Source organism: Vicia villosa, linkage group LG5, assembly GCF_029867415.1.
Source record: "Vicia villosa cultivar HV-30 ecotype Madison, WI linkage group LG5, Vvil1.0, whole genome shotgun sequence".
Taxonomy (NCBI): Eukaryota; Viridiplantae; Streptophyta; class Magnoliopsida; order Fabales; family Fabaceae; genus Vicia; species Vicia villosa.
This window is the reverse complement of record NC_081184.1, coordinates 138,523,291-138,595,379: the sequence shown is the minus strand read 5'-3', so window position 1 is coordinate 138,595,379 and position 72,089 is coordinate 138,523,291. Positions and strand designations below refer to the sequence as shown.

The window sequence follows — 72,089 nt, the reverse complement described above, 5'->3', positions numbered from 1 at the left end:
TAAAAGTGTTTCTTCTTGAAAGAATTGGTTTATAAGTCTTGGAGGTAGACTTCTCCTTCTCAACTCAATCAATATTTCCTCCCTCTCATTTATTAAGATGTCAGTATAAGTGTGCAAGAATCTTGTCGGGTTTCAATAAATATTTCTCTAGGGGGTCCAAAGATGGATTGATGGTGGTGTGGTTCAAGTGGGATAATGTGTGTAAAAATAAAAATTTGGATGGGTTAGGAGTTTATGATTTTAGAAAAGTTATTTTGGCCCTGCTTATTATGTGGAGCTAGAGGCTTTTGGCGGATCAGCCTTCTCTATGCAGGGCTATAGTTGTGGAGAGGTATGGAACCTCAATGGTTAAGTCCATAATAGGTTGGAAGGAAGGGTGCCTAAAGAGGGTTTCTCATTGATGGGGAGATATCTTTATTCCTTTCTCCAAGGAAGGGGGGTTATCAGATTGATTTACTTTTTCTATCACTAAGGTAGTCGAGAATGTGTTACACACCCGATTTTGACATGATGTGTCTATTGAGCCGGATCTCCTGTGAGTGCCTTTTCAAAATTTGTTTCTTATTTTTGTTTAGAAATCTTTAGAGGTAGGAATAAAGGGAGCTTGATTGTGAGGTGTATAGGTTTGGGAGTTTAGGTGGAGGCATAGGTTGCTTGTTTGGGAGGAAGAGCTTATGGGTAATATGTTAGCCTTGATTAAGAGGAGAGTTAAATAGGATTAGGAGGATGATTGGGTTTGGAAACATGACACTGATGGTGGATTTCCTGTGAGATTAGCTTATTATTTTCCTTTGTCTTCTACAGTCAGGGAGGAGAGTGGGGTGGTTAGAGTTATTCAGGGCTTACTAGAATTTTGGAAGAGTTGAGCACCTTCTAAAGTCGTTGTTTTTCTTGGCCTCTTTTGCAAGATATGTTGGATACTAAGCTTAATCTTAGTAGGCACAATATCGATCAGGTGGATAGTGTTGTGGGGGTATGGTGTGTGCCCTGCTCAAGTTAAGCGGTTGGTAAATTTGTTTGATCATTGTGGAGTAGTGTCTGCTATTTGTTATAGAGCTTTTAAGTGGGTAGGTAGGATTTTACCAATTCACCAACAATTCACCAATTAGACCACCTCTAATGGGAGGTTCTTCACTGCCGTTTTCCAGGTAGCATCAAACTTTATGTTCTCAAGGTGCTCCAGTTGGCCAACGGAATAAAGAGAAGCAACGGTTCATTCACTTTTTTTTATATTATAAAATACAAACTAGCCATTGAGGGACCCAATATGAACATAATATGAATAAAATGTTAATTTATAAAATAAAGTTGTGGGACCTAATATGAGTTCTTCAGAGTTGCACCATTGGAGTGAAAAATTAATTGAGTTGTTTCAAGCTGGCGTGGCTTAATAGGGCTCACAAAAAACTTAAAAATGGATTCATGGTTGGAGATGCTCTTAATATTGGAGTGTCCGAAAAGTGTTTGAGATTAGGCATAGGAAAGAGAGTTGTTTTAGGTCTAGCTACGATCTATTATGTCGGATATGAACTATTTAGACTATGTATGATAATAAAAAAAATTGCAGGGACATGTTGCAAATTGTAGCTACGTGACTTCGATTATTTGCCTTTCTTGGAATTGGTTTCACACGCATTCGCCTGTTTCTAACTAATCTCTTCTAGATTGGAAGCATAACCCCCTTTTATGCTTAAACTTATAAAGGTGTGTTGTGTGTCCAGTTGTCTTTTCAAGATTTATTGGTGCCTTACTTACCTTTCCTGAGCTTATTTATAGAATTAAGAAAAATTAGAAATCAACAACATCACTTGTGTGGTTGTCAAAAAAATGTAAGAGAAGGAAGAGATGTGATGAATATGTAAATACATATAAATATATGAAAAATAATAATAAAAGGAAATGAAATAATGAAATAAATGAATATAATAAATAAATATATAATAGGATGTGAAAAAAGAGACCGATGAAGAAAGGATATGAGAAAAATGTTAAAATATAAAATAGATAAGAATCTCTATTAAATAATATATTGAAAAGAAACTTTTTACCTAAATTTGATTAGAAAGTTCTACCCAAATTTTTTACCCAAATTTTAAATTATTTTAAAAAGTAGTAGGTAGCACACAGACTGATTATTATTCGTATGTCTTTTATTTCTATATTAATGTTTTAAAACCTGAAGAGGGGAAAAAATTGTTAAAACATGCTGGTTATAATTTAATCGGTTCAACCATGGTTGAATTGTATATATTAAATTTAAACTAAATAAATAAATATATTATTAAATATATATTCTAAAAAATTAATTTATATCATAATTTGTAAAATAAAATTCTCAAATAAATATGATACTGATAAAAAAAGCTTATAAAATAAGAAGAATACAATGTAAGACAGATCCAATAATAAATCATAAAATTAGTTAAGGACTAATATGTATATATTTGTCCTAATTGCTTAACTCAAAGCTATAAATTCTTCATCAGTATAATTTTTCACATCTTTTTAAAGACCAACATCAGTTACCCCGTGTCCACAAATATTACATTATTTCTTCTCTTTCTATTTATTTACATTGTCTTGTGTCTTTCAATTTTATTCTTTATTTTTCATCTATACAATTTTAAATGTTTGTTATAATTAATTTTTTAGATTTAAAGAAATAAAACATAAAAAATTATCTATGATTTTTTAACCGTCTGGTTCACCAAAGTCGGTCCTGATTTTACAGTTATTTTGATTTTTTGCGCTTGAAACAACTTTAGCTCAATTTTATAGACCTAACCGTTTCTTAGTCCAAACCGAACTGAATTAGACAATGGTTCAAGGTTGAACCGATTCAACTGGCTGGGTCAATCTGAATTTTAAAACATTTATATATATTAGAAAATTGAGGATAATTCATCATATTTGAACTAAAGAGTATATTTTTTTAATCTATAATTCAATATCGTAAAATTGATTTATATTAAATATAAAATTTTAATGGATTACACACATTTTAACATAAAAATTACCTTTGAAATCTTAATCCAATACATCTTATAGCATTCTACCACTACTGAAGAGTTGGTATACTCTGTTCATTTCTAAAGAAATTGTGAGGATCAACCCTAGATTTCACACTCACCAATCTTTCATAATTACCTTGAAAATACTTGATTCCATATCTTCTAGCAATGTCAAGTTGTATTGCATTACTAGGAATATTGGCACCAATATTAAGATCTCTATAATTAAAAAAAGCCTCCCTAGGTGAGTTAGAAACATGAGGGGTCATAAACTCATAAAACGACCTTGAAACATTCAAGTAACGATTTCTTGCCTCAACTCCATCTTCTCCCCAAGATGTCAAATACTCAATCAAGAACAAATTTCCTTTCCTATGAGGAAATGGAGTTTCCGATTCCAAAATCTCATCCATCTTTCCGCCATAAGGATTCCATTCCATCCTAACACGGTCACTTTTAATCATAAACTCCCAAATGGACTCCAAACCACTCTTCGAAATCGGCTTCTTCACATAATCCGACATTGTTTTATAGTTTGTAAAAAGAGGCTCTTTGGGGACATCAAGCAAAACTTCAAGATTGGTTCCATTTGGATAATTGTACCAATAAAGAGTTGAATTCACCCATGGAATTTCAATACAATCGGTTTTTTTCAAACCTAATTCAGGTAGACTTTCATTCAACAAAGGCATTAGTTTATTAGTTAGTCCTAAAAACATGCCAATGAAAGTAACATTTACACTCTTTTTACCCATTTGAGTACCATTGACTATGTCAAACGTAGTTCTTAAGAAAAGATTTTCATCCAATTTTGAAGCTATTTTTTGCCATTTGTAAACAATATTTGTTGCATCTTTTTCTACACTTCTTTGCACTTTGAAAACAGTAACTTGTGGAGGTACTTGAACCAATTTAAGTTTCCATGAAAGAATAACACCAAAACTAGCACCACCACCACCTCTTATAGCCCAAAACAAATCTTCTCCCATCGATTTTCTATCGAGAATATTACCATTAACATCAACAATTTTCGCGTCGATAATATTATCAACAGTTAGACCGAATTTTCTCAATAAATTACCATAACCACCACCTGAGAAATGACCGCCGGTACCTACTGTCGGACACACCCCAGCTGGAAAGGCATGCACGTTACTCTTCTTTGCTATGTGGTAATAAACCTTACCAAGTGTTGCACCTGCTTCAACCCATGCTGTTTCATTTTCAATGTTGATATTAACTGAATCATGATGAAACATGTCAAGTATGACGAAAGGAACATCTGTTACATATGAAAGGCCTTCGGTATCGTGGCCGCCGCTTCGGATTCTGATTTGAAGGCCGTGACTTTTGGCACATATGATTGTTCCCTGAACATGTGAGTCGTGGAGGGATGTTACGATTGCAAGAGGCTTTGGTGCTGTTGGTGAGGAGAATCTGTTGTTGTACGTATGCATGTGTAAGATGGATAAGAATGAAGAGTTTGTTGGAGTGTAGATTGCGTGGGATGCAGGGTATGAAGGTGGAGAATAATGGTTTGAAAGACATTGGATAAAGTTTTCAAGGGATAATGATGATGATGATGAATATGAAGTTGGAACAAGAAGAGAAAGCACCAACGTTAGAATTGAAAGAAAAAACGAACATGTTGTGATAGTAATATCCATCGTATAGAATTGGTTGGGAATCAGTTTTGATGTGAATTTTGTGTTAACATTCAAAATATTTATATGGTGTATTTGTCGAGGCTATAAAACAACGCATGTTAGTTGGATTCTCATCGGAAAACTTTGTAATCTTAGACTTTGTCTGTTTTTGACTAGATTTACGAACTTAGACTAAATAGAATATGAATAAACAAATTAGCAATTGTAAACAGTGTTATTATTACCTCGTATTGTAATAAAAATTTATTGAATAATTAAAATTATTAAAATATGAGAATAAATATTTATTTGGTGGAGATTCTATTTATGTTGATTAATTAAAAGTATTATATATATATATATATATATATATATATATATATATATATATATATATATATATATATATATATATATATATATATATATATATAATTAAATAAATAACATATCAAAATTGAGTTAATCTCATGATTAATTAATTAAAGGGTTAAATATATTTTTCGTCCTTATAAATATTGCAAATTTATTTTTAGTCTCTTCAGGGTTTTGGCAACGGTTTTAGCTGATTTTGACAACGTTTTTTTTTTTTGTAAAAATCGTTGCTTAAAGGCAGAGAGAGACTAAAAATGAAAACTGCAATATTTAAAGGGGCCAAAAACTTATTTAACGCTTAATTAAATTATATATTATAAACACTTAAATTAAATGATTAATTTTAAATAGGTTAATTAATTGTTTAAAAATATAAAATTTGTTTCCTGATAAAAATATTTTTGTGAAATAAGAAAAAAATTCCTTAAAATTAGAAAAAAAATCTCAAAAAGATTTACACTTTTTCCATAAATTTAAAAAAGAATTCTGAAAAAGAAAAAAAGTATGAGAGTTACTATGCTTACACCAAAATGTAACACACGTGTGTGTACACCGTATCCAATACACATTGCCCCAAGCAATTGTTTGGGTAAGTAAAAGTAAAAAATAATTATTAAATATTCTAGAAAAACAAAACCGTATTATACGGTGTAGATGTTATATTTAATATAAAAATAGCATTATATTTCACAAAAAATATTTACCCTAAAAATAGAAAAAAAAATGAAATTAAAAAATTATATATAATATATTTTTCAAAAAGAGCAAATTTGGAAAAAATTTAGACAGCTCGTCAAAATCTTTGAAATGGTTGATTGTACATGGCAAGATATTTCTCCCATTAAAAAAAAGTATTTTTTTTCAATAATAAAACAAAATTACTATTACTTCCGCCCATAAGATTAACTTTTTCTTCCGCCTGTAATAAAAAATGACCTTTACTTATTATAGGATAATTTTATAATATTAATATATTTTTATAACATGAGAATAAAAATTTAAGAAAATATAAAAAAAAAAAGCAAGAAGTTATAAAATATTCGGTGTACTAAATTATTCTCCCTTTTGTCTTTATTATAAGAGGAAATTCACTTTTTAAATTTATAGAATAATTAATGTATTTAGTCTATATATAAACTAGATACATTAATCAATGAATTTAAAAAATAAATTTTCTCTTATAATAAAGATTAAAAAGAGTATAACGAAAATGTCCAACCAACTATGAGACTACAACAACAAAAACCCAAAGAAAATTCTCAAACATTTAAAACTCCGCCTTTAAAGAAGAACATGCTAGATCTCAAATTACTTGAACATGCATCAATTGAATATCTTAAAATAAGGTCAAGTGTAAGTTTATTACGATATGGCTTATAGTGGTGTATTCTATCTAATATGTTCGTAAAAATAAGTTATTTTCCGGTACGTCAATAAATATGAAAAAGATAAAGGGTTAGAGTTTTTTTTTTTTAGGTGATTTTTTAATAGATTTCCTTTGAACTCTTGCTCCTCAGTATGGCTTTAAAACCCAATGATATGTCTAAATCAATATCAGATCAAGAGTTTTGGCATCTTCCGCTGATGCCTAGTGATTTGGGGCGTTGTGAGTGAGCTTCGATTGTTACAGGTGGTTCTAGTGTTTAAGATCTAGCCTGATACATGTTGAGTGGTGTTATGTTGTGTAGGTGGTAGTTGGGTGTTGACACCTTTCTCCTAGATTGATCTCTAGTTTTTCGTATTTTATTGTTTGCGCTCTATTTATTTAGTGTTTGGATTTGCTTGATTTATATTGGCACTCCTTGTGCCTGACGTACCTGTTTATACTCTCTTAGGTTTTTCCGTCCTATTTATTACCCCGGTTGAACTGACAACTGAGAGAAAAGTTTTGATCAACCTCATTTTATTCTCTCAGTTGAATTGGCATGTTGGATATAAGGTTGTTGTTGGTGTAAGCACTATAGACCGATAACTTTATTAGAACTTGGTACATGTATCGATATGTTTATTAATATTAAAAGGCATTTCTTTGTTATGTTTGTTTTTACAAAATGATAAAGTTTCAAGAATAGCTAGTCCAATTGATGAAATATTATGTTTGCCATAATCAAGAGATCTTGTTAAACAAGAGGTCACTATTCTGAAAATATCCATAGTCAAGTTTTATTGTGAAGTGGGATAACATTAAAGCATTTAGAGTATTATGTGGATAGGTTGATCATCACATCTCATGGATCATGGATAAAGAGTTATCAAGGCATCACATATGTATGAATATTAGAAATATGTATGAATATTAGAAGTAATATTTATACTAGATTGACTCACCGTGAGAATACTACATATGTTATACAAGTTTCATAAGTTATTATCAAGGTGATAGTGGTGGATATCACCCTTCAACTTGAAACTATTATAGATCCTAGATGTGGAGTCGTGCATTTTATTTCTAATCAAACAATGTCTGTAACAGGATGGCCATAAAGATGGTTGATGGGTACTTCATAAATCAAGCTAAGGGACATGAGTGACTTAGAAGAAATTTTTCCATCATGTGTAACAAGATATATGTCTAAGGTCCTAATAGTAAACTGGACGAGGATGACGCAATCAATGTCTTGTGTTCTATATATACATGAGAGGAAAAGAGTAATTGTACACATGAGCATTATCAGATAAAGGTTTTTCAAGATCACATGACATTTTTGTGACTTGGGTATCATTGATGTGTTTTTATATACCACTCAGTATTTATTACATTAAATATGTAATTCAGTATCATTGCAAACAACACGATAACATATAGGGTCACACACATAAGGACATATATGTGGGAGAGCAAAATATTAAACACGACAAGGTATAATGTACTTAGGAGAATTACGCCTAAATGAATGGTAGAACATTATCAGGCACAATGCACTTAAGCAGAATATGGAATACTGTAAGATACAATGCACTTAATAAAATACATTTGTTGATTGAAAATATGTGATGTCACATTCAAGTGTACATGTTCTTAAAGTAGCAATGATATATTAGTAAGAATTTCGAATTCACAAGGAGTGAAAATAACTTATATTGAATTGCACAACTAACTTTTGTTAATGAGCATGAGCAAAAATAACAATAATTGATGTTTGTCACAAGTTCCATTTTCAAATAACTAGTAGTAGAAATAGCTTTGGTTTAAATGAGTAAAACCGGTGATGGAAAATATACTCTCATGGGGAGGATATTCTGTTTATCTGTGAAGGGGGCTCAAATCTATACAAACTCGCATGTGATCATATGCCTTAGCTATTTTTATCTATTTAGGATCATTAGTTTGTAATAAGTGTGATGATCTTTAAAAGTACTAAAGCTATGTGTGCGGACACACACGCACACACAATTACACACAAATTAAACATTTTTCTAAAACTCCATCTACAACGAAAATTTTTAAGAATTGTTTTGACCTAAAACTCATCAAGTAAAAAAGCATACTTAATTAGCAAGTGAAAATTCTCTCTCTAATTAATTAAATTATTTGTATAATTAGTTATGGAGTGAAACCCCTGTATACTCGATTAGGAAGCCTCATAATTTATTAGGCTCCGAACTTGGCTTTTTCTTTCCTACAAAACAAGGTCATAATCAACTTGCACCACTAGCTAATCTATTAGGGAGCGACTGTGGCCTAAAATCCTTTCCTTTTTTGACCAAACTTTTTCACATAAAAGGAGGACTTGTTTTCACTTATTTACAACACAAGAAATCTAAAGTATCCCTCTTTTTTCTACTTATAAAAACCTTTTTATACACTTAGGTGTTTTTAGAAATAACGAAATACTTAAGAGTTGTGCTTGTGTAAATGATGTTTGAATATAATTGTGATGCATATGTTAATCAAGAGTTTCATTCTCTTATAAGGGTGATATTACTATCTTTAATTATTCAAAGGATCAAGAGATCACAAAGTCTATACACTCTCTATTAAAGCTGAAATATTTGTATTTCTGATCAACCTTCGTTTACATCCTCAAAAAGAGTAAAAAAAATTAACATGAACACTTTATAAATTACATGTGTTTGAATTGGTTGTAATTTTAAACATTCAGAAAGAAAAAAAAGTTAAAATCTCAACACAATTCAAATCTTCCATATTTTTTGTTTTTCTCAACCATCAAAGCCACCACTAAGAGTGCAAAAATGTCATATTGACCAACGGAGGCCTACGTCTAAGTTTTTGTCAAGTCAAAAAAAAAATTTAATAAAAAATGCTAAGATTTTTTACAAAAGCATATTTTATTTTTAAAAAATATGACCTCATCAAAATAAAAATCCCTTTTAGACTTATCAAACTGGATTTATTTAACAAAATATGAATAATATTTTTCATTACTATTGCAGTTATATTAAATCTTGTATTTTTTATTAAATTATAAATTTGTTAATATTTTTTAATAATTTAAATTTATTGATTTATATTTTTTTTGCATATTTGAATATAGTATTTTAAACTATAATTAAAATATGATATTATATATAGTCACAGTTTCTAAAATGTCATGTTAAATATAATAATATAAAAGTTAAATTTCAATAGTCTATTGGCTTGTCCGTCTAAATATATTTACATAAAACAAATTTTTAAATTAGTTTACTAGTCATATCAAATTGTTAAAAATTCTAAAGTTGTGTCTAAAAATAAGAGAAATCCATCTTCCACATGCTCATTGACCTTTTGAATTTCTAATTTAAACCATTTTAAAATAATCAAAATTTCAATTTTAATACTAAACTAACAAACTTTTCACTATAATTTTTTGGTTACAAGGTGCCACTTAAATTGGTATCTCTTTTTTTTTCAATTGCCTGTAAATTTACTTGCATATTTGTTGTTATTTGTGGATTTACTTTCAAATTTACTTGTGGATTTACTTGCGGAAAAACTTCGCACGTAAATCCGCAAGTAAATCCGAGAGTAAAATCTGCAGGTGACAAATTAAAATTATTTAGGAGACGTCAATTCATATGGCGTCTCCTCTTTTTTTTTTGAAATATGATTAGTTTGGAAATTATGGTGAAATGTTGTTAATTAATTTGGTATTAAAATTGAAAATTTTAGCTATTTTGAAAAAAAAAATTCCCAAAATTCCTTCCATACTAGGGGTGGCAAAACGGACGTCGACCCTGCCTTAAATCTGTCAAGTGGAAATAGCCATAAAAATCAAGCCCGTCCCACCAAGGTGGCGGGTTGGCAGGCGGTGGGTTTACCCGCCTATTTATTTATTTTTTATTTTTTAATAGATTAATAGGCTTTTTTACCCTTCAATTAAATTTTTCACTTATTTTTAGAATAATTTTTTATAAAGCATCTTTTAAACAAAATTTTACTTCAAAAAATATTGCATATATTCACAAATAAACATATAAAATAAAACCATCAAGAATTGGAAATATTAGAATTAACTAAAAAATGACGGACTTAAGGCAGGACATGTTGAACGAATAGGTAGGGCGAGCTTTGACGAGCGGCGGATTTTGGCGGGGCGAGCATTGGAGGACGTCGGGTTTTGGGGGGGGGACTTTGGTGGATGGTGGGCCCAAAATCACAACTCAAACTGCCATTTAGGGTAGGTGCGGGGGTCGGGCCAGCGGACCACGACATCTTTTGCCACCCCTATTCCATATGCCTTTTTTTATAGGAAACTTCCTTCTTGTAACCATGTAATTATAAGTCATATTAGATCTCTGATTAAACTTATTAAACTTCTTCAATTACTAATGCCGTGTGTCCCAACGTTTCCGTCAAAAAGACTAGGGAAGATACTTCCACTACTAGAAATACTTTGTTTTTCTGCAGATTTGAGTTAAAAAATTCATAGAAAACAGTTTTGCTGTGACTTTTCCTGTCGTTTTTTATCCTCAACTAAAACCTTTGTGGGATAATGATAAAATCACAGGTAAAACTATAGGAAATAAAATCTACAGATAAATCCGCATAAACTAAATTCAGCAGGTAAATTCGCAACTATTTGTTTTTAAAATTAAAAAAAAAATTAAAAATTTATTTCATGAAAATACTCTTAGAGTTATTGATATGTCGTGTCAATATGTCAAGGGTCCGAATCTCTTGATCTTTATGGTGTATTGTTGAATGATTTCTAAATTCATCCAAAATTTATTTTCATCTACACAAGATTTGACACATAATAATGCATATTAAACCCAAAATAGCATAAGAGAAGCAAACTACTTTGCTGAGATAGGTGAATTGATTGATCGATATATCAGTTTTGTATAAAATAGCCCACTTTCATTACATGTTTCACATTTAAAGTAACCCGCATGTTGCACAAGAAAGCTTCTCTTTAGCATTATATTTCACACATGTGCAAAAACATATAAATTGAATAAGTCAATTATGAGTATAAACTGACATTTGACCTAAGCTTGAACTTTTATGGAAATGTTAAAAATATTATAAATCTTATGTCTTTCTATCTTAAAATATTTATCAAATGTACTAAGAGGCGGATGTAGAGGGGTACAGGGTATTTCCTAGAATATTCTTCATTTTTTAATTTTTTTACCAATTTACCCTCCCCTTTAACCCTTTTTGTTACATTAGGATTAGGTTTAATAAAAACAACAACAAACCCACTTCCAGCCCGCTGTAGGAGCCGCAGCTCTCTCTCACATTGTAAGTTTCTAAATTTTTTATTTTTTCAAATTTTCATAGTTCCACTCTTAATTCTTGATTCTCTATTATGCAAATAACAATCTTTTTAAGTTTCTCTATTATGTAAATAATAACTTCCATTCTTGATTCTTTTTATCTACCATGGAAATTTTATTGAATCCATATTCCAAATCTTGTAACTTCTAATTATAATTGTGATTTGAAATTTTGTATTGTAAAATTAATTGAATTTTGATTGTGATTGTAGAATGTTGCTCAAATACTTTACACCTGTACCGAGATTTCCAGAGCCAAAGAAACTTGCTCTTTCAAATGGGCATCCCAAAGAACCTTCTTTGGCCCCCTCTTCAAATGACGTACAACCAAAACCTCATTCTTCATATAGGGTGTTTAAAAAAGGGGCTTATTTGGAGACGAATCCTGGAAAAAGAAGTCAAATTCTTGAGTATCATCCAAATGATCAAGATGAGGTAAGAAGAGCTTACCTTGTGAGTGGGCCATGTAAAATTAAATTAACTGAATATGAATCCACAAATATTGGGGGAAAGGAACGTTCTTTTCAATATAGTTGGCATGAAGAGTATGACTGGTTAGAATATAGTGTAGAAAAAGATGTTGTTTTTTGTTTGCCTTTTTATGTGTGCTATAATGGTACTAGTAATTATGCATTTGTGGTGACTGATTTTAAAGGTTGGAATCTAAAGCATAAGTTTAATAAACATGTTGGTAAGAAACCGAATAGTCATCATAAAAAGTGTGTGAAAGCATGTGAGGATCTTATGAAGAAAAAGCAGAGTATTGAGTTTTCGTATGCAAAATATAGTTCAAAAGAAGAAGTAGATTATCTTGTTTGTTTAAAAGCATCACTTGAGGCTATCAAATATCTTGTTAGAGGCGGATTGGCATTTAGGGTACATAATGAGGGTAAAAGTTCTATTTATAAGGGTCATTTCCTAGAATTTATACAAGTCTTTGAAAGAAATAGTGAGAAAATAGTTGCAGCAATAACAAGTGGTGAGGAAATTGTAAGATGACTTCTCCTATTATTCAAAAAGAACTTGCAAATGCATGTGCGGTTGAAACTATTAAGAATATAGTTGGAGAATTGGAGATGGTTTCTTTTGTGTTCTTGTTGATGAATCTGGTGATTACTCTGGTAAAGAACAAATGGTTGTTGTAGTGCGGTTTGATGATGTTAGAGGGTTTGTTGTAGAAAGATTTATCGGCATTGTTCATGTTGAGGATACAAGTGCAATATCGCTTAAAAGGGCTCTTGAATGTTTGTTGTCGGGGTTTGGGTTGTGTATATCTAAAATTTGAGGTCAAGGGTATGATGGAGCAAGTAATATGCATGGTCAATTTGGAGGTTTGAAGACTTTGATTCAAAAGCAAAATCCGCAAGCCTATTATGTCTATTGTTTTGCTCATCAACTTCAATTGGCTCTTGTTCCAATGGCTAGAAAGCATGAAGATGTTGATTTTTTTTTTGTGAAGTGTCTCGTATTGTTACTTTCTTATAGTCATCTAACAAAAGACAAGCTCTACTTCGGAATAAACAAGTTGCTCATTTTGCAAATCTAATTGAAAAACAATTGGTGGAAAGTGGTACTGGTTTAAATCAAGAGTTCTCCATTGCAAGAGCGGGTGATACACGTTGGGGATCTCACTTTCGAACTCTTAATAAGTTGGTTGATTTGTTTACTCCTATTATTGAAGTGTTCGAAGATTTGAAAACTGATAGTCATTCTAAGGGTGAACCAAAAAGTTTGTTACTTGTTATGCAAACTTTTAGTTTTGTGTTTATGTTGCACTTAATGATTGAGATTTTATCTTTGACAAATAATTTGTCATAATCATTGCAAGAGGGGGATCAACATATTGTGCATGTCATGGAACTTGTCCAAATATGCAACAAAAAGTCGCAAGAATTTAGAGATGATGGATGGGAAACACTTTATGAGCAAGTTGTGACTTCTTGTGGTATTGTTGAAATTGATGTGCCTGACATGGAGTCGGTATGTTAAAGATTAGAAATCCAAACGACTTGAATGTTCGTTTTACACCTGAAAATACTAAGTTGATCAATTGTGTTGCTTGCTTGAGTCCTTGTTATTCATTTGAATCATTTGACGTTAAATCACTTGTGAGATTGGCAAGATTGTACCCAAATAAATTTGAGGATCTTACTGATAAGGAATTGTCTAGTGAATTGGAGACTTATATTGAGAGTGTCAAGATGGATGATCACTTTTCCAATTTTAATGGCATCTCAGAACTTTGTAGGACTCTTGTTCAAACAAAGAAGCATAAGACATTTAGGTTTGTGTACACACTTGTCAAACTAGCTTTGTCCTTATCGGTGGCCAGTGCAAGTGTTGAGCGAGTATTCTCGTGGATGAAATATGTTAAGATTGAGTTGAGAAGTAGAATGGCTAATCCATGGCTAAATGATTTCTTAGTGGCATTTGTGGAGAAAGAGGTGTTTAATACAATCAATGATATGGATATCATCAAACGTTTCCAAGGAATGAACAAGAGAAAAATGCATTTACGATTAGACTAGAATGTTTTCTATTTTTAAGTTGTAATTGAAATACTAGTACATTTTTATTAAGTAATATTATCATATTTCGTGTCATTAATTTTTTCGTACTTTTTTGTATATTTTATTTTCATTATGGGAATTTCCTGAATTTTGATCCTGGCTTCGCCTCTTAATGTACTTCTACCTAATGTACTACTACCTAAGGAAGTATGTGTGTCAATCCAGTGTGAGGAAAGCAAAGGAGATCAACATAATAAATCATTCATCAAACAAACCATACCACAATACATTGGGGGAAAAACCTTTCCTTCTAATAAAAGCCTCACGCGCCGTCATCTCACAGCACAAGTTAGTCATCATACCTGTCACTATAACCTCATCCACACCTATCTCCACCAGTTTCTCTTCCAAACTTGTCTTCCTAAATGCACTGTATGTACTCTTCTCCACCATCATGTCACCCTCTAACAGCCACAGACACCATAGAGAAATAATAATCTATTAAGATAACTTTTTTGACACAATTGTCATATGTTATTTGAATGCCAAAGACCAAAACTATTGTAAATTTGTTAAGTTTTGACAGAAACTCTCATTTTTGTTTATATTAGTAAGAGATAATTTCATGTGTCTGTGTGTCTAAAAAGAGTACATATAATTGTCATATGTTATTTTTTACTTGCACATGAAATTTTGTCCATCCCCTGGCTTGTTTTGACTGAATTTCTATTGAAGCTCTCCATTTGCTTAATTTAGATAACGATTAGCCTAGCTTTCTAGTTGTTCTGACAACATATCACCACCAAATAACCATGCTGTCTTGATCATTCTTTAACAACCATGCCAAACACCATATAACTACACAAAAATACTTTATTAACAGGAAGCACATTGTAATAGTTATATAGCAACAAATGCACCTTCCTTATCCAAGTAATGTAGAGTTGCCTAAGACTTTCTTAAAGTCATTCTGTAATCTTGTTTCAGTCAGTGATAATATATAATTAATCACATAAAATTCTAATCAATCAATAAAATTATGTTTCACTAACATTAATTGGAAAACATATAGGTACTGAAACAAAAAAAAAATTTTTGGAGCAAATAAAGAATATATATTCCAAAAATGTCAAGAGAGTACAAGCTGATCCGAGGATCCAAGCCTCAAGATGACGAAGAAAAACAAGCAAACAAGCTAAAGAAGATTACAATAATTCCATAGTTTCCTATCTAATTTAGCGCGCTCATGGACCACATCTTTGATCACAAGGAAGTCTAGCTCTTGCTTATTGTGAGATTGAAAAGCTTTCTTATTCCTCAAAAGCCACACATGATATATTGTTTCAGCGATGCAAAGTTTCAGCAGCTTTCCAGTGGCATCTATAATCCAATTCAACTCAGCTTTCCAGTCCTAAGGAGTGTGCACCAAACGCATCCACACTAATGCCTGCCTCAAAATACGGCTTGTATCCCTACACACGAAAAACAAGTGATCACAGGATTCAGGTTCACCGCAAAAGAGGCATTTTCCATCCGTCCCAATACCGAATTTGTTTAATCTATCCTTGGTGGGCAGGCGACTTTGGCAAGTCATCCAAAGCATAAAAAGGGTATGAGGTCTTGCAAGATTCCCTATGAGCATATTCTTCCAGGGCACGGTAGATTTCTCACCCCTAAGCTCCAAATACATACTCTTGGTCTTGTATCTTCCTGTGTTACTAAAGCTCTGCCACATTGCAGTATTAAGAAGAAGATCCTTATGCTTGAACATGGCTTTGATCGTCCAAGACGTTGTTTGCTTAGGCATATAAGTACTGATGTTATCTCTTTTCATATAGAAATGATTAACCCAATTAATCCACAACCGGTCCTTCTTGTGACAAAGATCCCAAAGCATCTTTCCTAAGGTAGCCCGATTCAAAACTCCAAGGTCAATAACATTCAACCCCCCAGCAGCAACAGGGTTACAAACATGTTCCCAGGAAATAAGACCTTTCCTGCTGTCCGTATCCTGACCAGTCCATAAAAACCTCCTACAAAGGCTCTCCACATGAGCAATAATCTTCTTGGGCAAGGGAATGATTTGGAGCCAATAGTTAGCAATAGCAAACAAGATGCTCTTTACTAACTGAAGTCTGCCAGCATAGGATAACAATCTATTGCACCAATGAGCAAGTCTGCAAGTCATCTTATCAATCAAAGGTTGGCAGTTAGCAATGGTAAGCTTTTTAATATCCAATGGCACACCAAGATACTTGAATGGCAAGTTGCCTATTTGAAAACCCGTCTCCTGCATCAACACATTCTGATTAGGGATATCCACTCCACCAAAGTACAATTTACTCTTAGGTTGACTCATTTGAAGGCATGTGGCTTGGGTAAAATCTATAATTTTATTCATGATAAGCTTAATAGATGGAACATCAGCCCTGGAAAACAACAAAATATCGTCAGCAAAACAGATATTAATAATCTTCAACTTAGCACACTTGGGGTGGAATCTGAAATCAGATGCATCCTTGAGGGTTTGAAGAACCTTGTACAAATATTCCATGATCAGCACAAATAGCAGAGGGGATATATGATCCCCCTGCCGCAGCCCTCTCTTGGCTTTAAGAACATCACTGGGTTCACCATTGAGAGAGAACCTGGATGATACAGAAGTAACACAAGCCATGGTCCAATTCACAAAAATATGGGGGAAACTGAGGGAGCACGTGATTTGATTCAGAGCTGGCCACTCAATAGTATCGTAAGCTTTTTGTATATCCATTTGGATCATACACCTTGGGGAGATATGTTTCCTACCGTAACCTCTAATTAACTCCTGAGCTAGCATGATATTATCGTGGATTAATCTTCCAGGAATAAAAGCTTATTGCTTCTCATTGATAATGGAATTAATGATCTTTCCCAATCTCTTAGTTAAGATCTTAGAGAGGATTTTATAGAAAGTACTACAGCAAGAAATAGGTCTCAAATCCTTAATGGTTTTAGCCTCTCCAGATTTGGGGATCAGAGTAATCAGGGAGCAATTAAGAGCCTTGTCCAATCTACCAGTCCTGAAAAACTCTTGAATAGCTTCAATCACATCCATCTTCACAATCTGCCAGGATTCCTTAAAAAAGAAGGCATTAAAAGCATCCAATCCAGGGGCTTTAGTATTACCTATGCCATCAAGGGCTTCCCAAATTTCCTTCTCAGACACTGGTTTAATCAGGTCCAGACCACTCTCTAGATAAGATTTTACCACTCTGTTGCACCCCAAAATTTGCCCTCTTTATTTGAGCTATAAGTTAATAATGACGTTTATTTCGTCATTCAAAAATTGAAGAAAAATAATAAAGAGTTTTCATGGGTTTAAGAAGATACGGTGTGAAAAATGGTTTAAACAGTGTAAATACGAGAAAATTCACAAGTCCTATTTGGAAGGTGATATGAGCTAAGTTCCCGCGCTACCTCGACTGTTTCGACGATATCTACAACTTTCGTATTCGCCTCGGAAGCCAATTCTTTGAGGAAGGTTGTCAGATTTGCAAATTACTTGAGGTTTCGCAGTGAAAAACGGTGCTGAATGTAGGGTTTCGGGCCTCAGAAAATTCATATCTCACAATCCGCTCGTCGGATTCGCTTGAAAATTTAACTGGAGCTCCGTAACATCATTATCAAGATTTCATACGCTCGGACCGAGGGCCAAATATGCACGGAAAACTCCCAGAATTTTAAGGATCATCGCGTTGTTTCGGTAAAAAAGTGTGTTTTCGGGTATGTCGCGCCGGGTTCGAAAATTCATAACTCCTTCGATTTTTGTCGTATGAAGTCCATTCCAGCGGCATTTTCTCGGAAATTTCGTTAGCTTCGATTCTTCGTCACACATGCTTGTTCAGATTTTGAGCCGAAGGTGGAGTTTTACCGAGTTCTTTGAGCGGTACGCGCAAAATTCTGCACAGTCGCGCCTGATGAATCGATGTTTCTCGTCATTCAAACGCGCGTAATTTCTTCATCACTTATCGGATCGAGACGATTATCGCGGCGACGAGTCACGAATTTGGTCATCTCCATAGTGGCATTGGTTTCGTTCCGTAATTCAGAGCCGAACCGAGTTTCTTCGAAAACAAGTCAAAAAAGAGATAATTAAGGGCGTTTTGGACGTTTCACCATTCACACTATATAAGTTATTTTCCTTCACATTCTCTCATAACTTCAATTCACCCAAAAAAAATCAAAAACACTTTCTCTCAATTCTCTCTCAATTTCTTTGAATCAAAACTACAAAAACTCACAAAAACTTCATCAATCATCATCAATTCAAGATCAAATCTCAAGAACAAATGAAGATCAAAGCAAGCATCAAGAACCGTTCCTCCGATTGAAGTGTCACACACCTCTCTCTTCTATCCCTAGGATCTCACGCCACTCTCCCTCCCTAGATCTCTCGGATTCACGTTCGTGTCGTGTTCATGTTCATCCTATCTTGATCTCTTCGTTTGATCCGGTAAATTCACTATAAATCTTGTTAGATCATTGATTTTGTTGCTTGATCCGAATTAATATAATAATTGATGATGATGTTTGATTGTCGATGGATGATTTTTGACAATTGATGATAATAGTCGCTTGTTGTTTGAATGATTCATGTTGATCTTGCTTAATTGATTCAAATGTGAAACTTAAATGTGGTGTGTGTTAATAATTGTTGATGTTGCTCTTGAATTTAAAATTGGCACATAACATGTTTGTTAAAATGAGTGTGAGAGTTGATTTTTGACTATAATTGATGAAACATTGAGTGGCATTGTTGTAGTGACTAATTGATGATACTACTTCATGGTTTAGTGTGAATTTTATGAGTTTTAGTGGCAATTCAAGTGATATAATAGTGTTGAAAGTTTATGGTGTTTTTGTCGATGTTTTGGCACTTTAAAATGCATAGAAATCATGGTTGCATAAACATATAAATGCTGGATTTTTGGTGATGTTTTAGTGTTGATTTGTTTACTTTTTAGTGTTATTTCATTGATTTAATATTGCTGGAAAATTAGTTCATGTCATGTTTAGGTGAATTGTGCAATGGTGGGATTGATTTTGTTGGTGAAAATGCTTGGCAATGCTTGATGTTGATTTGTTAATGATTCTATTTGTTGAGATGTTGCATAAAAAAGTGTTGGTTGATGCTTAAGTTCTACACTTGTCTTGATGTATGTTGAGAGTGTGATAGAAATTTTGTTTTGGTTGAAACTTGTTTGGCACTTCAATGTTATATTGATGTTTGATTTACCACATGAAAATGTTTTTAAACTTGGTTTGATTTTTGATTACACTTGTGTTGCTATTACCACTTTAAAACCATGTTCCATGTCCAAATTTCACTTACAAGTATATGCTATCTTTTACCAACTTATATGAAACTTTGTATTGAGTTTGGTAATGATTTTAAGGCTTTTTTGGGGACTGGTTTTTCATCAACAAAGTGCAGCAAGTTTGATACTCTAATTGCTACTTGAAACCATGTTTTCATGTCATATTTCTACTTGTAAACATGTACTATCTTTGTGCTATTATGGTGAGACTTTCTCTTGAGTTTATATGTGTTTTAGGAGCATTAATGGGACTGTTTTAGCATCACAATTATGCAGAATTTTCACTTGTTCCCTTTACACTACACTTCCATCTTCACAACTCATGAAATTTGACATTTAATTGTTTTCTTTTGACATAGAACTTGTTGATTTTGGTTGTGGCTTGTTTCTAAGTGTTGAATTGATGTTTCCTTGTGCTACTAGTTGTTATTGAGGTGCTGCACTTTTCTGTTTTGCCTATTCGTCGTGTTTGGCTCGGTTTTGCTATTTACGCGCGTCGTGTCGGCTTTGTTTCATTTTGTCATAACTTTTGATTTAGGAAGAGTTTTTGAGCATGTGAATAATGTTTTTCATACGTAATAATGTTTTCAGAGCTGTTTGTACAATTTATTTTCGGTTTTGGCCGACTTTTTTTTTACCGTTTTTGCTACTGTCCCATTTCGAAAGTCGTGCTTCCGAGCCGATTTAATAAATTCCGACCGCATATTTGAGTTCTTTGGCATGTTTCTAGCTTACCATAAAATTTTGGTTTAATTCCGACAAGTTTAGTTTTTATCGTTTTTACCCGATTTTTACCGTTTCGGTGTACCTTTTGACTTGTAAATACTTGCTTTGGTTTTCATAATACTTGTGTACATATTTGACTAACATTTGAGTGCTATTTCTGGTTGTTATCTTACTTTCGCTCGATTTATGTTTAAAAAATGTGTTAATGTCAAATTTCTCATTTCGTTATCCTTTTTCGGTGTAAAGCACCAACGCAATTCCGATTGCGATATTTGTTATCTCTAACTTGTGTGCTAGTGTGCAAGGCATTTGGATAGTCACTGATCGACACTCATCACTTGAGTGTTCTGCTTTACTTGCGGGACACAATCTCATTCACTCGTGGCGTGTTCTCATCCTGGAGACACGTTTCTATTACTTTATGTCTGCTTGTTTGGATTGCTTGTTCCTCTTGCAGATGTATTGTGATTATGCTCGACGCACATGTCGACTTTTGTGTGCTTTCATGGCTAATCGATGTGCTGACTATTTGCCTTTGCTTTGCTAGCTCGCTCGCGGGATCCTAGTTTTCTTGCTCTCTTCGCTTTAGTTTACGGATCATCATCCGTTTGGTATTGATTCCGTTTCATTTTATTTTTCTTGCACTTTATCGCTTTCCCGCATCATCCTATAACATGAGAAGTAGGACCTAGACATGCATCTGACCAAGCCCTCGAAAGAGGCTCTGTTTTTGTTGGTGTGTTTATATTTGTGCTTTGCGGCAGGGAGTCACGGTGTAATAAGTCCTATATGGCACTCTGTTAAGTCCTCATGGAAGGCACGCGGAAAGGGTTAGCAATCAACCCTCGCCTAGTATCATCGAGTCTGTTCAGTATGCGCACGCTACACGTCGCTTGCTTCTGAACCAACACAAGATCTTGTTATCGAGTATGTCAGGAAAAGGGTTCTGTTAGGAGTAAATTAATGGTAAATTCATGTGTTAATATAAGTGATTTCTTCTCTAAACCAATGCAAAAATGTGATGAATCCATAGGTTTTTATTAAGAATTGAACTGAATAAGTTTAGTTCGTGCGTAAAGCAAATCGAATCACTTGTGGGTGTTATTGTTGCAGGTTTTGAGCTGAATAAGAACTTAAGAAGAACATGAGGAGGAAAGAAAGCTGGAAGTCTCAAAGGCTGAAGAAAAAGATGGAAAGTACAAAGGGCGCGCCGCGAGAGTTCCTAGGCGCGCCGCGAAAATACTTCTGTTTGAGGGGCGCGCCGCGCCAGCCCGTTGCCGCGCCGCGGCCTCGGCGTTAAAAGCCCAAAAGTTCTGTTTTAAAGCCCTAGTTTTCCAAGTGGTGAGATATACTTTTGTGGGAGCGAAATTAGGAGAGCTATCTGATTCTGAAGCTGAGAACAACAATTGAAGGTGGATTCTTTACCAATCGAAGACATTCTATTGATGAAGATGAATTCCTCCATTGATTCTTGTATGTTCTTCATGTCTATGGAGAGCTAAATCCCTCTTGTTGAGTCTAAGGTAGTAGTTAACCTATGAATATACATTACCATTGATTAATTCCTGTGAACAATTGTTTGAATTTATTATCAATAAGAAACCTTGCTTTTAATTTACATCATTGTTGAATCTTTGATCGAAAGAAAGGATTTAACTTTTGCCCTAGGTTACTATATTGATTCAATTGCAATTTGCAGAGATGGAATTGTAATTGGGTTTTCATAATTATCGTTCTTAATTACTATTATCGTTATTGTGATTTGGAGAGATCGAATCTCATACCGGTAAAAGTTATCTAATTTGATTTGCAGACATGGAATCTTATTTGAGGATAAGTGAAGATAATGATTCAAAGGATTGTTCTATTGAGAATTAATTGATAATTGTATAGGATTAGGTTGATGAACCCTAAAGACTCAACATCTTTCTTTAATTGTTAACACAAAGTCCTTTACTTGCTTTTATTTTATTATTTGCTTTTGATATTATTATTAGTATAAAACAAACCAAACCAAATTTCTTAACTCAAAATAAACAACTATAGAACGGCAGTGATATTAACCAATCCCTGTGGATACGATATATATTACCGAAAATATTTACCCACAAATACTTTCAACAGGTTCATGTAGTCGGACCCCCGCACTTTCCTATAGCTCGCGTTGCCCGACGTTGATGCTCAGTGTACGCACGCACCGTTTTCCTTTACAATCCGTGACGGCTTGGTTGCTGAGAGAGACCCGCTCCTCTTGTCTATGGCCCGATCATTTTTGCGAGGTCTAATGCTTGGTTGACTTGGGTTGAGTTGCTCCCCTTGGCTATGGCGGGACCGTTTTTCTACCATTCGACCAGTGCCGTTGGTTTGTTTGCTTTACGAGCGGAGCTCGTTTGTGTGATACTACTTGTTTGCATTCGCTTTTCCCCGTAGGTTAATAGTTTAGTTTAGACTGGTACCCTTTGTATGCTAACATTAGGTAGCATGCTTTCCCCCTTAGTTTAGGTTTTCCTCATGCATTCTTTAAAACACAAACCACACTCTTTGATTTTCTTTTCTTAAGAGCTTGTTATTTCCGCTCCATTCCCAAGCGTAAGTCTCCAAAGGTCAAGCAGCGGAGTGTGAATGTAACTCGTTCACCTAAAAAACGTAAAAACAAACAGAAACTAGTTAGCCGAGCTACGGTAGCTCTGATTCTGCAAAACAGATACGTAGGCAGCGGGGTAGGGCCCGTGCGAGCACAATCCTTTCTTTTCCCTACATTCTGCATTCATTTTAGTCCAGATTAGTGCAGTTTGCTTACACACCCATAGTTTTATACACAGGCGTGGATACCATCGAGTACGATGGGCGCGAGGGGTGCTAACACCTTCCCCTCGCGTAACCAACTCCCTTACCCTTTTTCTCTGGTCGTGAGACCGTTGTTTTGTTTTGTGGTTTGCTGGCATTCCCTTCCTTTTCAGGATAAATATGTTAGTGGCGACTCTGTTAATTTTTCGCGGTAGCGACACACTCACAACACAAACATTTGAAAAAAAATATATTAATTTGCTCCTAAGTAAATTATTCTAGGTCTCATAGGAAAATTCGATGGAAAATTCACACAAACATTTGTAGGAAAATTCATACAAAATCTGAAAAACTTTACAAAATCGTTAAAGTATATAATGATTACTTATTACAACTTTATAACCTATCGTGTGTGTGTATATATATATATATATATATATATATATATATATATATATATATATGAGGAGGGATCAAATTACATCCGAAGAGTTACACCACGAGTTACACTCGTTCAATAACTACATCTCGAATTAATATTTTTTAAATTCAACCGTTGGATTGAAACATAATATCATATAGATCATACCTATAAAGTTTGAGCTTAATCTATAATGATTTACTATGTCATTGAATTACATCAAAATTAACGTTATATGAAAGCTCATTTTGACGTTAATCTTTGGATATCTTGATGATATAGTAAATCATTATAGATTAAGCTCAAACTTTATAGGTATGATCTATATGATATTATGTTTCAATCCAACGGTTGAATTTAAAAAATATTAATTCGAGATGTAGTTATTGAACGAGTGTAACTCGTGGTGTAACTCTTTGGGTGTAATTTGATCCCTCCTCTATATATATATATATATATATATATATATATATATATATATATATATATATATATATATATATATATATATATATATATTAGTTTTTGAAAACAATGATTGTAAAAAATTAAGAAATTTATATGAACTATATTTATTGGACTAAGTAGAATTAGAAAGAGATTAGATATGGGTCTCTTTGGTAAAAATATCGGTTGAGTTATAAGTTAGCTGATAGCTTATGACTGATGACTGATGACTTATAGCTTATAGCGGATGGTTGAGACTGATAGCTTATAAGCTCATTGAAGTGTTTGATAAAATTAGCAGTTAAATTAATTTATAAACGTAAAATGACATAAAACATATTTAATATATAATTATTTTATTTTAAATTAAAATAAATTATAAGAGTTAAAAATGGATTTTAATTAAAATAATAAGGATAAAAAATGAAGAAAAAATAATAAGCTATAAGACATAAGCTAAAACGCTATTTGAAATAGCGTCTGGAAAATAAGCTATAAACTAATAAAATAAGCTATAAGCTCATGATAAAAAGACCGTTACCAAATGTGTCTAAATTATTATTTGAACTTATAAAACATAAGACATAAGCTATAAACTCGAAAACATGTCTTACCAAACAGAACCAAAACATAAAGGGAGATGAGATATAATTATTTTTTATTAATTTTTTTTTGAAGAAAATGATATATATAAATCAAAAAACACTGTAGGTAAATTTGCAATAAAATTATCTCAAAAAAAAAAATTTTGCAATAAAATATCCAGTAATTTTTTCCGGAAAATCCGTAATAAATTCCCAGGATTTTCCAGGATTTTTGGCGTTAAAGGCTTGCTGCAGTTTAAGTCTTATGTAAAATTTCAGTAGTAAGATGTAAGATCCGCAGAAATACCTGTTCATTTTTCTGCCAAGTATCTTTCCGCAAGAAATAGTTTTCTATATTATATATCATCAGGAATAAAACCGCAGGATAAATCAGTATATCTAATGTTGTTTTACGTCTTTAATTTTAGATAGTTAAAATGTCTATTTTTTCCAAATGTCAACAATAAAATTGCATAGGAAATAATTATTTTAATCGCAGTTATAATATTATACATTTTATGATATATAAAAATGGACAAAATTTAGGTACAATTCTTTAGGTGTGGTTCTTACTATTTTTCAATAAAGTTATGACAAGTATATAATTTTTTATTACACATGTTAATTTTTTCTATTTTCACTCACTAAATTATATTTAAGTATATTTGTCATATTTTCATTGGTAAATAGTAAGAACCACACATAAAGAATTGTACCTAAGTTTTGTCCTATAAAAATAATGTTAACATTCATTTTGGAAAAATGACAGCATTTCGCCATGGACAGAATAGTTGTAAGTCGCCATCATAATGTGATGAGCTTCACTATGTTATAACTTACACATAAGTATGTGTTTTGTATTGAGTCACATTGAACTATATGTATTAAAATTTTGAGCTTCTAAATCACTATAAAAAATGTATTGGAATGTAAAAACTAGACATTGAATCATTATTTCAAACGTACACTAAGTAGCTAGTAGTAAAATACATTAATGCTTCACTGTTATTGACAGATCACTAAATTGATATATGTAGGTGTAAATTTACAATTATTTTCTAATATATATTTTTCTTTTTATTTAAAAGTCTTTCTTGTACTAAAAAAAGTTGAGGAGGGATTTGAGGAGTGTCTTCTACTTTTGATTGTTCGTGTTTTTGTCATGGGTTGTGACTATGGGGATTTGAGGAGGGCCTCATACCTAGGTGAATCTTAGCTAGAAGTCATAGGAAGGGTAGTGATTAAGTGAGAAGTTGTAAACGGGGAAGTTTAACTTCGAATTAATACTATCGTATATTGATTCATCCCGGGCTTGGTAGCCCCCGGTGTAGGAAGGTTGTTTCGAACTAGGTAAACAATTTCGTGTGTTTTTTTTCTTCCTGCACTATTTTTCACTACTGCAACCATCTTGTTCCATAGTATTCAATCAACACATAATTGTGTCAATGACATCTCATTCGACATCACATATTTGATACCAGAATTTCAATCATGATGAAATCTCAAACATAATAATTGATTTATGCATGCTTAAAAACAAATTAATTCAAACTTGATTCAGAGTTATGCAATTACGAATGAGGCTTAGTAAACAATAATAAATTAAACACGAAAGCGATAAGACAAGCAACAAAATAACCTTATTGGGGTTCTTTCCCTGTATGTGTTAGGGACATGCAACTGCAAAAGATAGAAAATTCTAAGTATTATATTCAAATTTGTCTAAGAACCAATAATAGTCAACCAAGCAACGCTGACGTGAAGGCCTACTTAGATCTTCAAGATCGATTGGATGCGATGGAAAATATCTAGGTGGATGCAGAAGTAGTGGTCACTTCATCTGTACGGAGCATCGAGGTTTCCATAGATGTTGTTGGAATTGTGGTCGGCTATCCATAAAATGGATGGCTCTTCCAGTGGAGTAGGAAAAAAGGATATGCAGTTCCTTTGACAACAGTGTGACTCTATTAACAAGAATAGGACTCTGGTTGCCTTTTCTGAGTTTGAAGTATCCGTCTTGAAGAATTTTAAAATTGTCCCCTCTCAACTCCGTCTGACATCTTGGGTTTACATTAAGGCATTCCATTTGTGCGTTGAATACAAGTCTTGGAAGCCTTCCTAAGGTTGTTATTTAGTCTGTTGCGTTCCACCCATCCGAGACCAATGGCTCATTAACCTTTATCCTCTTAATCCTTGGTTCGATCCCTTCCCCCTATATTAGGGAGATTTTATAGGGCATTTCATGCTGGTAAAGCCACTCACGCCCGCGACTCATCTTACTTTTTCCTACCTCCCTGCCAATTCTCTTCGCTTATGTCGAGGTTTATTCTCTAAGTAATGGTCTTATTTTCATTTTAACTGGGATGCACATTCATATCGCACCAGTCTAGGCCCTTTTTCCCCTTATGAAACTGTGATGAAAGAAGAAATGTATTCTTGGTTGAGGAACGGTTCGACCTCGGTGAGGTGCCCCCTATCAAGGTGAGGAAAAAGCAAATTAGCGGTTACACCATTATGAGTGCAGTCAACTAAGAATAGAGGAAATAAATATTTGGTGAGGACAGAGTACTTGGGTTTTTTTATTAACATGTATGATTGTATTCTACAGATAGCATAGAAAAAATGGACAAGCTAAAGATGTTATTTGATCTTTCCAATGCCAAAGGTGTGAATCTTGGCTCTTCAAGCTGGGTTGTGACATCTTCTCCTTAGAGTATAGTTGGTGCATCGCCCGTTGCTCTTGTCTCAACCACTAAGACTACAATTATTTCCTCTGAGGTTGACCAGTTGGCCACATTCACGACTACTTTAATCGTGGGGATGCGTTCCCACTTCCAATTTCAAATAAGAGGGCACGAGATGAGGATGAACATTCTCCACAAGGAGAGGGTTCTACAAAATGGACTCGTCTTGTTGGGGACAATACTCTTGTGGATGCCAGACGTCTTCTCTTCCTAACTTGCTCGTACTCCTAAGGAGGTTGTCGCTACTGTCTCTATGTTATATTTGTCCTTCATTCTGAATCTCTAAGGCAGAGAAACATGAACTCATTTCCAAGATCACTTCCAATATGTATATGATATCCTCTGTATTTTATCTTTCCGCTGCTCGCGGAGGGATTTCATGGCTCCTGGTAATCTCTCCAAGGAAAGGGAAATGTGAAGTTACGGAATGGAGTTGCTCTACTCTTCAGGAGGAGTTAGTTGTATTGTAGAAAAAGATTAAGAAGGATGGCTATTTATAAGAAGAGGCTAAGGCTCGTGGATCCCCTTCTACCTTGGTCGTTTGGTAACTGAGTCGGAGACTTCTCTTAAGGAGGCGGAGAAGCGGTAGCAGGATGCCTTCGACGTTGTTACTGGAAAACTCATCAGGCCAAGCAGGTGCTGAAGCGGCAAGCAAAAGATTTGAAAGTATTACTCTGGGAATTATCGTCTCCACAGGGATTAGTGATTATGGAATTGTCGTTCAAAAAGTCTCGCGTTTTTGAGTTTGGGTTTGAATGGGTTTAAAAGTGTAAATGTGGGAATTAAACATATGAACATAAAAAAAAATTCATTCTACGGAAAGGACAGAACTCTTGGGATTGAATTTCACATACCCGTTAAATACTTAAACTCGACACTTAGTTGTACTCAACCTAATTCACTCGTCATCATCATCACGTACCACTTATGTCTAACGTAAAGTGAAAAATCAACATTTTTACTCTCGTTGGCGATATCTCGTGTAACTCAACCAATACAGAGGCATTAAGAGTCGATACCCAAGGCAAATACTAAGCCTAAATCTATCTCTAGAGTCTATAACCTAGCAAATATTCATATAAGAACAAGATTTGGGGAGTTTATCTCTAAAGCAATTCAAATCCAAGCACAAAGTAAAAACAAGGATAAACATCAACATTGATTTGTAAAAGAGATTTTATACAATACCATGAGCAATATACATACAAACAAGGTATACTTACAAACAAACCCTAACAAATGAAGCTTACAAAGAGAAGAATGAAGAAGAAAACCAAATCTTTCGCGGTGATAATCACGAGCAAAGAAACTTCGACTCTGGATCATTTGATTACAACCTCCAAATGTTATCTTCTAAGCTCTAACCTAAGAAAAATGAAGGTGATGACTTGGGAACAAATACCCCAAAGCATAACCCTAAAAATTTGTTTACAATTTTATTTATACACTTTACTAAATGCGTAGAATGCGCTTAGCGCTCAACAGCAGCTTGAAATCTTATTTCGTCCATAACTTGAGAACTATAACTCTGATTTCTGCCTGGTTCGAAGCATTGAAAAACTTATTCAATGCTCTATCTAATAATGAATAAATATCAATTCTTAAATACTTACAAAAATGAGATAAAAAATGATTAAACTCGACGATATTTACACGATAACACAATATATACACTATATATAAACTATACCGAATATACACTGAGATTTATTGACAAAAAGCAAATGAATTAAGTCGATGAGTGTTAATTATTCACACTCAAATTCACAACAATTAAGCATTCATCAAACTGTCCCGAACGAATTTCTGGTAATATAAAAAAATATTTTCAAAAATTATACTAGAAATTTATAAATTAACTACCGGAATTTTGATATGTTACCGAAAATCTCCTAAAACTATCATAAATTTATTTTTGGCCACCCCAAATTTATTAATTGGAATTTTTGAAATAATGAAAAATGGAAGTATCATGTATTTAGAGATAGCCAGTTAACTTCTCTGTGAATTTGAATATCTAAGTTGATCCGCTTCAACTCACTTTTGAACGAACTTAAACAGAACGGACACAGACGGATAACCCGTTTTGCCAACCTTAATTGGGGGTGTAAAAAGTAACCATTGAAAATGTTTGAAAATGTTATTTCAAACGTACACCTAGTAGCTTAGTAGTAAAATACATTAAATAATTCACAACTATTGACAGATCACTAAATTGATCAACAGTATGTAGGTGTAAACATTTACTGTACCTTTGTTTTTTACGGGTACTGATACTGTACTTATTTTCTGATTTTATATGTTTCCTTTTATTTTAATGTTCTTTTATGTGTTATTAAATTCTCATTATGTTATTCATAAATACAAATTAGATTTTGGCCTTTAAGTTGTGATAGTGACCATGTTGTATTGTCAGATAACAACGACCTCTTTAACCACACATGGCAGAAAGTACCATCCTTAAAGCGAATGTAAATATTTCAACTAAAATAACTACTAGTATCTTCCTTCCAAATCCATTTTTCTTTGAATCTTTATTTGATTAAGTTAAATTTGTACATATTGATAGATATACTTACTTGAGATAATCCTAATGAGCCAAATAACCATACTATATGGTAATAAAAAATTAAGGTCAGTTTTTGGTTAGCTGAAATAATTTCATTTGTTTGATTATTACTCTTTACCAACGAAGAAGAAGAAAAAATAGTATGCGTACTAACAATATAAAGTAATTTTATATTATTAACCAATCACGATTATATATTCTGTCAAATTAGAATAAAATTTTTAAGTTATTAGTATGATATGGTGAGTGATGTATTTCTATTAAACAACAGTGTAAAATTATTTTTCTATAGCCATTAAACTTGATGAAGTATGGCAGTTTGAATAAGTAAAAAGAAAGATTTAAAGAAAATCATGAAAACTCAATTTTTCTAACCAATAATAAGTCAGGCAAACTTTGCTTAATGATCAAGAAGTATTGTTTTTGTGACTGCACTATAATTTTGAAAAGGGATTTCTTAAGTTGGAAACTTGATTATAAGTATACCCACCACCATAGTGTTTGTAAAGCAACAGCATATTATGTTAACGAGATGATATGTTACTTCGTCTCTAATTAATTGAGTTCACACATTTAGGCATAAATTTTTATCCATACCCACCTATTAAACTGTAGTAGCATCAAATTCAAGCTTGTTCCAATGGAAAGCAGCAAAGTTTTGAGCATGTATAAGCTAGTTTCACTGATTAATGTACTCTTTTCTTTTTTTTTTTATTTATTAAAAAAAATATTCTTTTTAGGTTCATTGAGTATTGAATGTATCTGATTTATTATATATACCAGATACATTCGTTATTCAATAAAATTAAAAAAAAAAAAATTTGCTTATAAATAATAGGGGTGTGCATGGATCAATAACCAAACCAAATTGAACCATATATATGGTTTGGTTTGGATCTTAAAACTATTTTATTAAAACCAGTTTATTTTTTTAAAACCGGTTTACATAAGAATTGGTTCGGTTCTAAACCGGTTTTTCATAAAAACCAGTTTTAACAAAAAAAACGATTTTAAACCGGTTCTCTCAAAACTAGTTTTTTTTAAAACAATTTTTTTATATAAAAAACCAGTTTTTAAAAAAAATCAATTTGCGTTCTCTATACACTTCATTTTTGTCTTCCATCTCCCATCTTAATTTGCTGAAATCACAACAAAACAACAAAAAAGTAGTATGAAAATGATAACAAAAAAATCCTCAGAAAGAACAAAGTTTAAACCTTCAAAGGAAGAGGAGATGAAAGAGTAATTGCTTTTAAAATCTAGAAAATCTGAAGGATATGAAAAAAATGCAAGAGATTTATTAGAATCACTTAGCAACCAACAAAACCAAAAGAACAAGTATTCTTAGAGTTGATTGAAAAATGAAGGATTGAAGAAGCAAATAAAATTTAATCTTTTTTATACTGATTTCAACGAAATCAGTATAAAAATAAGAAAGATGAAGAAGAAGCACTGAATGGAAAAAAAAAAAAAACTTATGTTTTGAAAAAAAAAAAAAAAAAACTTATGCAAGTGATAGAAAATTAGGTTAACCATTTAAGAATTGGTTTTTTATAATGGGTACCAGTTTTAATTTGGTTCAATGAAATGGTTTTGGGTCAGTTTTTATGCAAAATGGTTTGGGTTTTTAAAATGGTCCACCAAATTTTCTATATCGGTCTATGGAAACCGGTTATTTTGCACACCCCTAATAAATAAGACCGGAGAGAGTAGTTTTTTTCTAATGAAATGGAAGGCATCTAGTGGTGAATAGATAAAGGGACATCCTAATCCTAACCTATGTTCTTTGAAGATTATCCTTTAAAAAAAGCCTATATTAATGACAAAGATAAACAATAGTACATCAATTAGCCATTCATAAATTTGAGGCTTTCTGATGGCCCCCATTCATAAACAATAGTACATCAATTAGCCATTCATAAACTTGATGTTTTCTAATGGCCCCATAGATATAGATTTATATTAACAATAGTGAACCAAAAGAGAGAAAGGGATAGCACTGCAGTCTTCAAGTCTAAATATATTCATTCAAACTGAGTCAAGTATCTCAATCTAAGTTTGCCTCAAATTTTGGTGGACCATGATTGATGATTCAAATTGAGTCAATTATCTCAATCTAAGTTTCCCTCAAATTTTGGTGGACCATGATTGATGATGAAACATCCTATTGATTATTTCCACTTTACAGTGGGGCACTATTGTGCATTAGCTACAAAGACAACTTTCCTATCAAAAATAGAAAAACTCACCTGAGTTATGAACATTCAGTGTATATTTCAACTACTCCCATCAAAGGAAAATGAATCTAATACAAAGATTTTAAAGGAAAGAAAACATAATAAAAACACCAAGAGACAAATTTAATAACCAAAGGAAAAACAATAACATTAATCATTGATCAAAAAGCATAAAGAGTATGCAATTGGTATCTATACACACTCAAATTTATCAGCCTACTAGAAGGGGCAGGGCCTATGATATCTATCCCTCCAAACAAAATGCATAGAATCTGTCACAATCTATTAAGCCTATAGATGTACAGAAAACAGAAAAACAAATCAATCTTCAACCAAAGATTTGAAGATCCTGAACCTCTAAGAAACCCTTGTCTAAAGTATAGTTGTTCAATATACAAGAACAAAAAGAGCAATCTATTTACTCAACCTAATCCAAAACACAACAGAACTGTGTTTCACTTCCTCATAACTTATGCTTCTATTCTCTACAAATATACTCAAATCAAGCAAGCTAATGCTTCTCTTCCCCTCTGTGATTTTAATCAAATCAAGGAAACAGTGTAACCGAGATATCAGCAAGTTTCCTAGTACTCAACCTTGAATTAGATTTCTTCAACATCAATGGTGCATTTGGAGCTTCAATTTCATCAGAAGCATTTTCAGTATCGAACGGTGAACGAACAGCAGCAACAGTGTTTTTCTTTGGAGTACTGAACTCAAAATGCATCTGTTTAGCAATCTCACTCTGCAAAACCAAAACCAAAACCAAAAAAGTTAGAAAATTAGCACAATCAATCAATTGAATAACACAATTTGAGTCAACGTTGAAAATTAACACTTACTGCTTCTCTAATTGTTGTAGAGACTTCAAAAACTTGATCCAAATCATCATGATCCACACCACACAAAACCCTAACCTGCAATTAATCCAGAAAAAAAATCAAATTAAATTTATATAAATAAATAAATTTCAGGATAATCAAAATTGAAATCGGTAAAACTGTGAAATTAAAAACGAAAAATCAAATTGAAATACTTACAAGAACATCTTGAGGGAGGGCTTCAAGACGAGATTTCTCAGAAACAGAATTGAACTTTCCGCTGCACATTCTCTTCAATGGAGACATCACTGGAATCGATTCATCTTCACTAGAAGAAGATTCATGGTTATTGGAAACAACAACCCTCTTCCTTCCAAGTGCACGTCCATAACTGTAACTATCAAACCCTAAACCCATATCTGCAACGGTTTTTAAATCAACGCGCTCAAAAAGAGAAAAAATAAACACAGTTTAATTAATCTGTTTATTTAACTTGTTGTATGAAATAGAGAAGAAAAAATCAAAGTTGGAAATGGAGGTTACTATTTGTGTTCGTTGTTGTTGAATGAGTAAAATGAGAGTCTGCGTTTGAGGCTCGAAAGGGGGGAAACTAAACCCGTTTATATAGAACCCAAAACCCACCATATTAAGTTTTGAAATTTTTGATTAAAATTTTAAATTTTTAACTCCCTCCATTTCTAAAATTAATATATTCTATCAAAATAATAATACTAAGAACTTAAGTATTTTCTTACCGTTAATAATTACTATAATTTAATTTAATGTTTTAAAGATATTTGTTAGTGAACATTGAAAATATATTTTTGGAATTTGTAGATACCATTTATTAGTTTGACTAAAATATAGTAGTATTTTTCTTTTTTTAAGTTAAAAATTGTTTTTTTTTAATATAAATCCTAATAACTATTTGTAAAAAATTTAATATGTACTTTTAAAATACATGTTAATATTGATATAAGAAATGTAATAAAAAAAATACACATATATTTAATTAAATCAGTTTATGTAAATATTTATGAAAATAATTTGGGAATTATATGTAAAAATGACATATATACTAAATGTAATTTGATTATGACTTAATTTGATTCATTTAGGAAAACTACAATTTTTTAATTAATATATATATAAATTCTGCATTTCATATTTAATTATATTTATCATTAATTTTTTCTTTAATTTATTACTATTATTATTATTATTATTTATTATTTACTCAAAAATACTGGAAAATATGGTAAATATTTTTTCAAACTTGATAAATATTATTTATACAAATGTAATATTAAAAAAATACACTGATTTAAATTTTGTTAAATTTCATTGTAATCTAAAAGTTAATATTTGTAGCATTATTTTGGCATAGAGATTCAATTTAAACAAAAACATATTCATTATTTATGAGGTAAATTAAAAATTCTACTCATATTTTATAATTAAGCAAAATAAAAGATAATATTTTAATGTTCAGAATTATGGTATTTAAATTTATATAAAATTATTTTTATTATATTTTTAAAATTTATTATATCTCTATTTCTGAGATCAAAAGTTTAAAAAAATTATTCTCTCTTTTTTTTCTAAAAAAGATTACTTTTCAAATTAATTAAAAAAAGTAATATATTTAATTTAAAATTTAATTTATATACAGTCCAGATACAATGTATTTAAAAAGTCAATTTTTTTAATAAATAAATAAAATGAGCGGGGTAGTATTATTTTGTGAAAGTTTTCATGAAAATCTTTTAAAAAATTAATACGTTATAACAAAATAATACCAAAAAAAAACTACAGTTGTTAAACGAGAGAAAAAACGCGTGAGAGATGATGAATTTTCCCGAAGTTTCCTGGCGGTTAAATAAAAAATGTATAAAAATATAGCCGTTGTAAGATAACACGTGGCAGAGTAGGAGTAGATGAAAGTGGAAATGGACTGTGACGTGGTGCTTGGTCGGCAATGTCGGTTTCTTTTGGAACACGTTCTGTGAATGTATAGTAGTAGTACGTGTGAACATCGTAGACCAGCGTCGCACTAGATCACTGCCATGGAATCTCTATGTTGGTTACTTGCTTTTAATTGGTTGGAACTTGGAACATAAAACGTGTGGGATGACGACGTAGTCGACGGTGTGGAAAGGGAAAGTGGGGCCCACACCACATGAGTCGTCGTGGTTTGACGGAGAATTCTAAGTAGGCGGCTGACGGCTGTTTTGTTTTCCACAAGGTTTTATACCAATCCTATGCGAGGGCTTTTTTGTCTTTTAGATCTATTTGTTTTCTTCTGTGTTGTTTGATTGATTAAAAATTGAAAGTAATTGAACCCGGTGAAGAAACATCACAGCTGGTTCTTCATTGAGCAAAGCAATGAAGAAGTAGACATTCATTCTAGTACTAATTGCCCACTAAATTTGGAGATAACTACGTCTTAATTTTTGTTAATCTTAATTGCTCAACATTATTACTAATTGGGTCTGACGATTTTTACGCGTCAATCATGGTAACACTAAATTTAGAATATTACTTGTAACCAAAAAAAATTAAAATATTACTACTACTCTCTTGAAATATAATTCTAACATAATTTTTAATATAAAAAAATTATTTTTAGATTCATTCAAAAGTCAATGTTTTTAGACTATTTATAATTCAAATACATTGTTTCTTCAATCAATAAATCTAAAAAATAAAGTTTTTGGTATATTAAAGACGGGAATTAATAGTACTACAGTATATTTGTTTTATTTTTAAAAAGAATGAAATAGATTTTTTTTTTAATTTCAATAAAAATTGTTATTATACTTTTAACTATTTAAAAAATTTATATCTTTTTGATAAAAAAAATGGAGTACCCTCATTTATTCATCGGATACGAATACATATATATTAATCATATATTTATAATTTATAATAGTACTATTATATAAGTCGGTTTCCTAACATAATAGTGGCGTTGTCAATATGGATTAATTCTTGATTCATGAATTTCCTTTTACTCAAAGTCACAAGTCACGTCAACAATTACACTCGAACAAAATATATGACTTCTGATCTAACCACTGAAAACATCATAGGTCCTCTAGCATCCAAAATATCTCTTACCTTCGTCATTGATTCGGTTGGCATCAAATCTTTTATCAAGAAAGTTGTTCCGCTGCGAAGTTCATTCGAAACATCAATAGTAGTCCAAAGGCAAAAAGATGATAGACTTATCCTAGGGTTTCGAGAACACGAAAAGGTGGATGGAACTCCTAATGCAACGATTCCACGAGTCGTAACCGCTGTCATAGCCAATCATTTATTATTGGGGATCCTCATTGACGACATAAATATGTTCGACTAAATGTACCTCAAAGTCTTCATGAGATTTGGATTGTGCATGAAAGGTTTAAAACCTTGTGAAGACTGAAACTTTATAATATTCACTGACTCCTTAACTTCTCCTTGTGGAACCATAGATCTACCAGTCTTGTTCGAAGAAGGCAAAAATAAGAGAATCGTAAAAGAACACTTCTTCATCATACCGAGTGAAAACGTCAACAACTGCATCCTATGAAAGTCATTTTTGACAGAATTTGAAGCAGTGGCTTCCATGGTCGGTTTGAATATGAAATATCACAATATTTTGGGTTTGATCGTTATTGCGGCTGATTTGCATGGAGTTTTCCTCATACACAATATGATATTGAAGAAGCCCCCTCGTGACCTTCATCACCTCTGAGGGGCGAAAAGAATGTCAGTGAAGTTGTTGGCATGGTCGATCTTGACATTCAAGAAGAATAAATCTCTTAACATGATCAAGGTAGTTTGTCAACAGGAGTCAAGAATAAGACCTTAAGGCCAGTTCTAAATTGCGAGTTTGAAACTCTTTAACTAGATGATAACCCAACACGGTTGGGCCTATATAGGTGTTGATATGCCGCCCATAATGAATAAGAAGCTCGTTAGATGTCTCAGAATCAATGCGGACCTTTTCACAATCTCTCTCGACGAGATGTTGGGCATAGATTTAGGTGTGGTGTGCTATCGGTATAATATTGATCCTTCCACCCCTTATATGGCCTAGCAAAGGAGGCGCAAGTCCCCAGAAAAGATTGAAACATGAGTGTTTCTAAAAGGGTTAAATATATTAAGCCCCCTGCCTTTATAGCGAGTTTTGATTTGGGCCCCCTGGATTTTTTGTTTACTAAAGGCCCCTTATAAAACACAAATCCTGGATTTACCACACTTCATTACCACAGATGCTGACTGGGTATTATAGTAGTGGCCACGGTGGCATTTTTCTATGACTGGGACAATTTATAAACAAGCTGAAACAGAAAAAATCACTTCATCTCCAGAATCGTAACAATCTCCACAACTTCACCTCTTCATCTCCTGAATTCTTCAATCTCAATCACAACAGGAGAGTTTTGGAGACTTGCAAATGAACCATAAACACAAAATAAACAGATACAGTAAAATACACAAGTCTCTCTTCAAACCAACCTTCATTCTCTCCCTCGTAAAACAAATTAGAATCAAAACTCACAACAACCCACAACAGCACTTTCTTCATAATCACCACAATCTATTTTTCCACTCCAAATAGTAATTTTCCTTTCCCAACTTCAACACTCATCACAATATTCACACACCATTATTTACTCCTCGTCGCCGAACAGCGTCTTCATCACATCAACAGTCCTGGACTCATCTCCTATTTCAACCACCACATAACCGCCACAAACCGCCACCAAACACCGCACCCACTCGACCAACTTCACTGACCGATTTGCAGCAGCCCAGGCTAGTAATACCGCTTCCTCCGCTATCAGCATCACATTCTTTTTTCAAGCTAACAAGAAAAAAGGCTAGTATCAGTTTTGAGAACAACAATTCTTCCTCAGGCGTCAGTGTTGAGTCTGATTCCTATGATTCTATGGAAACACCTGCTAGAAGACATCACCTAATCCCCAAGGAGGTCTTAGTTCCACTCTCAATGAACCTCCATTTCCATGCTTGTAACGTGGCTCTTTTTCTCTTATCGTTATCAATTTTCAACCTTCTTTTTTTGATTTCCCTTTTTCTTCTATGATTTTCTTTTCCTTGAAATTTTATGTTCTCTGCAATTTCTTCACTTTTAGGTTAAATTGATTGAACTTCCAAATTGAAATCAATACTTCAATTTCATGAGAAACGAAATGAGTTCAAATTTCGTTCAACGACAAGATGAAGGTTTCGAAGCTGAGGACTTTGAACGAGAAATTTTTGCCGTTGCAGATCGAGTTGGAAACCCTATTTCTGTGTTCATTTGTTTTGGGGGGTAAACAACCAACATACAATACAGGTATTCATATCTTTCTCTATTTTTTCTAACTACTGTTCATTAATTTGGTCTTATTTGAAGTATAAAGGGACCGTGATTTGAAAAGATGAAGAAGGGAGATTCAAAGGATAAGGGAAGAATATGAATGGTGGCTTGGAATACGTGAGTTTTCAGAAGAAAAAAAAGTATTAAAACATCATTGCCATTTTCATCATTATCATTGTCCCAATCAGCAAACAAATGTGACCGTGGCCAATTCAATCAAAGCCCAGTCAGCAAATAGGATAAAAGGGTGTGGTAAATCCAAGATTTGTGTTTTATAAGGGGCCTTTAGTAAAAAAAAAAACTTCAGGGGCCAAAAGCAAAACACGCTATAATGGGAGGGAGGCTTAATATATTTAACCCTTTCTAAAATGGTGAAATACCGGTACCAGATACACGTACCTCTTCATTTTTTTTCATTATTTGACTTTGCGTAATATTTATGACTTTCTCAAATATCAATATAGTATACTTATGTATTTTAATTTCTTTATTATTACTTGTATATCTTAATATTATCTTTTATTTTTAAAATTTTAACAATTTAGTTCTTTACTCATACATTGTATAAGAAAACAAATATTTTTTATAACGTACATGTACCTTAATTTTATCAAAAATAACGTATCTTGTATCGATAGTAGTATCTGCACCGATGCATCATAGGATTGAAGCAACCATGAAAACAATTCAGAGTTTATTACGAGATAAACTAGGGGTGGACAATCGGTCGGTTTGGGTCGGTATCGGGCCTAAAACTTAAATCTGACGTAAACCGCGGTTTCATTTTAATGATCCAATTTCGACCGAAAATTTTTTCGGTTTTCATCGGATTCGATTAAATTGGTTAGGCGGGTAAGTCGGGTGGATTTTATCGGTTTAATATTTATTTGAATAAACTCATTAAAATGACTATTTTTTAATAAAATTTCATATATTCATTTTTTAATTGTAAAATAATAAACAAACTTTTAAAATAATTAAAGAATAATTATTTTTTATTAATTATTATTATTATGTGATAACATATTTAATATTATTGACATTATTTTTATTTTGGTCATTATCATACTTTAAACTATAAATTAAATAACATTCAAAATTTTATGGTGCAGTTCTTATATTATTGTGATAATACAAAGTTATTGTTAAACTATAAAAATGATAATAACTTGACATTATTGTGAATTTTATTTTTATACTATATTACCCTATAGTAATAAAAATAAATAAAATAAATATTAATTGAGTTCGGTCGAATTCGATTTTTGACGGATTCAAAATAATCATCTGAGCCCGACCGAAACAACCTTGTAATATTCAAATTAAACAACTAATTCAATCCGACATCTGATCTGACCCGATCCGATTGTACAAAATAACTAATGGATTGGTCGGTTTGAATCGGACGGATAAAATTTGTCCATCCCTAAGATAAATATAATGACTTCCAAATCTCTAATGACTTCCAAATCACGTACTAGTTTAAAAGGTTTTAGGAAAGTTGAGAATTTGTGTTGATTATATCCACTTCTGATAAGCTGGTAGATAGTTAGACTGATTATAAACTCTTAGTTCATAGAGTAGTTGCATACTCTCACTGGCGGTTCTATGGCCCAGCCAGCCTGGGCATGCGCCCGGGCTCAACCCCTATGTTCTTTGTACTCTTCCCAATTCAATGATCAATTTTTAGATAAAATCAGGGGCAAAACTAATAAAAAATAGAGTGTGAAAATTAAAACAGATGAATAACCAATGGTCCAGACCCAACCCAATTAATTATTTATGAATCAAAACAAAAATTAAAAAAAGAAAACTCCCTTAAAACTAAACAATGATGATTACAACAGAGGTTCTTGCTAACGAGTGTCCTCAGGGCACTTGTTAAGATACTCAATAAAGATTTTTTTTTTATAAAAGTCAATATTTTAATTTCTAATACATTTTTAATAGATTAAATACACACATTTAAAAAAAAAATACCATTTTAATTACTTAAAGAGTGCTCTGGAGCACTGATTAACATTTCCCTAATATATAGGACTTGTCTTATATATTCCTACGTCAGTATTATTTTTTATTATTAGTCATGACTATCATAAAAATAAACATATATGTTAATTCTATAACATGAATGTATTGCTTTGTTAAAACATATATAAAAAAAAAGTCCAAAAAATATTTAATGCATATACTTAAATCAAAATAAATAAAAGCAAAAACAAGTCCCTTTAGTTTATTAGAATTAATTTATTTAATCTTTTGTCTAATTTACTTAATTTATTTTAGTGTTAAAAAATATTTTAAAAAACACAAAAAATATTTTCTATTATTATTAGATTATTTATTTTATTAAAAAAATAGAAAACATGTAATTTTATTTGATTAGGTTTTTATTATTGAATAAATTTTTTATTTAATTTTGTTTTGCTACTGTTTGTTTCTTTTTTTTTAATTACTTAACTTTTAATAGTTTTATATCCCCTATATAAATTAATTGATAGAACAGTCTACTAAGGATATGAGGTTTGTAAGCTCCTCCTAAGTTAAACAGTCCATTAAGATAAGGTTTGTAAGCTCTCCTCAAGTTCTTTCTTAGTTAAGTTTATTATTAAATTTAAGACAATTAAATTCATTCATAAATTAAATAACTCAGAATCTTCTGAGAGTTCAGGTTCACATGCATTCCAACTGCATCAGTCTCTCCTTAAGTAATACATTAGTCTACAAATTCATTGAGTTGACTTTGATATTACCGGTGTCGACAACATCCGTTGAAAGAGTTTTTTCAGCAATGAGGATTATCAAGTCTAATTTGCTCAACAATTTGTAGTTCAATGACTTGATGATATGTTACACCGAGCGGGAGATATTCAAGTCTATTAAAGATGTTGATATTATTCGAACATTCACCGCAAAGAGGTCTTACAGAGGGCACTTACCTCCTAATTTTATTTAACACAATATTCGCATGTTAGGTTTCATCTCTCTTATGTAGCACACTTTATGACTATTTATATATTATGTCACATGTAATTTGCAGTTAAATTTTTTGCTCAGGCTATCTAAAATTCCTGGCTCCGCCACTGCATATTCTAGTTATTGCCAAATACCTGTGTATGAGTACGATAGAGAGAAAATGAGATTCATGAATAAGTGAGCGATAGACGGCTGACGGATGCATGTTTTGTTTTCCACACCGTTTTACCCAATAGTATACGAGGGTTTTTTTTGTCATTTAGACCTATTTGTTTTCTACTCGGTGTTGTCTGATTGATTATAAATTAAAAGTTATTGAATCAGGTGAAGAAACATAAACATCACAGCTGGTTCTTCATTGCCAAGCAAAGCAAAAGTAGATGACAGTGAGAACATACAATAAATATAGACATTCATTCTAGTACCGACTCCTCACTAAATATGGAGATAATTACGTCTTAATTTTCGTTACTCGTAATTGTTGCACATTATTATTAATTGGGTCTGACGATTATTACGCATTAATCACGGTAACACTAAGTTTAGAGTTTTACTACTCTCTTGGAGTATAATTCTAACAGAATATGTTTATTTTATTTTTAAATGAATGAAACTATTTTTTTTCGATGTCCTTTTAATATAAAAAATTGAGTACCCTTATTTATTCATTGGACAATACTTAAAATATACTAATCATATAATCAATTATGAAAAGAAAATTCACATTTATTATGAAAATTCAAACGTACACACTTGAGATCATATTTTTGTGTTTTTTTAGAAAAAGTTTCATGAAGAAATATAAAACTAATTTTAATTTATTTATTTTTTAAATGAGAGAAAAAGAAAATTAAATATAATTTATCATATTTTTTATTTTTAAAAATATTTATTTTTTAAATAAAATAACTAAATAGAATAAAATTGATAGACTTAATTGTAATTTTGGTCTTTCTATTATTTTATTTTATTTTTGGATTTTAGTTCTTCCATTTTAAAAATCAAAATTTTAGTCTATTTATTTTAGTTTTTTTTAAGATTCTAATCCCCTGGAAATTTGAAGACAATTTTAAATAACATGACGCTCACATTGATGATGTGTCAGTTATGTTAAAAAAAACTTTTTTTATTTAAGACTTAAGTTGAACATGTCATCAATATGAGCTTCATGTCATTAAAAATTGCTTTTAGATTTGCAGGAGACTAAAATCCTTAGAAAACTAAAATAAAAAGACTACGATTCCGAATTTTAAAATAGGAGGATAAAAAAAGAAAGGATGATAGAAGTACCAAAATTGCAATTAAGTCAAGTTAATTTTTTCTTATAATTTGACAAGAAAAATGAATTGAAGTTGAATGTACGGTAGAACTTTCCGAATAGTAAACAATGGAATTTGAATTTGATTTATCCTTTAGTGGGTGGTGGAGCGGCAAAAAAATCGTCAATATTCCCTTTTTTGAAGCAGTTCAGGTGAATTAATTAGTTTGGAATCTTGAAAAGAATGGTAGATTTACTGTGCATAGTGCCTATCATAATTGCATTAACAAAGCCAATGACACCTCTCATCTCAAGATTGATGAGAAATGTGACTTAATTTGGAAGATGAAGACCCATCCAAGGGTCAAGAATTTTCTTTGGCGCTTGTGTAGGACTTGTGTGCCTACTAGAATGTGCCTTCTAGACAAAAGTGTTGGGTGCCCGTCTAGCTGTGTTGTGTGTAAGAATGGGGAGGAGAATAATACCCACTTATTATTTTAGTGTCCAAAGAGTATTGATTGTTGGGAGAAGGTGAGGCTTTGGCCTACGCTTCAGCAGCTGATCAACCATGGAGGAGATTTTGCTTTTGTTGTTTTTTTTCTTTTTGCAAGTTTCTAATCAAGGTTGGAATATGTGCTTGTATTAGAAACAATGAAGGTCTTTTTGTTGCAGCTCGGACAAAGTGGTTTTCGCTTAGTACTGATGTTGACATTGGTGAAGCCTTAGGTCTTTTGACTTCTATCAAATGGGTGCTTGATCTTGATTATGAAAACGTGGATTTCGAGTTGGATTTTAAAAATATTATGGATAGTGCGATCACTCCAAAACCAAACGACTCAGATTTTGGTGCTATTTCTCGCAAATGTCATCTCTTATTGACTTAGTCATTTAGGAACTTTCATGTTAAGTTCATTAAGAACAAAGCTAATGAGGTTGCTCATACTTTGGCAAGGACGACTCTATCTCTTGCTAGTTTTCACATTTTTAACGATGTTCTAACATGTATCCAAAATATTATTATTAATGATATGTTTTAAGTTTATCCTGTAAAAGAAGAAGAAGAAGAAGAAGAAGAAGAAGAAATTCATAGTTTTGTTAATTTTTTCGCGTCGCAAGATATTTGAAGAGGTGAGATAAGGATAAGATGTTTGTATCTCAAATGTACATTTAGATTGATTAAGAGTAAAATGTTTAAAAAGAGTTGGTTTTATAAAAAAAACTATTGTGTGTGGTTAAAACATAGGGGGACAAATATCACATTAATATTGAGTTTGATATTAATAGACATTCATCAAGTTATGAAATTCATATAGTATGGTCAATATATTGATAAAATGGATAATATGGTTGGTGGTGCACTTGAGATGAATATGTCTTATACCCTGAGTATAGTGAAGATGAAATACTCTTGAATGAGAAAGGGTAGAGTTTTTATTGCATGTTGAAGAAAGTAAATCAATTGTTGTTTGACGGATCATTGATGTTGTTAAGTTGCAATTGCACGACAATGTCAAGTAGTATAATAAGATCGAACTCACAGGAAGATGTGTATGAGTATTAAACTTTATGTTAGCGGTATTTAGCTAAAGGGATTGCAATATTGGTTGGTTTAGTGCAAATTGAAAAATTAATAGAGAGTAATAACAGGACACATGGTTGTGATCATCCACCAAGACTTACCCAATTGATTATCTGAATTTGAACACAAGAACATCTAAGAAATCTCTCTACTACAAATAACCTCATTTCACCTCGGACGCGAATGGGAGATAATTCTGGTTACTCAAGCGAGGTTACAAAGGGTGACATGAAAACCTGCCACTTTACCCCTCTATTTTAAAATAACGGAGAGGAAAGGTGGCAGTGGTCATGAGTTAGATCCCTAACAACTGTATTTTTTTTATTTTCAAAACTGCACTACTTTTTACCTCAGATTTTTAATAGTAACCGAGGGTTAAAGTCATGTTTACAAAATTTTAATTTTAACCTATTTTTTCTCTCGTTTTAATCTACAAAGCATCAAACTTATTGACAAATTACAAATCTTCCTTCTCATTATTATCAACAACAACAAAATCAATATAATCTTTAAACATTAAATCTCAACAACAAAAAACAACAACAAAATTCATGGAATCATTAAACACTAAATCTCAACAACAACAACAACAACAACAAAACACAAATAAACAAAATCAATAGAATTGTTTAATACTAAATTTCAACAACAATAATATTAAACATTTTACTACAGCTAACATTAATAAGTTACTCTCATGTTTTCCTAACTAGAAAAAAGATTAAACATTAATAAAACAACCTTGAAATATTTCTCTGGTCTTGCTTTCATATCATTTTTTTCAATAGGTTAAGTTTAAATTTCAGAACTTAGCATTCAAGATGGATAATTGTGGGATTCATGTTATGATTGGCTAGTGAGAGTTTCTCGCGAATCACTAATATTTCATGTGAATTGATGAGTTGGCAATGTCTTGATTATTGTTACCTTATAAATGAACGACAAAGATTCATTACTTTATTTTTTCATCAAATTGGTCATAAATAAAAAAAAATGCTGCTTTACCTCTCAGTTTTTAGCAAAACGGAGGTAATAAGTCGTGAAATTTTTAAAAAAAATTTAAAGGTGATAAAATGTAATTTCTGAGATTCGAAGACGTGTGCTCTAAATATTTTACTCCTCGATTTTCAACAAAAATGAGGTAATAGGTTTTAAAAAATTTAAAAGGTGATAAAATGTAGTTGCTGGGGTTGGAAGATGTATCCTCTAAATACTTTGTTAAGTAAAATCAAATGTAAGTATTGTGTTTTATCATATCCACAGGAATTGGAGCGATATAAAAACCGTTTAACAATTTCTATAAATTTAAGTGGATATGTTACAGTATATTATGATATTACAATTATAAAAAGTGAATCTCCCAACTGAGCTGAGTTCTGCTCTTTTTATAGTAGTTTTGGCCGCCTAAGTTTGCTAAGCGAAGTGAGGTTATCTTAGCGAAGTACCATTCTTTATGTGGTATGAAAACCAACAAAGTGATGAAGTCAAACCAGAGACACCACCAAATGCATTCTTAAAGTGTTCCAAATGTGATGAAAAGGAGGTACAAATTAAGATGCTTATGAAGGATGACACATACAATAAGGAGATGATGAAGAACGTCTTGAAAATGTTGAAGATGCTTTTTTATGTCATGATATGTTTAATTCTGATTATTGTAGTGTTGATTTGTATGTTGTTTAAAAATAGGTGATCTTAGTTTATGTTAAGGTTAAAGTTGTAAGACATGGATTATGGTACTTTGATGTAATCTTTTGATGACAATTGCATATTAATATCAGTTTTGCTTAGTTTTGGATATATCTGGCTTCTAGTTTTGTTTCAATAATTTAATACCATGTGCAATTAATAAATAATTAAGGACAACTTTGATACATTTTAATAAGAAGTAGGTCCTGATTGATACAATCTAAAATGAAAGAGGACCTACATGTTACAAGTTAACAGCAGAATATATCATTAATATAGCATTCAAATTCCTAATTTATAGCATTCATAATATAGCAGATACAACATTCAGAATATACCATCCAAAATATTGTTATAACTCTAGAATATACTTCCAAAATACATAATAGATGATCCTAAAGATTTAAAATAAGCATAGATACATCATACTCCCAAAGTACATAATTAGTGGTAAAAAAACAGAATTCTTGCAAACTTTATATGTGGACTTTCTCTTATAAGGCATCTTTGGTCTCTGAGATGTTGGTGGCTGAAATGCTGCTATTGGTCTTTGTGTAGCCCTTCTCATGGCAAGTAGCTGAGAAACTGTGATGGAATGACGTGTTTGTACTCCTTGGTTTTGGGCTGATTGTCTTGTCTGAACCCTATGATTTGGTTGGGAACTGCTAGTGGCATTTTGAGATTGCCTAGTTTGAACTCTCTGAGTTGGCTGAGAATGAACAGTTGGGATTGCAGTGGTAGGTGTTTGGGCTTGACTTGTTTGGGCTTGACTTGTTTGGGCTTGACTTGTTTGGGCCTGACTTGTTTGGATTGTCTTGGTGAAGAAGGACATCATCTGAATCAGAAAACCTTAGTCCTGAAGCAATATCATGACTGTCAGGTTATTTTTCAATATGATCTTCAGGTTTTGCATCAGTTGAGTCATCTAAAACTACTCCAGGTTGTGGCTCAATTGGATCATCTAAAATATCTCGAGGTTGTGGCTCAATTTGATCTTCTAAAACTACTTCAGGTTGTGCATCAGTTGGATCATCTAAAACTACTTCAGGTTGTGGCTCAATTTGATCATCTAAAACATCTCCAGGTTGTTGCTCAATTGGATCTTCAAAAACTACTTCTGGTTGTGCATCAGTTGGATCATCTAAAACTACTTCAGGTTGGGCATCAGTTTGTGGCTCAGTGGGTTTATTTGAAACTACTTCAGCTTATGGAACAATTGGTTCTTCTGAAATTACTTCAGGTTGGGAAATAGGGTGAACAATGTATATAACAACCTTTCCATTACTTTTTTGCCCAGTTCAAAGCTTCTAAAGCACCAAAGTCATCTTCTAGTTTCTTCAATGTTCCAGCAAAGTCGTACCAAATTTCAAGACATCCTGGATAGTTCAACTCCTTAACAGCCGTCAACATCTCAAAGTAACTCCATCGATGACCATCAAACCTACCGTCTGCCACTTCCCCTTCTATGTAGTTATCACCAACAAAAAATCTCCCATGATGAATTTCAACATAAAAAATATCTAAATCCATTTTTCCTAATAATGACACATAAACCCTAATATCAACAACAGAACCACATGCAATGAATCGTTAAGTTAGACAGAATATAACATACCTCAGTGTCTCGATTTCGTCAGCTTCAATTACGCCTTCGTCTTCTGCAAGTACCTTCAGCAAGTAGCTTCAATGACCTGCTTCTCCTTCGTCTTCGCCTCTAACGTTTCCTTTCACTGATTTTAAATTAGGATTTAACAAATGCAATTTGTTCTTCTAATTGTAAGTTTCAGCCTTTAAGTGAGTTAACATACACAGTCAGTAAGGTTAAGTGACACCTAAACACCGTTTGTGCCACATCACGTTTTTTGGAACAGAATCTGACGTTAGTCAACTTAAAGGACTTAGTTGTAGCGAAATCAACATAAGGGATCAAAGTGTTACAATTAAATAACTTAAAGGACCACGGGGGAAATTTAGCCTATATTTTAATTTTAACTTCGATACGCATCAATTTGCACCTGTATTCTTGAATATGTATTTCATTACATTCTAGATAAACATCTTCGAAATAAAGGTAACATTTCATTTGGGGTGTTGTCAAAAACAAATATGTTGTGTGTTTTTGAATGCGTTCGAAAATACATGTGGTAGCAATTTATAAGGTGCCTCTAACAATTCCTTTTTAGTAATGTTTCATATTGGTGGCCCTCTAAATCTTCCCTTCTCAATAGTTGGACTTGGCCCATTAGTATTATTTGCTCCAATCAAGTATGTTTATAAAAGAGTTTTTCATCTCAATCTTTGGATTTGGCCCATTAGTATTATTTGCTTCGATCAAGTATGTTTATAAGAGTTTTTCATATGTATTCACTCGTGATCAATATGTTTCGATGATCAAATATTTTGTGCTACAAGAGGTAATCAATCAATTTTTAACTAATTGTCATTAGTAAAGATTACAATTTCGTCTCAAGTCTGATTTAATCTCCTCATTAAGAGATGGAGCATGAGTAAAAATTCTCTATCAAACGTCTAGTCTATGTGAAGCTCCCTGTTAAAGGTAAGACCCGTGAGTAAAACTCCATATAAAAGGTTAAGTTTAGGTGAAGCTCTCCATTAAGGGTTGAAGCATGAGTAAAACGCTTTATAAAAGTGTGAATCTGGATGAAGATCTTCATTAAGGATAGAAGCATGAGCAAAACTCCCTACCAAAGAATGAACTCAATGAATCTCTCTATTAAGGCTTGAGGCATGCATAAAACTCCGTCTCAAAGGTCATGTATGGGTAAAACTCTTGTAAATATTGAACATATATAAAAATTTAGTAAACAAGGTCAAATATGGAGATAAAACTCTCCCCATAGATAAATCATTGAACAACCAAAAGTTGAGGGTTAATAGTGCTTCCAACTCTGAGCAAATAAAGACGGAGTTTTTATGTGTCCAACCAAGACAACATATTTCAAACTTGGTAGTAAATTTTGAACATGCTCAAATCCTTAATATTAAACATGACAAATACATGCTGAGATGCTTATTAAAAGGCATATTTTCCACATTGCTGCTACATATACTCAACAATAGAACAGTGACGAGATGCAAGTAATGAATAAATATGATCCATCAGAAATGAGTCAGGTACATTGATGGAAAGTGAAAATATTCTCAAAATACATTTAAGAACATTCTTCAATAAAGTAACAATCATGTGTCAAAGATAATATGCAAAATTGATTCTTGAATATTAGTCAAAGGAGTTTTAAGTTTCAACTATGCGCAAATAGTAACATTCTCGGGAAAAAAGTTTCAAATTCTCATGCTTAAGTCTAAAATATCACCGTTTAGTCGTGTGCATGAGTTAAATTTTCCAAAACTGCATTCTCATAAGATATCAATTTAAACAATTATATACAAATAAGTATAATTATGCTCTAGGGTTGTGACTACCATAAACATTTTACAACCTCGGCTCATTTACTTGATCACACTGATACTATTTTAGTTCACTTACTCGAACATGTACTGGACCATATTGTCACTATCTCGGTCATTTATTCGGTCACACTGTTACCATTTTAGTTCACTTACTCGACCATGTACGTGACCATAATGTCACTATATCTTAGTCATTTACTCGGGTCACACTGTTACTATTTTAGTTCACTTACTCGACCATGTACGTGACCACAATGTCACTATCTCGGTCATTTACTCGAGTCATATTGTTACTATTTTAGTTCACTTACTCGAACATGCACTTGACCACATTGTCACTATCTCGGCCATTTATTCGGTCACATTGTTACCATTTTAGTTCACTTACTCGACCATGTACGTGACCACAATGTCACTATCTCGGCCATTGTCACTATCTCGGTCACACTGTTTCTATGTTTTTTCACTTACTCGACCATGAACGTGACCACATTCTCACTATCTCGGCCATTGTCACTATCCCGGTCAATTACTCGGTCACACTGTTACTATTTTAGTTCACTTACTCTACCATGTACATGACCACACTGTCACTATCTAGGTCAATTACTCGGTCACACTGTTACTATTTTAGTTCACTTACTCGACCATGTACTTGACCACATTGTCACTATCTCGGCCATTGTCACTATCTCGGTCAATTACTCGGTCACACTGTTACTATTTTAGTTCACTTACTCGACCATCTATGTGACCACATTGTTACTATCTCGGTCATTCTCCGACCATTTCGACACACAACCTCTCATCTGACCCAATATATCATTTATAACTCCCCCAAACAAAAACGTTTTTCTTCCATAAAGAGTGAAATTGGCCTCATTAAAAAAAGACTTAGATTCAGAACTAGCAGTTAAAATTAGAACTTCAATTTTCTCGACCAACTAGGTTTATCACAAAATCCTCGGAGAAGATAACCCAAGTCCATGTTGGGCATATACAGAGCATATCAGTTACAGTTTAAGATGACATACAAATAAATGTGTAAACTGATATAGTTCAATAACAATTATACACACATAACAAAGGGTGAACCAAATAAAGTAAGTTTCGGAACAGAATGAAAATCGAGTTGAGCATACATACATATATCCCAGTAGAGAGATTGATATATTTAGTAACGGTACTTGGTGGAGTAATCTTTAGGCGCAATGACAAGACCACGTCCTTTCCTCGCACCTCTATAAACCGTCTCAATGATGTCAATAAACTCCTGTTTATCCTTCATAGCCCAATTGATCTTGTTGTTGTTTCCGGTGCCAAGATCTATCATGATGTGCTTGTTTCTAAAGAAGAACATAACTGTGGAAGGGTCATATAGCTCATACATAGTGTTAAAATCAGGCACCTCTGTGATATCCACAAGATATATCACAGCAAAGTTCTTTATTGTTTCTGCAACAGATGACAGCACCTCATCCATCTTCACACATGACAAACAAAAAGAAGAAAAAAATCAAACAGCAGAATTAACCTAATTAATGCAAATTTTCTCAACTTAACTTGTATCAATCAAAAATCAAGAATTTGCATATGATGAAGGTGAAAGAAACTAACATTAATTTATACGAGAAATTTTCTAACCTGCATACAAGTTTCATCCCAATCGTGGCCAAAACGGATGACAACGAGACGTTCCTCTTCGGCGAGGATGGCCTGATCAACGGCCCATCCTGAGTGCAAGTGAGGCAACATGTACGACATCTTTCTTCTTCTTTACTTTACCACTGCTCTCTAATGCGAATTTCCCTTTTTCTAAATTAGGGTTTCTACTTTCAAGAACAACACACAGATGTGACAAGAGATAAAAATCGCTTATTCCTTTCTTTTGTTCTCAAAAGAGCTGTTGAGAGAAATTTGTCAAGATGATAATGATAATAAATAATTAAATATCCAAATTGGATATTCGGGTCGGGTCAAGATGCCCGTATTTAGTTAAAACTAAAGCTTTATCCGTGCTATAATACTATAAAATTTTTATCAATAATTATTTGTTTTAATAAAAACTTTGATTAATATTTACATTTCGTTAAATATTTATTAAAATTTTTTTTTAAAAAATTTTGACTTATAAATATCAACAACTTATTTGAATTATTATATATATAAACATAAATAAATAAATAAATAGATGATGCGATTAATATCAAGTTCTAAATCATAAGCTTAAACTTATTTAATGATTAATATTATTCTAAATCAACCGCTTAAACTTATTTAAATCAATCAAAACATATCGAATTATGCCGTCCACCCATTATTTAAATTTTATGAGTTTGATCTAATGATAAAAATGAAAATTGAACCTTTAAGTTTTAGACTTCTAATATTTATTTTCTATATAGTTATTAACTAATGTAAATTATATTTGTGTTTGTTTTAAATAAAAATATTATACTTTAATTTATAAAATATATTACTTAATTATTTTTAAAAATAAATGCAAAATTTTAAAATTATAAAATATTTACTGAACTTAAAAAGTATTGGAGAAAAAAGTATTAAATGAATATTTAACGCTAATATTACATACATAAATTTTAACATTTCAAGATCCAAAAAAAAAAAATTATAGAGATAAAACAAATTTCACCTATATTACATAATGTATCGTATAATTAATCTTAATAAATAACTATTTAATAATATTTTATTATTATTTTTAAGATGATCTAGATGATTCAGAAAATTTATATCATTTTAACTTATGAAAAATATAATAATCAAATTTTATTAGTATTTAAATTAGTATGTTGTTAATAGATAATATAGATGGATAGTAAAAGTTTTAAAAATATATATACTAGTATTTGATTAAAATAAAAGAAGTTATCGAAAGCGTTAAGTTCTAAAATATAGGACTTGAAAGTGTGCTAAAATATATATGTTTGTCAAATTTTCAAAGCATTAAGTTTTAAAATGCTCTGCCATGTTTATTTCCCCTATAGGTATGTGTCCATTGGTGCTCTTTGTTGTACACTACCACCTTGTAATGGAGTTAAGAACCATAAGAAAAACACACAAGAAAATTAAGTATATTCCATTATATATGCAAAACTTAGATCAGCCTATTTTCAAACAATGAACAATTAGACAATGACACATTGTTTTGCTCCACACTCGTACAAGTCGACCACAAAAAGCTTAAAAGAATTTTAGTCCAAGGATCCACTTCCAGACTGATTATTGAAACTGTCGTCGTCCTTGAAGTCCTCCATCTTTGAATCATAACATAAACTCCAGACTGAGACACAATTTTCACGACCTACATTAAACACAACCTATATTATCAATAAATTCCAGTAAAACAAATATCACAATATATATGTTTCTCAGAACTTCCTGTAATCTATTTAACAGAATATGAAATAAGATTATGGCTGTTAAACTCGTGTATTATCATGTCAATATTGAGTCTAAAGAAAGATGAAATAAAACTGCAGAAAACACCCCAAAAATGAAATATATATGATTCAAGATCAAAGTTACCACTCAAACACAAATCTCCATCGGCATCGCCATCACCATCATCTGGCATTACAAATCTCCGATGGCCTGAGGATGACACAGCATGGGGAAGAAATGGATGGAAAGAGAAGCCATTCACAGTGTCTGCACAACAAACAAAATAAAAGAAAGCTATTTTATTTACGAAAAATGGAAAATATCTACACAAAATCAACTGCCAACTAGCTGGTCAGTGGTCACTAACTCGATATAACATATTGCAAATGTTATTCATAATGAAAGGGTCTCACCCTGCCCTCTTTTGATGTCAGCTGAATATGTAACAGAATACTTTTAAGACTAATAGATCAGATAAGGGTGACAAATTCAAAATATTTCATATTAAAACCAAGACTGAGATTAAATAGAACCACCAGCACTTTCAGAGTATAGGACTTCAGTACCTAATGCGGCCTCAAAACTTGACACCCACTGCCCAGTTTGAAGATCGTAAATATGCACTAAACCATCCTGAAATCGAAATTGCAAACATAACTGTTTAGAAACATAAAATGGATATTGATTGAGCATCAACAGCATTGCTAGACAAAAAACAAAAACAACAAGAAAAGAAAAGAGATACCTGGCCCCCTGTACCAAGATGCTGTCCTGAAGGCTCGATATCAAACAGTATTCGCTGATTGGTGTTTTCCGCTGATCGGTATAACCTAATAACAAGGAACACAAATGCAATCATCTCAGCTATCACCATGTTTACTTATGGAATAAAGAGCATATGCCTTACAGAAGTATATAACTCAAGTGGAACAGAGCAGTTGAAGCCAGTGGAGTCAAGGTTTCACAACGAAGTACAAAACTATATAATAGCAAATATCAACTTAGCCGTGCAAAGACACGTGACTTTCGAATGACTTTGACACACATCAGCAGTTAGTAATTAATATGAGAATTTAGCTTTAAATCCACATGCTCTACTAAATAGCAGCTATCATAGGGAATCCAATCCATTATTTTCAGGGCATTATGGTAGAGTATGTTGTACTTTTGTCATTCTTTTGAAATATAACTGAGTCAGTTTTGTATATTAGAGAAGTAAGAATTCATACTTTCCTTCGATTAAAAAAAATACAGACAAAAAACCAGAGTCAAATGAGGCAAGAGAACAGTACTTGTAGACACAATCGACAGTATTGCGCACATCCCAGCAGAGTATATAAGGGTCCTTCATGAAATTTGAATGTCAGGGATTAGTTAAAATCTTATATGATGCAAAACTGTGATAAGATACAACCACGAAAATTAGAAGGGGTGACCCTACATCAGAGAAATTAACATTATGGTTGAATTTGAAGCAACAACAATAATAGGGTGATATATAGAGCTGCCTATAATCTATATCAAGAAAAGGAAATTTGCAAATTTTACCTTCCGACCTCCGGTATATAAATAATTACCATCTCTGGAAAACTGGACCTGAAGGAGGTTAAATTTTAGTCTGTGCTAGGTTTTATAATGAGAATCAATCATGTAGAAATTACAAGCAACCTAACTTACATGTGTAACTCCTCCTTCTTGACCGTGCAAAACATACAAAAGCTCCATGTTATCTTCCGTATAAATAGCAGTAGTTTGGCTATAAGAACCCAAAGCCAGCATCCCATTATGAGATGGAGAAAAAGCCAATGCAGATATAATACCTGCATTAATATAGACTAAATTATATGAGTCTGTTTGCATCACAGAATTTTGTGCACATTTTTTATAGCTATCAAAATAGCAATTTAGTGGCCCTATCAGAAAATTACCTGTTTGGCCTTCTTTTTTATCTTTTTTTACTGTTGAATGCAATGTAAAATCTCTACCAGGGCGATGTAAATCAAAAATCCTAATACATTTGTTGTATCCGGCAAATATCCTGCGAGAAAATGTAAGATCTTAAGGTTCTTCATCGCCTGTTACTAACTATCCCAATTTAAGTTGATACGGACATCAATCCAATCAAAGTAAACCAAAAATAATACAACATTTTGAAAAACAAGAACCAGATGTAAACTCAGACACTCATAGACAGGAACCTCAAGGTTGTTCCTTGACATATCTTACAAAATCTCAACAATGTCAGCTAACTAAAGAATGTTTATTTACTTGCCAATATCAACTTGAACACCACAACACAAGGGGTGGTAGTATCTTTAACTATTTAAGTATCCATAAAAAAGTTTATGAATGCTCGTAGGAGGAAAAGCTGGGGATTTATGAGCATGAATGTTATCAAATAAATATTGCACTGTGTAAATAGAAAATAGAAAGTGCCAACTTCTGGTCCATGAAAAGAAACAAATTTCTTACTTAGTTCCTGCAGGATTAAAAGCGACAGAAAAAGCAGCAGTAATTTCATCCATAGCATCATATGCCCGATATGTGCAGCGTAACTGCAAGTTTCATTGCAAAAACCGGTCAGAAAATATAATAGCAATTCGGAAACCGCAACGCGTTTACAAAACTGCCAATAAAAATATCAGTGCTCAAACCCAAGAACAGACACTTTAAAGAGCAAAACTAAATCCCTGACCAACCTATATTAAAACTGCCACCATCCAAATCTAACACCTCAAAATGCTACTCCTACTTTCCATTTTGGAATAAAGAATATTGAATTTCAAACTTAACCATGCAAGACTGACGTCAATTACTTCAATTTTTAAGCTATCTATGCGTCAAATAAGTTAAGTACCTGGGCTGATGTAGCATCCCATAGATGTATGGGATGATCACGAGTAGTAGTCGCAAAAACATTGGTCACCGGATCTGAAACATTCATTAACAATCATCAAATAATACAATAAAATGATACATTAAGCATATCTCCATCCAGCAAAGAAATCGATACAAATGTTACTAGATAAAAGAAAGACCTGCGGCAGACATGTAAGGATACCAACAAAAATCATGTATAGACTCCCCTTCATTCATGACTAAACTCGCGGCATAGGAATCTACAAAACCAATAAACAACAACAATAATAATAAAAACAGGAAACAATAATTCGAATGCAAATATCGATTCGCGGCGAACTAGCTTGCCTTCATCGTCGGAAGTATTTATCGGAATCTCACAATCAGAGCCTGGTCTGAGAATCAAAGAGAAGTAAATGAATTGCATGTTACATACAATGGAATGATTAAAAGTAAAATAGATTGTAAAATTTGTAATGAAGAAGGTTACAGCGCGAAGAGGCGGAGAGCGTTGTCGTCGGAGGAGGTGAGAAAAGAGGAGCCATCCGGTGACCATTTAACGGCTTTGAGGAAATTGTTAGGGTTAGTGGGAGTGATGAACTGGCGGTGGAAATGGTAGGTTCTATGAGGAGAGACATCGAAGCGAAGGACGGGCCAGGAGTACTCTTGGACTTCATCATTGGGTTCTAATTGAACTATCTCCTCTTCTTCTTCTTCTCCCATTGTTATTACTGCTACTCCAACCACGCTGTAGCTGGAAACTGGACTTCAACTGTAAGCGCCAAAACTCCCTCTTTTCTTCCTTTTCTTCTTCTAAGCGGCGATTTTGTTTTAACTAAATCACAGTCTTTTATTTACAAACATAAAGTTTTTTTTGATAGCAACATAAAGATGCTTTTAATTCTTCTTATTTTATAAATTTTGATATATTGGCAGTATAAGTTAGCATTTCCCAATCAAATTTTATACTTAATAATTTATGTAAAATGAAATATACTTTGTAATTAAAATTTAATAACTATATACAAATAATTTATGCTGATATTAAATTATATTTCTTTGTTTTAATATAAATTAATAAAAAATCAATTATGTAATTAAAAAAATATTAATATTATACTAATTGTTTGGTTAGGAACTAGAAATAAGAGATGAGGAGGTTAAGTTGTTTTTTTATGGGGGAGCTTTACTTTTGATGCGAGAGAGGGGTGCGTGCACATGCATAGTTAAATCATAATGCATAATGCATAATGCATAATGCTAAAGTTAGTGTGAAAAATCAGAAGTAATATGCGAGTGTGAAAGAATTTGAATATTCGACGCGTTTTACTCTTATATATTGAAAGCAGTTGAAATTGTTCAAGTGTGATGCGATGTGCCATGTGATCAACCGTATGATTTGAATTAGACGGTGATTGATGCATTAAATGACGAAATTGTCTGTTTCTGCTTAAGCAAAGGTCTATATGTTATGTGCGCAATTTAACTTAATGCTAAAGGTCTATCTCCATCTACCTCTAACTATTTGTCTCCTCTCATTCTGATCTACTCTCTTTACCACAGTATTTACATGTCTTCTTTATACATGCTCAAACCACAAATCTATTCTCTACCATTTTTTTTATTATAGGTGTTATCCAAACATTCTCTCTAATATTATTGTTTCTAATCTTATCATGTCTAGTCTTACCACGCATCCAACGCAACATCATCACCTTTGTTACATTTATTTTATTCGCGTGTTGATTCTTAGGCGCCCAAAATTACATCTCATATAAACAATCATCAATGATGGCAATAGGAAGTTTCTCCATGCAGATGAAGTGCTAAGTCGATAAGATACCCCTAATCAAAGACCACGGGAAAGCTTGAAACAGTTTATTTTCATTTCAAGAATAGATAAAAATAAGGTGATAAAGTGCATAGTTAGCTAAATAGTGTGCCGAGGAAATCCAAAGTCCAACAAGCAAGTTGCGAAGAACTCACAATTAACTTTATCAAAAACCCTTTTCTAATACATGAAAATAATAAAGTACATGTTTTATTCTCTAGTGATAAAAATTGAATTTAAATAAATTTATTTTATAAAATTTATTTTTAAAAATGAAATGAAAATAAAATAATTTATATTTGCATTCAATTGCATTAAATCCTAATAATCCTATTAAAACTCAAAAACTTGAAATTCTAATTTCAATTTAAAATTAATTCTTTCCTTAAAAAATTAGAAAGTCTAAAGCCTAATCAATATTATATTAAAGCAATCAAACATATCAAAACCAATTTTTTTTTAATGTATGTCAAATGTAGAACCAAATATAATCATCATGAAAATCACTTCGATGGGATATTGAAGGATTTGGATTATGTAGCATGAAATTACAGTTTTAAGATAGAAAGGATAATAATACAGCTAGTTCATTCGGAGGAACATGAATATATTTCATATTAGGGAACAAGAAATAGCTAAGGGTTCAATTAAGGATATTGTGGAAATAAAATAAGAGTGATAGAAACTCTTCTTTTGATTAATAATTATCAATACAGAGAGTTTATACATAGTTACAAATGCATACTCTACTTATTGTACACTTTAACATAGCATAACATTGCTTGTAAACTAAGTAACAAACTAATATCTAACAATTAACTAACTATTAGTCTTCAATAGATCTTGTTTCAATCTCTCTGCTGCATTGATGTAATAGATCTAATTACCCAATAGGGACGACAAATATTGCAAGCGAAATAGTGGTTTTTCATGATAATTTATGTATGTTACAAATCAATTTGTGTTATGGTGAGTGGTGATTGAGAATCACAAGAAATAATACAACCAAACTGTTTTTGGCACTAGTACAAATGCAGAGGTTTCTTCCTAAGAAGCTAATAAAATAAGTACTATGAGCTTCTCAAATATGAATCATTCTTATGACTTGAATACATGGGAAGATCAAGAGCTCTCTCAGCAACTCTGCGATCTTCATGAATCTTGGCAATCAAGCTTTCAAGAGATGGAAAATTTTCCTGCAATGCACAGTGCCCAATTTTAGAGAAATTCAAAAGATGAAGAGCAAGACAAGACAAGCATGACGCAGAAATGTTGTAGGCAGCTATACCTCAGGACGTATGTAACCAACTATAACCAGCCGCAGCTCTTCCCCATAGAAATCCTCGGTGAATTCATGAAGCAACCATGGTTCCTAAAGGAAAAAACATATAGCATGTGAAAATTCTGAGGTAAATAGTTATAGCGGAGGTTTAAAATAAACAACTTACTATAGTCTTTTCTTTGTTGCTGAAATATGGATTCCAACCAATGCTCATCACCATTTTAAAAATACCTCTTGCTGATAATCCAGCCCAACCAAAATAAACTCCAGCAGGATGCTCTGAAAGGAGATCTGAATAGTCCTTTGTTGACAAATTAGCTGAAAAAATAGTACACCGATACTCTTAGACTATATTTGAGAGTATGGAGGGAAGGGGGAAGAGTTGAGAAAAAATAGATAAATCTTATAACTATTTTGAAATAATGTTTTGTATATAATGATAAATGAATGCATGTGATTAATATATATAGAGAATTATAACAAGATAGATTGAATTATGATAATTTATCAAAGCCCTCCTATACAATTTTTGAATTCCCAATATTAGAAAGAAAAATAAACTCCATAAAGTCCTCTCCTCCCAAAACCTTCAATTTTTTCCACTTTGTCCTTCATTTTTCTCAAATCCCTCCCTTCCCTTCCTAAACTCCCAAACAAAGTCTTATTATGCAAATAGGCTTAAAATTGTTTAAGATGGCATAATCCTCACAGTCAGGTGGAAATTTCAAAATCAGAATCTCAAGCTTCTAATAAAACAAGCAATCACTAAATATAATTGCGATAAACCTCATTGCATCATTTTGAATTACCCATCTTTTGGCTCCTCTATGTTTCAGCTTCATGCCATATAGCACAAGAAAACGGTGAAAATTGAAAACGAACCTGTAGGAATCCCGAGTACTTTCGACCCACGGCCAAATCCCTTGATGACAGGACCACCAATATACCAAGGATCTACAGGCAAAGTTCCCTCTACCCCTGCAATAAATTTATAATACTAGTTCAAATGAAAATGTCATGCCAATAAAGGAAATGCACAAACACAACATTATCTTAAGGTATTCAGGATTTACAATCGGTAAATGGTGGTAGACCCCACTTTTCAAGTTGCAAATCAAGTAGGGAATTTATCACCTCATCTGCTGCAGTAAAGAGATGAGACTGTTTCGGGAGTGATGGTACAGCAACCACCTCCATTTCAGCAGTCTTACCGGCAGTAACACCAGGTCTGAAGTAGCCAAGTAGATAATTTTTAGAAAAAAATATATGGGGCAACTATGATAAAGGGAAAAATCAACAATTTTAAAGAAGTTTATTTTTTGAAGTGTAATGAATGATAGGATAAAACTTTCAACAGAAGGTTTAAGTTTTAAGTTAAATGGGCATATTGTTCCAATTGATATTGCTATGCTGACTATACTAATATGACTTCTTAGGTAGAACACATGATTGATGACCGGTTACTACAAATTGTCAATGTTGACATCAACGAAGTTAAGGTATACTTTTAGGTTCTTTTTCATATTTATACCTGGCTGTGTTTGTTCTTATACATTAAGCCTGTGGAATGTTTAAGTGTCATACTTTATAGTATGGCCTAGCTCCAGGTGATTTTCTAGTGGATCTATTTACGTAATGATAAAGAAGTATGACGCTGCCCTTCCTCTCTCGAGTTGTTATTGTACAACTCTAGGTATTGGACAAGTTTTTTCAACTGTATTTAACATAATGTGGTATCTTACATAAAACGAAATTACCATATTCAGTTCTCCTACAATGGAATAGATAACTAATTTGTGCAGCAAGAAACTCCTAAATAATCAATCAATCAATCAATCCAGGAGCATATAAGCATATGGAAAAGAGTAAACAAAATAGTTTAACTCATTCTTTTTTAAGATAGATCAATTTATGAAGTAATATAGATCAATCTAGTGAGCGTGATATGAGCAAGCCCATACACACAATTTCTTACAAATTGATCAATGACATTTAAGGGCGACAATGAAAAATTATAGGCCAAACCTCTAAAATAAATACATGATAGGCAATTATGTTGTTTGGTCAGGGTTATAGTTATACTAGAGCTCAACAACCATAGAATGTTCCCAGGTACTTACAGTGCAATCCAAAATCCTTTGAATTTAAGGTAAATCCATTAATAACTCATTGATTAAGGTTTCTTATTGCCCAAATAGCTTGAGACACTTGGTTATAAGTAAAGGAACAACTAGATTAAGCACTTCCGAAATTTCATTATGATGATCTTTACCTTCCAGATACCCCAGATCTGAAATGTATTTTTGTTTCTAATTTGAATCCTAAGCACTCCTTACAATTGGATCAAGGAATAAAGTGTTGTGTATGGCTCAACAGGTACATGACATTAACATACATGACTCTTTTCCATATGTAGTAGTGCACTTATGTTATATCCGGAAATTATTTCTCTCGCAGGGATATCACCTACTAAATCAGATGGAACCTCTCATTATTGAGGTTTTGCTCTCAGCTCTATTTTTCTTGATAGTACACATTTCTTTCCACAGAAAGTTATATTTTCTAAAATTATAAACCAAGGGGGATCAAGCAGTTGAAACATTGTTAATTTATCTACCATCTGACTATTGAGTTAGTAACTTAGTTATAACATGTTTAAAATTACTAGTGTAGCCTAGTTCAAAACACAAAACCTTGAACCATTGGTAAGGTCATCCAGATGTGAAACCGCCAGTTATCCTCAGTGACATGTTTGCTTCCAAGCACATATTAAAAACTTTGGCTTGAAATTCTGATTGGTGTTTTCAAACGTTGACTTAATGGAATATTTTCTTTCCTGTCTACAAGGCACCATTATTTATTCTCTTAGAAATTATTTCCAGTAGTATTAATTAAAAGTTTATGATCAATTTAGTGGCTAGAATGAGAAACTATAAGGCCTGAAACTGATAGTATTTCATGTGAACCACAATACTGGTCTAAGCGTGGGCATTACCAACTGTGAAATTTGTGAACCATTTTTTTTTCCCAACTTGGTGTTTAAGAACTTCGAAGTAACAGGTAGAATGCCTAAATATCTGACTAATAAAGCTATTTTGCAGGTTTTGGATTATGTACAACAGTCAAAAGAAAGTTTCGACAAGAACCAGGTTTTACTTTTTAAAAGAATGCAAGAATACAACAAACATGTTTATCTGTCCTTGAATGGTCCTTACTTTTAACCATCAAAGAAGGCTTGAATCTGGTACATAAATCAAACAAAGTTAGAAGAGAAGGACACTCACAAAGAGTCTTCAATCACAAGACAGCTGGAAGGCTCTATGTGTAACCTCCTAGCAGCTTCAAAGAATCTGATGCAATAAATCACAATTTGAAGTTTTCATAAGAAAATTATCTTACTAGTATAGTAGACAAGTAACCCTCGGTAATCAAGGATAAACAAAACATTTTTTGCATCTCACATGTCAGGGGAAGGTTTCCCTGCTCGAACTTCGTCTCCCCCAATTATGACAGAGAAAGAATCTTTCCATCCTGCATGGAAAGAATATAACCTAAGAAACTAGCTCATACTTTGAATATCACAAGAATGACAAATGGAATGCAAAAAGACTAAGGTTTCTGAAATAAATCCATACCGTCGTGAAAGGATATTTTGGCATCAATGCTTTCCCTTGGAGAGTTTGATGCTAAGACCATTGGAACTCCATTGCTTTTCAAATGTTTAATCAACCGATTGGCACCAGCAAGTGCTTTAATATTACACCACCTAACATGAGAATCAAGCAAAATTCCCTCATTACTTTGAAATGCAACAAGTTCAATCCAAGTTTCTGTGTGTGAAGGAACATTAACATACCAATATGAAACATAACACACAATGGAAGAGTCTATAATCCCCTTAAAAATTAGAAAACAATGTAACAGAATAACATCCAACAAAAAAGATAAAGACAAAATGGAGAGTTATTACTGATCAGAGAATAGCGGCGAAATCTCGGAAATAAATTGAATTGGCGAGCAAGGAAGTCCATAATCCTCAACAACAGCAGAAGCAGCTTCAAAAGGCGTCTTCCCCACAATTTTAAGGGTTTCTCTTCCATCCCACTCTTTACCATATTTTCCTAACGAAACCTTCAAAACGTTGCAAACTATGCCATCTGTGTTGAGCAAGGTGCCATCCAAATCAATAATAACGCATTTAATCAACTTTCTTATAGGATTTGCAACAGACATTTTTGAACTGGAATTGATATCTGGAACAAAAAGAAAATGGAAAATTTAAGATAATTGTTGGTAGAATTGAAGTAAGGGGGAAGCACCGGGCAGAGTGTTCAACCTGTGATGACAGAAAGCAGTGTTTTGAGTTTCGGAGGAGATAGCAGCGTTTTGCCGAATGATGAATTGGAGTAGTTGGACCGTCGTGGTAGTGTACTAGTGTGTTTGGGTACGTAATTTTAAAGGATTTGTTTATTTGATAAGACATAGTAATAAAAGATTTGTTTGTTAGATCCCATCGATATTCAGCTGTTCAGATCAGATACTGAATTTTACCTTTTTTTTTTCTTTTCATTTTTTACTTTTAGATTATGTATGAATTGATTGGTATTAGGGATGTCAACTTGCCTCCGTTAGCGGGGATCCCCATGGGGATTCCCCGTTTGGGGCTCCAAAGACGGGGAAATTTTCTCCCACGGGGACGGGGTTGGGGAACAAAGTCTCCCCGAAGGCACTTCGGGGATGGGGGTGGCGTAAATATCCTCCGCCCCGTGGAGTCCCCGCCCCGCCTAAAATAGCACAATGTCCTTGATTAATATATAATTTTAAATTATTATGTAAGTTTATTTGTCATTTCATATAATTAATTTTATACACAAATTTAAAATATATATGTATTGTTAGTAAAAGAGTGAGATCTAAATGATTATTTCAATTTTTTTAGTTTGAAATTTTGGTGGTAATGACATTCAATATTATAGATTAAATATTGTTAAAACAATATATTTATCATAAAGGAATAATTTTTAAATTTCTTGTGGTTAGTTTTTGAAGCTTTTTACTATTAATTTGGTTTAAAATAAAAAATAAAAAATCATGTTTATAAACCTTGGGGATCCGTGGGGACCCGTGGGGACCCGCGGGGATCCGTGGGGATGGGGACGGGGGACAAAATCTCCCCGTAGCGGGGATCCGAAGCGGGGATGGGGAATAGATTCGAGGGCGGGGATTGTGATGGGAATGTATCCCCCGTCCCCGCCCCGCCCCATTGACATCCCTAATTGGTATCAAATCAAACCTCTATTATCTAGTATTAATTCCGATCCATTATCAATTATCAACTGGTAACAAACCCGTGCGTCCGCACGGGTTCTGGTATGAGACGCGCATTTGTTTTAGATGTATATTTTTTAATAGAAAAATGTCTGGTACCCGTTAAAAAATAATAATTGAATGTATGGAAATATGTCTGGTACCCGTGAAAAAATAATAATTAAATGTATAGAAAAGTGTCAGGTACCCGTGAAAAAATAATAATTGAATGTATAGAAAAATGTTGGGTACCCGTAAAAAAAATTAATTAAATATATAGAAAAATGTCTGGTACCCGTAAAAACATTTAGATCAATAAAAAATTTTAATATAAATTATGTGAATAATAAAAGATAAAAAATATAATAAAAAATAAAAGCTAAAAAAATTACGATGGAATGTCATGACATCAACTCATGACATCGCGCCTGCAGAACTGGAAGAAAGATTCAGTTTGTACTTAACAGATACAGAATATTCTATGTGAATATTATGTAATCCTATGTGGCGCATATTATGTAATCCTATACGTTCGCACGGGTTCTGGTGTGGGTTGGACCGAGTTTATCAAATACATATAGTATTAAGTAAAAAATCGAAGAAAAAAATTTATATAAAATTAAAATATAAAAGTTATATTGTTTAGACAAAACTATTAAATTGATAAAAAAAAAAAAGTTTAATAGAGTTGTAATAATAGAATGGTTTATAAAGTTTAATAAATTAGAGAAGTGAATATCTAAAATCAGAATTAGTTGAAACATATATATATATATATATATATATATATATATATATATATATATATATATATATATATATATATTATATTGAAAAAATGTTAATATAAATTAGAGTAATGAATATCTAAAATCAGAATTAGTTGAAAAAATGTTAAATATATGGTAATATATATAATTTGGACTATATTTTTAGAGAAAAAGGGATATGCACTGACAGTGTAAAATATTTTTACACTGTCAATCAATCACAACCATGCATCCAATTAAAACATAATTTTAATTTAAAAAAATTAATATGACATGGCAAATGTAAGGATTTTGATTGGATGTATGTGTAAAGTTTGTTTACACTGTCAGTGCACTACCTTTAAACTCATATTTTTAATCCAATGGTAATATATATATATATATATATATATATATATATATATATATATATATATATATATATATATATATATATATATATATATATATATATATATATATATATATATATATATATATATATATATATATATACATATACATATATATATATATACATATATATATATATATACATATATATATACATATATACATATATATATATATATATATATATATATATATATATATATATATATATATATATATTATATTGAAATATGAGAAAGACATATTTAAATTAAATATTTAAATTAAATATATGTCTTTCTATTAAATATAAAGAAAGGACATATTTTGACATTATTAATAAATTTGTTTTTACTAAAACTGTTTTACATCAATAATATATATTTTAACTTTTCATATATTAAATTCGTGTGTTTGAGTGAACTTTGTCATGGTTACCCGTGCGTTCGTACGATACTGGTGTGTTACCCGTACGTTCGCACGACACTGATGTGTTACCCGTGCGTTCGCACAGGTACTGGTGTGTTACACCGATTGATACGAGAAATATTTAATATTAATAAAATTTTAATAAAAGATTCTAAGAGAAATGAAAGACAAAATATAAGAGAAAATTAAAAAATCAAAAGTAAATTATTTAATTATATAGAAATTTAAGAAAATGATCGATGTTTTTTTATTTTTTCGATTTCGTTTCAATAATTTGTCTTGCTTATAAAATAAGTTTATGATTTAAAAGAAAAAAATAGGAAAATCATGAATAATAATATAACTATTTTAAATTAACAGTATTCTCAATTCTCAATCCACATAGCTTCATGGGTTTGCCACATTAAACCACCACTTTCTTGGAATATAAAAATCCCTTTAATTAAGTACATTGTCTTCCATGGTATCCTCTGAGCTCTCATTATTATTCTAAATGGTTCTTAAGTTTTTAACTAATTAATCATCCATGTTTAACTAATTATATAGTAAGGAATTATCTGATATCATGTCATGACATACCAAGCATCTCATATGTGTTTTCTCTAGGAGACGTAGGTGTGAAGCCAAGGTTTTCTTTTTTAGTTTCCACCACTTTAATTGATTCAGATGAATATTAATTAGATTAATCACCTAATCAGATGCAACAAAACCTTGAAAACCACCGAGTTATTTGACATAACTGTTTTTCTAATTTCCATAAAACAATAATTGAGATTTTCTGCTTACAAAAAATGTAAGCCATTAAACCTCTCGACAATGGGATTTCCATCAGGTTCAATTAGATCACATGCACTCCAAGAATTCCAGCGGGCCAAATTGGAATCACTTGGATCAAAGTTTTCAATTCCTCCATCTGTCTCCATGAAAATCATTTGATCTCACTTTTTGTAACCTGAACTTCAAGTACCTCATGGAAATTCATCAACATAATCATAGTGCCTGAAGGTCAAAAGTCATATACAATATGTCATCAGAAAAATATAAAGCACTTAATTGTGTACGCTCGATGGATGCAAAATCTGAAAAACTCACCTTATCAGGACTGTAGTAGCCACCTTAGCAGAAGGAAGCACAATCTGTTGGCCTGGAACACAAAGATTGTGATTTGTAAGACAATCAATGTGTCGACTTGTTTACATGACGGTAGTGTTGAAAACCCTTGTAGTCTTGTTTCCTGAATTGCAATGGAAGATAGTATAGGAGTAACTTTCAAGTGAAACTAAAAATGTAAAACAATTTCAGTAATCTTGTATCACCTCACAAGTGTGTTTGATAGGCATGAGCTAGGCCCTTAAAACCAAATTCTAAGACATGGATGTAATGTTACCTCCAACTCTTAGAAGGCCATGAAGATGGCAGTTGGTTATCCTCCACAGTGGCAGGCGACTCAACTGGTATGTGAATGAATTGCTTGATTCTTTAAGTACATATAAACCCTTTCAAATTTAATTTCCCTTCATTGCAGATTATGGTTAGTGAATTCATATACACGCGTTAACCGAAGAGTTGGAATTTCATAGTCTGTCAAACTTCTAAACTTCTATTTACAGACACTTCATTTTAGGGGTGATGTTCAATCTGCAAGCAAGATAACCAAATAGTATCAGTACGTGTTTGGCCAAAATAATTTCATGTTTTGTATCAATACAATGGGAAAATAATAGAGGTTTCAAGAGATTTTTTGGCCTTAAAGCAAACTGTGCCTTATTATTTATGTTGTTTTCAATAGTTGCAATCTACTCATCATTAAACACACTCGTTCATGAAAGGAGAAAAGTATGCAATCAAACTGAAACAGATGCAGCAATGACTCTTTACGAATTGGAAAGAAAACATACCAGAACTCTGAAGAAGATCAGCAGTCAGATCTAGAACACTGAAGTTTCTAGAAATATGCCCCAAAAATCAAATTGATTAAATATCTGAGTCAATAGGAATCTGCCCCAAAAATCCAAATGATGAAACATTTGAGTCCATGAGTGCTCCATTCATAAAATGGGAGTTTGTGTCAACACTATTAAATGATTTAACCGCTGCATCACCAATAGTTGGGCATAACCGACTACTGATAAAGAAAAGGACTGAAAATACATTTCTAATATGATAAGCCAAGTCTAAATATATTAGATATTCATATGATGGTAATAAATGGGAACATACAGAGGAATCAAATTCCGTATACGAAACATAAGAGGATTGAAACGATTACCATAATTCAAATAATCAATGCCCTGTGATCAAACAAAATAAGCATAAAAAAATTAGTAAACTGCAGTTTATATGTACAGATCAGTAGAAACTTCTTTTCAAATATTTGGGAAGTGAACTGCAGTTTATATGTACAGATCAGTACAAACTTCATTCCACCTCAATAAAACATAGCCTAAGACAAATGAAAGTATCACCTTGATTGTTAGTTATACCAAACGTAACAAAAGCCTTGACGCAAACCTGACTGATAACCGAGCTTATCCTTATGATTTTGCACCTTTCCATGGCGATGTTGAGATTGTTTCTAACAACTGAGCTAAGAGTATTCAGGTAAATGCATTAAAGAATGTAACTCCATGGTCTGTTCTGAATTTTGTATCTCAAGGAACCACATGATGCCGATTCTTTCTCTGCTATAGCAGAAGCCTGCTCCAAGTCCCGGTGTTTGCGAATTTCGCACGGAATGTTATTATTCTTACGGCTTTTACTTGACAACACGGTCTTTCTTGAGGTGATAAATCTGATTCAACACAGAAACTGTTTTAAATAAATCTTTGTATTATGTGACCATATAGGCAGCAATTCTTAACCTAGTATGAAATAATAGTGCCATCAATATTTAGAGAAGAAACCAACCTTCTGTGGCAACATGATGTATGCCTTCAAAACTTCCCTAAAATTTATCTGGATTTAATACATTTTCAGCAAGAAAAAATTCGTGAGAAGCCAGTGATCATTGTTGTTAGTTCAGAGGCATTGCTTCAAATGATCATAACTTTAATATGGAATCCAGAGGCATAAAATAAGAAGTGAAAATCAGGCAATAGAACTATGATAAATTACAAAATAAGCCAAAGAAGTGACATCGACATTCATGCATCACCCTCTCAAATCCAGCCCCTAAGTAAAGAGAAAGACCGGCATTAGAGGGATTCACATTGGTGCTGATACCAGACCAAAACCCAAGACCACTTTGAGACTGGTCTTCCGCTGTTGTTTTCCCCTTTGCACCTTCAATCAAGGCACCCTGTTGGTACATTCATTTCCAAGATATAACAGATAGTTATGTACACACACATTGATTTCCTTATCACAATCACTCCTTACAAACATTTAAAGTAGAGTATTAGCACAAACAAAACATGAGTTATAGAAGACGTAAAAAGTATGTGGTGTGGCCCCTCATGACAGATAAAAGTTATTTCACGAAATAAACCGAATTATTTTTTGTCTAAAGCCACACCTAAGATATCAAACATGATAAAGTTGGAGGTATTCAAATAAAGTCACCTATCTAAACAGATTATGATAATGTAAACGGGTTTGGTGTAACTTAAGAAGATAAAAGGAAAACTGGTGCAACTTATTTACCTGAAGGGGAGAAATCCCTCACAAGAATTCCACCTAGAGTTACATAGAGCTCCATGTGAAGCTTCAATCTCATATCCTAATGTGCAGCTTCAATCTCAATGATCCATGTGTAAGCTTCTAAAAGTACCGCAATGCCACCCAATGCTGCAATAATGCCGGTGTACGCGTGCTTCCAGTTATCTTAATGGTTCCCTGCAGACACCTCCAATGCATCGAACTCTTTAAAGATGTTGATGATGCTGATAATGATCGTTGCATATCCGATGCCTTTTAGTGCCAAACAATCATCACCACACTAAAACAAAAATTGCCTGAATTGCATAAAAAAATAACCTTAGCTCTTACAATTCAAACAAAACACATGGCCAAACCCATTTAAGGTAGACAGCAGTAAATAAGGGAAAAGTGAGAAAAAAAAGTAAGCTAAAATAATGCAAATTTGGCATTGCCCAAAAAGGAACACTGCTACACCTATAATGATATTATGCTTCCTTACACCAAGAAACTCAAATGACGATCAACTTCATTTGCAATATGCACCAACAACATCAAGAATGGATTTGAAACCATCTCTTTCCAAGCATTCAGCTAATTCGACATATAAATCAAATGAATATGAATGATGGATTGAGATGGCGAAACGCTGGAAATTGTAATGGTGAGTGATGGATTAAGATGTGCACCTGAGATATGACCAATTGAGAGAATAATTAACATGACTGTTAAAACAGCACAAGCTGCATTTCCCATAAGTGTTTATGCTCCATTGTATTTGTTGTTCACTATTTGTCCTGTTGTTGCTGCATAGATCAGTATGAATGTTCCAACAAACTCTGCCCTAATCTGTGAAAAGAACAATACATATTAGTATGAATTTTCTGGAAATATTCCGATTAAAAATCTATATTGATACAACTGTTGTTGTGATCACAAATATAGCCCTCCAAATTAATATAAATAAGTTTAGAATGTAAGGACGAAAACCGGGAAGTGTAAGTATGTATTCCTTGTTTATTTTAGGCCATATTTTTACCATGATTTTCTCGACGAAAGCAAATAAGGCTTGCACGTAAACTTCATATGCTCCCATGGGATGAATTAGGATAGTGGCATTAGCAATATTAATGAGGCAATATGGATTATAGAAACCAAATTCAGTGAGTAAGTTTCCTGGTGCCCATACTGCCGGAAAGCATGTAAAATAACGTCGTCACGACTATACTTATCTTTGTGGCCTGCTTCATTGTTTTTACCTCATAAGGTGGAGACTTTGTGGTATCCTATGGAATTAGATTCATTATATGCCAATCATTTAACAAACTTAGATCATAGAAATACTCAAAAATCAAAACTATTACACAGTACCTGAATTCCAAGGCATTCATCCTTTGCTTACCTTAATTACACTTTGTGGTTACCTTGATCATCCACAACTGTTGTACATCCGGTTGACATCTCAACCATCTTTTATTCTCCCCGTTTCAAACTCATTAACAATAAATACGGATGCAATAGCCTTGGAGTATCAATGTGATTCGAAGTTGATATTGTATCAATCAATATTCCAGAACTGTAAAAAAGTAAGACCATTTAATGTGGCTACCTGCTCAAACTTTGGCTGAATGCACAAAACAGCCAGCTGCCTGCCTAATCCATATACTATTTCACCACTCGCTCCCGTAGCTATTTGCCTAATATATCAAATTTTCTATCACATAAAATAGCAGTAAAATTAGTGAACAAACTTTCGCAATAAATCCTACTTTGAGAGTTAACAATAGTGAACTTACCGCAGATGCTAACATAACTGTTGCATCAATTCATTCACCTGCACCAGATTCAACGTCGGGAGCAGATGCTAACATAACTGTTGCATCAATTGCTTTATACATATCACCATTTCTCCAATACCCCAAAATTATGGTGTTCCACATGACATTATTCCTCTGTGGTATTTCATCAAACAGTACACATGCATCAACAAAAGCGAGAATAATAGATAAGAAAAGAATTTCTCTACGATCCAATCAAACATATATGGAAAATGTAATTTCTATTACCACTTCCTTTGCAGTCAGCACAAACATGTTACATTTTAAGTGTTATAAACACATGAAACAACATTAACGGTATAGACAAAATGTTCAAAAGGTAAAGATCGAAGAAGCAAAACACAATATAGACGACAACATATGAACAATGAGACACACTAACAGAAGTTAAAAAACCATGTGACCATTCACACGCACAAACAGAGACATCACTTACCTCTTTGTCTTGAAAGATCATCTCAAAGTGCTCCTTGTTGTTGGAGACTACCTTCCATTTATGAGAAACTCTCACCGCCACTTTCCACAACTCCTTGGTGTCGTTGATGTCCTTAATTTTTTCCATCGGTCGAGCCATGCAGAGGTTGAAGATAGAAGTTGGAGAGGTTGAAGATGGATGAAGATGGAAGCTGGCTCAGATTTGAAATCGCCCGTGTTTTGGAGAAAAAGGAAAAAGATTGAGGTAGATAGAAAGAGAGTAAGAAAACCTAATGAAAAGACTATGAGAAAGACTTTGAGTATGACAGAGGTTATAATTGTGGAAACCAAGAAACATAGCAAGCTAAAAAGATTATTATTATATTCAAAATTTTGAAAAGGGTTTCTTTGGCTTGTTTTGTAAACAGATTCGGTGGTTTTGAAAAGGTGAGCAAGTAAGGTGTCCATGTGGCAGCTTGGGAAAGCAAAGTGGCAGAAACGTATTTTCCAGAGCAGTTAACTTTCTTATATTGTAGATATAATTTTTTTAATATTTATTTTAATTTAATGTGTAACGTTTTTTATTTTTTTAAACACCATTATTTATATTATAAATTATATATTTCATTTCTCTATTTTCTTTTTCATATACTAATCATTACTATTGATAAAAAAAA

At 32.5% G+C, this 72,089-nt stretch overlaps 6 protein-coding genes and 1 long non-coding RNA gene across 9 annotated transcripts; 1 reads left to right on the top strand and 6 right to left on the bottom strand.

Annotated features, from left to right (window-relative positions):
* Positions 1–2,941: 2,941 nt before the first annotated feature.
* On the bottom strand, positions 2,942–4,803 carry LOC131607511 (berberine bridge enzyme-like 17). Its single transcript, XM_058879513.1, has one exon. The coding sequence runs from the start codon at positions 4,676–4,678 to the stop codon at positions 3,059–3,061; it is 1,620 nt and encodes a 539-aa protein (XP_058735496.1). The 5' UTR covers positions 4,679–4,803; the 3' UTR covers positions 2,942–3,058.
* Positions 4,804–11,971: 7,168 nt separating this feature from the next.
* LOC131605559 (uncharacterized) lies at positions 11,972–14,286 on the top strand. Its single transcript, XM_058877904.1, has 6 exons — positions 11,972–12,647; positions 12,814–13,002; positions 13,051–13,196; positions 13,244–13,487; positions 13,587–13,738; positions 13,801–14,286. The coding sequence occupies exons 1-6, from the start codon at positions 11,972–11,974 to the stop codon at positions 14,284–14,286; spliced, it is 1,893 nt and encodes a 630-aa protein (XP_058733887.1).
* Positions 14,287–32,265: 17,979 nt separating this feature from the next.
* LOC131607510 (F-box protein At1g61340) lies at positions 32,266–33,570 on the bottom strand. Of its 2 annotated transcripts, XM_058879512.1 has the most exons (4): positions 33,508–33,570; positions 33,184–33,383; positions 32,986–33,060; positions 32,266–32,888 (listed from the first exon to the last, which is right to left on the bottom strand). In XM_058879512.1, the coding sequence occupies exons 2-4, from the start codon at positions 33,379–33,381 to the stop codon at positions 32,691–32,693; spliced, it is 471 nt and encodes a 156-aa protein (XP_058735495.1). In that variant the 5' UTR covers positions 33,382–33,383; positions 33,508–33,570; the 3' UTR covers positions 32,266–32,690. The 2 variants fall into 2 exon arrangements, with proteins under 2 accessions (XP_058735495.1, XP_058735494.1); XM_058879511.1 differs by having other exon boundaries at positions 33,184–33,570.
* Positions 33,571–50,176: 16,606 nt separating this feature from the next.
* LOC131602736 (thioredoxin-like protein YLS8) lies at positions 50,177–51,180 on the bottom strand. The gene is made up of 2 exons (XM_058874910.1): positions 50,914–51,180; positions 50,177–50,752 (listed from the first exon to the last, which is right to left on the bottom strand). Exons 1-2 carry the CDS (start codon positions 51,031–51,033, stop codon positions 50,444–50,446), a joined length of 429 nt encoding a protein of 142 aa, XP_058730893.1. The 5' UTR covers positions 51,034–51,180; the 3' UTR covers positions 50,177–50,443.
* A 1,174-nt stretch (positions 51,181–52,354) lies between these two features.
* Positions 52,355–56,373, bottom strand: LOC131607509 (uncharacterized). The gene is made up of 13 exons (XM_058879510.1): positions 56,024–56,373; positions 55,882–55,928; positions 55,713–55,793; positions 55,532–55,605; positions 55,147–55,229; positions 54,603–54,712; positions 54,352–54,494; positions 54,223–54,270; positions 53,967–54,019; positions 53,420–53,504; positions 53,241–53,307; positions 52,819–52,941; positions 52,355–52,594 (listed from the first exon to the last, which is right to left on the bottom strand). Exons 1-13 carry the CDS (start codon positions 56,254–56,256, stop codon positions 52,485–52,487), a joined length of 1,257 nt encoding a protein of 418 aa, XP_058735493.1. The 5' UTR covers positions 56,257–56,373; the 3' UTR covers positions 52,355–52,484.
* Positions 56,374–58,040: 1,667 nt separating this feature from the next.
* On the bottom strand, positions 58,041–63,138 carry LOC131602735 (bifunctional riboflavin kinase/FMN phosphatase). Its single transcript, XM_058874909.1, has 10 exons — positions 62,983–63,138; positions 62,617–62,899; positions 62,282–62,412; positions 62,108–62,177; positions 61,931–61,996; positions 59,720–59,874; positions 59,529–59,624; positions 58,813–58,964; positions 58,653–58,736; positions 58,041–58,560 (listed from the first exon to the last, which is right to left on the bottom strand). Exons 2-10 carry the CDS (start codon positions 62,877–62,879, stop codon positions 58,435–58,437), a joined length of 1,143 nt encoding a protein of 380 aa, XP_058730892.1. The 5' UTR covers positions 62,880–62,899; positions 62,983–63,138; the 3' UTR covers positions 58,041–58,434.
* A 3,219-nt stretch (positions 63,139–66,357) lies between these two features.
* Positions 66,358–67,143, bottom strand: LOC131607508 (uncharacterized). Of its 2 annotated transcripts, none has more exons than XR_009285323.1 (3): positions 66,841–67,143; positions 66,617–66,758; positions 66,358–66,523 (listed from the first exon to the last, which is right to left on the bottom strand). It is a non-coding gene; the product is annotated as an uncharacterized LOC131607508 (long non-coding RNA). The 2 variants fall into 2 exon arrangements; XR_009285324.1 differs by having other exon boundaries at positions 66,912–67,143.
* Between the last annotated feature and the right edge of the window lie 4,946 nt (positions 67,144–72,089).

What these genes read in the sequence shown, in the direction of transcription:
- LOC131607511 (XM_058879513.1), bottom strand. Translation starts at nt 4,678, where the DNA reads ATGGATATTACTATCACAACATGTTCGTTTTTTCTTTCAATTCTAACG.
- LOC131605559 (XM_058877904.1), top strand. Translation starts at nt 11,972, where the DNA reads ATGTTGCTCAAATACTTTACACCTGTACCGAGATTTCCAGAGCCAAAG. An exon ending in TGGCTAGAAAGCATGAAGAT is followed by an intron (nt 13,197 to 13,243) that starts GTTGATTTTTTT and finishes ACTTTCTTATAG; the next exon opens with TCATCTAACAAAAGACAAGC. An exon ending in ATGTGCCTGACATGGAGTCG is followed by an intron (nt 13,739 to 13,800) that starts GTATGTTAAAGA and finishes GAAAATACTAAG; the next exon opens with TTGATCAATTGTGTTGCTTG.
- LOC131607510 (XM_058879511.1), bottom strand. Translation starts at nt 33,381, where the DNA reads ATGGGTTTAGGGTTTGATAGTTACAGTTATGGACGTGCACTTGGAAGG. An exon ending in CCCTCCCTCAAGATGTTCTT is followed by an intron (nt 33,061 to 33,183) that starts GTAAGTATTTCA and finishes GATTAATTGCAG; the next exon opens with GTTAGGGTTTTGTGTGGTGT. An exon ending in CTACAACAATTAGAGAAGCA is followed by an intron (nt 32,889 to 32,985) that starts GTAAGTGTTAAT and finishes TTGGTTTTGCAG; the next exon opens with AGTGAGATTGCTAAACAGAT.
- LOC131602736 (XM_058874910.1), bottom strand. Translation starts at nt 51,033, where the DNA reads ATGTCGTACATGTTGCCTCACTTGCACTCAGGATGGGCCGTTGATCAG. An exon ending in GGGATGAAACTTGTATGCAG is followed by an intron (nt 50,753 to 50,913) that starts GTTAGAAAATTT and finishes TCATGTGTGAAG; the next exon opens with ATGGATGAGGTGCTGTCATC.
- LOC131607509 (XM_058879510.1), bottom strand. Translation starts at nt 56,256, where the DNA reads ATGGGAGAAGAAGAAGAAGAGGAGATAGTTCAATTAGAACCCAATGAT. An exon ending in AAATACTTCCGACGATGAAG is followed by an intron (nt 55,794 to 55,881) that starts GCAAGCTAGTTC and finishes TTGGTTTTGTAG; the next exon opens with ATTCCTATGCCGCGAGTTTA. An exon ending in TCCTTACATGTCTGCCGCAG is followed by an intron (nt 55,606 to 55,712) that starts GTCTTTCTTTTA and finishes TGAATGTTTCAG; the next exon opens with ATCCGGTGACCAATGTTTTT.
- LOC131602735 (XM_058874909.1), bottom strand. Translation starts at nt 62,879, where the DNA reads ATGTCTGTTGCAAATCCTATAAGAAAGTTGATTAAATGCGTTATTATT. An exon ending in TCGCCGCTATTCTCTGATCA is followed by an intron (nt 62,413 to 62,616) that starts GTAATAACTCTC and finishes TTCTCATGTTAG; the next exon opens with GTGGTGTAATATTAAAGCAC. An exon ending in TCTACCACCATTTACCGATT is followed by an intron (nt 59,625 to 59,719) that starts GTAAATCCTGAA and finishes AATTTATTGCAG; the next exon opens with GGGTAGAGGGAACTTTGCCT.